This window comes from Musa acuminata, chromosome BXJ3-11 (assembly GCF_036884655.1).
Source record: "Musa acuminata AAA Group cultivar baxijiao chromosome BXJ3-11, Cavendish_Baxijiao_AAA, whole genome shotgun sequence".
Classification (NCBI taxonomy): Eukaryota; Viridiplantae; Streptophyta; class Magnoliopsida; order Zingiberales; family Musaceae; genus Musa; species Musa acuminata.
In genome coordinates, this window is record NC_088359.1 from 23783009 (window position 1) to 23855097 (window position 72089).

The 72089-nt window shown below is 38.5% G+C and overlaps 5 protein-coding genes, 1 long non-coding RNA gene and 1 other non-coding gene across 8 annotated transcripts in view; 3 read left to right on the forward strand and 4 right to left on the reverse strand.

Annotated features, from left to right (window-relative positions):
- The window catches only part of LOC135652096 (microtubule-associated protein 70-1-like), a 4685-nt gene extending 2219 nt beyond the window's left edge, over positions 1–2466 (forward strand). Inside the window, exons 6-11 of one of the 2 annotated variants that reach the window (XM_065172782.1) lie at positions 1–32; positions 164–310; positions 393–464; positions 564–1100; positions 1208–1381; positions 1815–2466. The exon at positions 1–32 is cut by the window's left edge and continues 124 nt beyond it. In XM_065172782.1, coding sequence (XP_065028854.1) covers positions 1–32; positions 164–310; positions 393–464; positions 564–1100; positions 1208–1378 — 959 coding nt within the window. In that variant the 3' untranslated portion in view covers positions 1379–1381; positions 1815–2466. The remainder of the gene's footprint in view (positions 33–163; positions 311–392; positions 465–563; positions 1101–1207; positions 1382–1814) is intronic. The other variant, XM_065172783.1, reaches the window with a different exon arrangement.
- A 22598-nt stretch (positions 2467–25064) lies between these two features.
- On the reverse strand, positions 25065–32398 carry LOC103971428 (DEAD-box ATP-dependent RNA helicase 3, chloroplastic). Its single transcript, XM_009385444.3, has 10 exons — positions 31767–32398; positions 31494–31630; positions 30979–31393; positions 29900–29998; positions 29132–29356; positions 28562–28939; positions 28089–28232; positions 27232–27327; positions 26446–26723; positions 25065–25580 (listed from the first exon to the last, which is right to left on the reverse strand). The coding sequence occupies exons 1-10, from the start codon at positions 32253–32255 to the stop codon at positions 25511–25513; spliced, it is 2331 nt and encodes a 776-aa protein (XP_009383719.2). The 5' UTR covers positions 32256–32398; the 3' UTR covers positions 25065–25510.
- A 6453-nt stretch (positions 32399–38851) lies between these two features.
- LOC103971427 (uncharacterized) lies at positions 38852–39739 on the forward strand. Its single transcript, XM_009385443.3, has 4 exons — positions 38852–38946; positions 39039–39169; positions 39261–39367; positions 39451–39739. Exons 1-4 carry the CDS (start codon positions 38895–38897, stop codon positions 39572–39574), a joined length of 414 nt encoding a protein of 137 aa, XP_009383718.1. The 5' UTR covers positions 38852–38894; the 3' UTR covers positions 39575–39739.
- Positions 39740–40413: 674 nt separating this feature from the next.
- LOC103971426 (aquaporin SIP1-1) lies at positions 40414–43845 on the forward strand. The gene is made up of 3 exons (XM_009385441.3): positions 40414–40850; positions 40919–41191; positions 43492–43845. The coding sequence occupies exons 1-3, from the start codon at positions 40557–40559 to the stop codon at positions 43639–43641; spliced, it is 717 nt and encodes a 238-aa protein (XP_009383716.1). The 5' UTR covers positions 40414–40556; the 3' UTR covers positions 43642–43845.
- Positions 43846–43964: 119 nt separating this feature from the next.
- LOC103971425 (UDP-glycosyltransferase 87A2) lies at positions 43965–45696 on the reverse strand. Its single transcript, XM_009385440.3, has 2 exons — positions 45057–45696; positions 43965–44959 (listed from the first exon to the last, which is right to left on the reverse strand). The coding sequence occupies exons 1-2, from the start codon at positions 45565–45567 to the stop codon at positions 44097–44099; spliced, it is 1374 nt and encodes a 457-aa protein (XP_009383715.1). The 5' UTR covers positions 45568–45696; the 3' UTR covers positions 43965–44096.
- Positions 45697–68967: 23271 nt separating this feature from the next.
- Positions 68968–71136, reverse strand: LOC103971424 (uncharacterized). The gene is made up of 2 exons (XR_670694.3): positions 70726–71136; positions 68968–69171 (listed from the first exon to the last, which is right to left on the reverse strand). It is a non-coding gene; the product is annotated as an uncharacterized LOC103971424 (long non-coding RNA).
- Positions 71137–71423: 287 nt separating this feature from the next.
- TRNAT-AGU (transfer RNA threonine (anticodon AGU)) lies at positions 71424–71497 on the reverse strand. The gene has a single exon. It is a non-coding gene; the product is annotated as a tRNA-Thr (tRNA).
- Positions 71498–72089: the final 592 nt, after the last annotated feature.

The window sequence follows — 72089 nt, forward strand, 5'->3', positions numbered from 1 at the left end:
GTGATTATCAGCGCCAAGTTAATGAGTTGAAGGTTGGGATGCAATTTATCATTCTTAAATTAACTCATTCATGTTGTTAACATCAAAGGAACTCAAGGTTCCGTTGCCTGGCAAACAAAATGAACTAAACCTAAGGATGTCATGCTGTTTCTTCTATTTCCAGGGGGAGAAAAAAACTCTTGAGAGGACTTTATCTCGTGCGATGGTTGCAGAAAATCGAGCTGCTCTTGTAATGGCAAATGAGTGGAAGGATGCCAATGACAAAGTTATACCAGTCAAACAGTGGCTTGAGGAGCGACGTGTCCTTATGGTATTAAGCAAATCTTGATTATGTGAACTAGCTTGGTCTTTGACATGTTAAATTATCAGTTTTATTTAGTGGTTTCCTTTAGGGAGAGATGCAACAACTCCGTGACAAGCTGTCCATAGCAGAACGTGCTGCCAAGGCTGAGGCTCAACTTAAAGTATGCTTCCATCCCAAGTCACTCTGGTGTCTTTTGTCGTGAAGGGATATGTATATGATTGATGAGTAACATTTTTCTTATATCTGTGTTAATTTTCAGGAAAGGCTGCAGCTCCGATTGAAGGTTGTAGAGGATGGACTAAGATCATCACTTCGATCAGGGATTCGATATGACATACGAAGCAGTCCAATCGGTTTGGGTCGAAGCCGTTCAATTAATGGGTCTGAGACTTCTTCAGGTTCCCTATCAGGTGGAACAGGATCACGAAAACCATTTGCTCCAATTGGGAAATCTTCAACAATTTCTAGTCCTTCCAGCACACTGCTAAAGCATGCCAAGGGAGCATCTAAATCTTTTGATGGAGGCAGGGTGATTGATGTAGATGATTACAGATCAAAGTCATCTGAAGACACTTATGTCCATGATTCTTTGGAAAAGGATATCGAACAGCTTTCTGCTACTGGTGCATTGATGGAGGAGCTCAGCAGTGGCAAGCCATCACATGCCATGGATGATGTTAGGGATGATTATGTTTCAGTCTTATTTTATGATATTCTGCAGAAAGAGGTACTCACTTTAAGGAAATCATTGCATGAGAAGGATCAATGTTTGAAGGACAAGGATAATTCTACAGAGGTATGCCCTTCTTGAGGTTTGCTATATTTCTTTGGCAGACTATTTTCTATTGAACTTGTTTTACCTGAATCTGCATCAGAAATTACTGAAAGAGGAAATTTATGCAGATGCTCTCAAGGAAAATTGATACGTTGACAAAAGCAATGGAGGTAGAAACAAAGAAACTGCGTAGAGAAAAGGCTGCACTTGAGAAAGAGGTAGCAACCTTGCAGATTGACAAACAGCAGGAACAGAAAGCTAGGCGCTTGAAGGGAATGATCAACAACCTGCATAGTTAGAAGGTGCACATGAAAGATGTTCTTTTTTTTTTTGGATTTTATACCTAGTTAGGCAGCAAACTTTGTTCTGTCTTATGTTCCAATCTAGGTGATCCGTAATAATCAAAATTGGTTCTCAAACAAGATGTCATTACATCAAAACTAAACTTTCATAATTAGCAGTATATAAGTGTTTTTTCAGAAGCTACCACAAAGAGCTAGTTTGGTGTATGTACCAATGTAACCATGAGATCTTCTAGGCATGTGTTCTTAATATTTTTGGTTGTTTGCCTAAGTTTGCACAACAGTACATTTGATAATCCTTTTTTATTATTATGGTGGTCCTATATGTCATGGTCGCTTTTGAATTCCCATAATCATTTGTATTTCATAATCCATTAGTAGAATTACTCATGAGAAGTGAATTTTAACACTTCTGTGATACTTAATCTTGCAGATCTCTAAGGGACTCAGAGTTTCCGGATTGATCATCTAACCCTTGTGTATTGATACTCATAGGTGTTTCCATAAAAGTTACAGCACAAGTAGCCTCTGGTATAGGATGTATATCTCAACAAAACAGAAGTCCTCGTAAGAAAATCTAGCATGAAGCTGTTTGTTGTTATCTCCTATCCAGCTATCTTTATTACATGAAAAGGAGATCAGGCCTAGCTGGCAAGCGAGGTATGGTTTGTTTGATTAACTATGTAGAGGTTTGGTTTCAGAAGTTCAGCACAGCTAAGGTTGGTAAATTGCTTGGAGTAGTAGTATCAAGATGATGAATATGAAGGGATTCTTCTACATAGAAGGATTCTCTGGCTAAATGGCTTTGGGTTTTCAAAGGATGAGCCGATCTAATCTCAGGTTCATTTGCTTGATAAACTCTGTTCCGTATCATCTCTATTATTCAATATGGATGCTGGATATCAACATATATAAAAATTAATCCCTTATTTAAATGTACAACCACAGATTGAGAGAGCTGTTTATACTGTGATGAGGGTCCATTGTTGGTTTTCTTTTTTCACTACTGTTTTTTTCCAGTCAGAATGATACAGAATTACTTGCAGTCAGTGCTTAAATCTAATTTTATATACTGTTTGGATGTACTTGTCAAGTTTATGGAAAGCTGTGTAATTTACAAGGATGGCTCAAAATAAGATGTTTGTTCTATTGCCAAAAAGGACTTATGCATTGCATCATCAAATGTGGAGATTTCTTGTTTGAACGAAACAGAATTACATGCTTAATCAAATTTCATCTGCTGTTTGGTTGTACTTATTTTTGTACAGAGCTGTTTATGAGGATGACTCAGACAAAAAAGTGTGTATGTTCTATTGCCATCAAAGAACAGATGCATTGCATCATGTGTGGACATTTCTTCAAGTCATATCAGGCTTGAAAACTTTGAACTACATTTTGATTCATTTCTTTCTTTCTGATCTTACTCTTTCGTGTTCGTGCTATATCTTAGAACTCATCATCATAGTATTTTGATGAAACGGGGGGTTGCTTCTCCCTGGCTCATTTACTCCCCTCCTAAAACATGGACGAAGACTATTGCTATTATATGGTCTTCTTTTGGAGAATATGTATGGAGATCAAGAAGACACCAGACGCGTTTGTGCAAAGCCCCCTCAGTTGCTCATATCGGAGCTACCTCAAGAAGATTTTTCATTATCGATCTATTACAGATTTAGCTAATTTTGCTCCAGTCATGCATCACCTTTGCATGTTCATTCGCAAAAGGTTAACCTCCCCGAGACTTTTTATGGTATCTTAAGGATCTACAAAAGAAAAACGGGTTAGAAAAAATATTTAACTCAGAATCCACAAGAAGTTATTTCAGTAAATACTTGATATGTAATGCAAATTATAAATATAGACATTGTAAGCTCTAAACGATCTTGCGATAAAGGGTCTAAGATAATCCATCGTGACAAAAAATTACAATAAGTGCCCACATGACACTACTACGGAATAAGATAGTAAACTGACCCTAGACACTACCCCCAAAGGCTCATCTAGCCATATGCCACGCGGGTAGCTCTTAGATGCTATACTAGTTGACACTCTACGCCACTCTGTGGACCTAGAAAATCTTGAAAATGGTTACTTGAATAATTTATTTTTGGGGAGTTTTGCCTCTACACAATAATTGCACACAACATGTGTTTACAAGTCTAAAACGACTATAAAAGCCAATTAAAATAGGGCTGTCAAACCTATTATAAGCCCTCTACATACTATACAAAGCATGAACAAAATAAAAAAACATGGAGGTACACGAGCATTATATCGAACACCTTGTCTATAGCTTTATCTATGACATTCTCTCTCACTTATTCCTTCGATATCCTCGTCAAAACCTTTATGAAAGCTACATCTCCTAATTGAATCTTCAATCTTTTACTCAAATTGGAATGTGCCTCTTGGCTCCCAACTGCACTTTGTTGCTATTGTTGAGCAGTCAAACTTTGATCCACCACGCTGGTTCAACTCGCAAATGACTCTAACTCTAGTGTGGGGTCGACTGAGTTATGTTAATCTTTGTTGATTTTTGTAAATCCTTTAAATAAAGAAAATGATATTTCTTATTATGTATCATTCTATTAAACGTCTCATGTTGCTTGAATTGGGTGGATGCTTATTAGAGCTTTAATAAGCATTATCTCGTAGGCTTTTAAGTATTTAGGCTCTTTCCTCCGTAAAATTTATCCATCAATTCCTCTTCTGCTTAGTTATCACCTCCAAGTAAGTTTGAATTACTTAGGCTTTCGATTGACATTATATTGGGAAATGAAGCAAACAGTCTACTCTCAATAGTACCAATCACCATTGGTAAGGATTTGACAACCGTTGTTTTCTACTAAATTTCTTCAAAGGGTATTTGATAACCTATATAGAGCTCCTCTATTAGATAAATAAGAGAATCGAGGTACTTAGTTTCACTCATTCTCTTAAGAGTTAAAAGGCAAAGGTTACTCAACTTTGTCTACCTCTTCGAGGGTTATGCTTCGTGCATCGAACTAGTTAATAACCTTCACCTGCTCTTTGCTCATACTTCTAAGTCACTATAAGTGTTTACACTCCTTGCATTGAGTTAGCTACTACGATTCACATTCTTATTATCATCAAACTTCTGGAATGTAATAAGTGTTACTCAAAACTAGCAAAATTTCATCCTAACTTGGAGCAAGTGTCTAATAGTTTTGGTCGCCTTTGGAATTGTATCATCTTCTCTATTATCTCTTCCACCTACTTCATTTCTTGGTCAAGCACTATTGCATCGACCCGAAGTCCTCCACTTTTAGCTATTTTGATAAGAAGCTCGTTGACAGTGGTCTTACGAAGTTCTCTAGCCTTTGTCCTTTAGCCTTGTTTAAATACTTAAAGCTTGTCTCTGTATTCTTCACCTCCTTAATCCATTTTATGACCAAGTACTCTCCCTCCATAAGAGCAAAGGATTGATGACTCTATGGAAGTCTCGCCTCTACAATACTATAGCACAACTATGCTCATGGCTTTATTATCTGTCGCCTCACATCAGTGTCTCTTTTTTTACGATCAATAGATGCTGCTAGTCATAGGTGCCCTATAAGCCAATTACATGAGTGATGGTATGTGTGACATGGTATGCATTATTTTTATTTATTATTATTATTATTATATTTTCTTACTTTATATTGCTTGATGCATATATATATATATATATATATATATATATATATATATATATATATATATATATATATATATATATATATATATATATATATATATATATATATATATATATATATTGTGATGTACATAGATCTGTGCAATAAGAATTGGATCATGATGAGATCACGATAATGAAACCGATTCACCTTTAAACATAGATCATAAATAATCCTGATCATAGATCACTCAAGAGAGACATCAAGATGATCGAATAGACTAGTGTGTTTATTGTATACCCATCCATATGATGGAGGCGGTTGGTCTCATAGTTGCTCAAGTGGGGACACTAGGGATACAATGCAAATGCTCATTGGAGAAGTACACTGATTGATCCACTCATGGGATGTTGGATGATTGATAATATCTTATTGTCAAACAATGATTCTGTTATCTTAATGGTGTATCTGGTCCTTAGACTTAAGACACAAAAGATGTCCTATATGAGTACTCTAGTCTTTGATACCAAACTTGTATATTTGAAAGTTTCAGATATAGTATAACTGGTTATCGGGAGTGGCAGCCAACTTTACGAGGGCTATTAAGTATCGATAGATGATCATCTACTCTCGGTGTCATAAGAGAAATATCCCATGTGTTTTCAATCAGATAAATCCCTAACCAGGGTCATTCAGATTGAGAGAGATAGTTCTCTAGGTGAATCTGATTAGAGCGAGACTCGAGTAAAAACTAGGGGGGGGGGTGAATTAGTGCAGCAGATTAAAACTTGTAAGTTTAAAAATGAATTCGTAAATATGAGGAGATTTCATTTTGATAGTAACTTGAGTAGATGAAAACCGAAAGCTAGCAGTAGTATAAATAACAATTTCAGGAAAGTAAGAACTAACACATTCAAGGAACACACCAAATTAAAATGGTTCGGTCAAAATGATCAACATCCACTTGCGAAGCCTTCTTCGAAGAGGCTCCCAACTTCCACTAGCAAATCACTTTAAAGGGAAAGGACAAATACTCCTCTTACAACCTTTTACAGTGGTTCACACTCTTACAAATTTTCAATGAGAAAGAAGGAGGTGAACATTCAAGCAATTGAAAACAAGACTTGCTAAAGGCTTTGCTAAAGCTTTTATCTTAATCTATTGCTTCTCAAAAGGTTGTATTCTCTGTTGAGAATTGAGGGGTATTTATAGGCCCCAAGAGGATTCAAATTTAGGCTCCAAATTTTGAATTCTCTTGGGTTCCCAATGTTGGCGGTGCCACCGCCTGTCAGTGTCTGACACTAACAGTGTACTAGCGGTGCCACCACCTGTCAGTGTCTGACACTGGCAGTGTACTAGCGATGCCACCGCCCAATCCGGCGGTACAACCGTCGGACCTCTCGGGTGCTAGGCGGTGCCACTGCCCAGTTCGGCGGTACCACCGCTCGATCCTCGGATTTTGGGCAGTGCCACCGCCCAGTCTGACGGTTCTACTGCCCGGTCCTACGGGTCATTATATGGACTTCAAATCTGGCCCAAACTAGGTAATATCGGGCCCAGTTGGCCCCTAACTAGGATATAGGATTATCCCTTAATCCTAACCCTAATTACATACAAACTACATAATTAAAAATATAGTCCTAAGCAAGTTTTCAATCGGCAAACGTCGAGTCTCCTTCCGGCAAGCTTTCCGACGATCTTTCGGCGGACTTCCGATACACCCTCAGATTTCTTCCGGTAGACTCCCAATAGGCTCCCGATCTTGTGGCGAGTTAGTGAGTAACCGAGCCTTCTAAGTGATCTCCGCAAACCTCTAATGATCTCTTTGGCGGACTTTCGAAAACACTGACAAGTCCCCGATTTCTTCTCGGTTGGTTCCAGCAGTATCTCCGACGAATCTTCGGACTCTCGAACACCCATCGAACTTGACTCCGATAGACTTGCTTTATATCTTCAAGCTATCGTAGTTAATCCTGCATATGTAAAACAAAAGTTCGATCTAGGCATTACTCCTAAGCAATTAATCAAGTTGTCCGGCATGTCATTGGTCCCTTGACGCTTCGTCCAATTCTTCGGTGTATCACTCTCTCTTGCGGCCTATTGCCCAATCGGCTAGTTGACTCCGCAACTCCGATATCCTTGGCGCAATACCTGCTCTTCTTGGCCCGAAGCCTTCTATCGATATGTCGACCGATCCACCGGCCCGACGTCCAATCTTCTGACATGTTCCTCCGGCACAACATGATTTTCCTACTATAATTGTCTCATCCTGATCGAAGCATCCTACGTCATGCAGATTAAAACATAAACACATATTGATTGGTTTCATCATTAAAATCCGAGATTCAACAATCTCCCCCTTTTTGATGATGACAACCAATCGACGACGGAGTTAACCTTAACTCCCGGAGTTTAAACAAACTCCTCCTATCAATGTACCATATTGATAGAACCTTGATATCAAGCCGAATTCAAGTCATTGCAAATATTCATCATGTATAACATGATCATACTTCTCCCCCTTTGTCATCAACAAAAAGGAGAAGTGTCACTTTCTATGTGTTTGAGAGATATGAATTCAACTTATTACATGAAAAACATAGTATCAAAATTTATCATCATGCAATCTAGCAATTAAAGATGTGCAAGTTTAGCATGTTTGTGTTTGCTTCTCTTTAGACTACAAGTTAGCAATTTTTATGATATGCAAGTTTTGCTACATGCAAACTAGCAAAAATTTCGAAAGCAAATACAAGATAGCTTTCATGTGTAAGCTCATGATTCTTGCTTCCTATTGAAATGTGCAAGTTGCAAGTTTTTGAAATATACAAGTTCAACACATTGCATAATTAATATAATCTCCTAGTTTTATCATCATGCAATTTTGCTATTATCATCGATATGCAAGGTAGTATGATAGCAATTACTACAACATACAAGCTAGCAAATTTTATAACACTTTTAGAACATGCAAGCTAGCAGTTTTGAGATGTTCAAGAAAGCATCCCTTACTTCTTGAAATACGTAAGTTTGTTAGATGTGCAAGTTAGCATGTTTTGCTTCTTGAGATAGGCAAGATTGCACATTTGGTATGCAAATTTATAGTATGCAAGTTATTAACTTTTACACATAAAAAGTTAGCAAAAAGATGTGCAAGATAAACTATTTTGCCTATTTTCAAAATATGTAATTTGGCACATATTACTTCTTTGAGATTTGCAAGATAGCACTTTTGCTTGAGATTACAAGATAGCATTTCTTGCTTTTGAGTTGAGCAAACTAATAAGTTTTGCCCCTTTTTGCGATATGTACATTTGTAATTTTTGCTTCTCTTGTCTTGTGCAAGCTAGCAAGCTAGCTATCTCCACCTTTGTCATTGTCAAAAAGAAGGGAAGACCCTTTACATCAATTTCTAAATCATGACAAAGGTAAGTATCAATCTTATTTGTGCATCATTATGTTTTCAAATTAAAATATGCACAACTTCAAAACTTTACATTTGTATCCTTAGTTCATGAATTATACAAATAAATTAATCACTATGGGCATATCATATATGATACATCATTTTGGTAATAAATCATAGCATTTATTAATATTTTGATCATGATACCAAGCATTCATCATTTAGAGCATTCATGATACACATTATATGCATATATCATTACAATAAAAAGCAATTGCATGCATTATTGCAAATCATAAATGTTTGATGGTATCAATTTTGTCAAATTATATCCTACCATGCATGTTCAAAACTTTTCATTTGTATAAATCAAAATAATATCAAGAGTATTTTATGTATAATACCAAATCATCATTTACAATTACATCAATATTCTAATCATTATTTCAATCTACACATCATGATAACAATAAATTTGCACTATAGACAATCTCATATTTTATCATTCAAGTTAGCATATATTTTTGCAATTAGCAAGCTAACAATTTACTTTTTCTTTTATAATAGTGATTCAATCGTATCAAGGCATTTGTATCATAGATACAAAGAAATCATATCATCAAAGATAAGACTATTTGAATACCAAAAGACATGATTTATTTCAACAGATCTCCTTTATTTTTATAAATGTCAAAAAGAAATGTAGGAGATCAAATATTATAGTACCTTGATTCTTACAAAAGAAGTCTTAAGTTATAAATTTCAAAAAATCAAGATAAGTCTTATTCAAATTCAAATCATCAAATCAAAATCATTTTCAAGAGATTCATAAAAAGAAAAATATAGATAGATTTTTTAATCTCTCAATTCTTTATGAATCATGATTTTTGAAATTCTTTATGATAATTTATAATTATCATAAAATTATAATTCCAAAAAAAATCATGATTCATTTCGAAAATTTTCTTCTTTAGTAAACAATAAGAAAAAATATGGGAGTTCAAATAACAAGATCTTGATTCACAATAAAATTTCATGAATCGAATATCGAGAAATCAAGATGATGATTCATAAAGAATATCACAAGTTACATTCAAGAAAAATTATCATTCATTTTCAAATCATTCAATTTGTTAAATCAACATTTCTTGGGTATAACATGCATGAATTCAAAAATTGAAAGGAGAATGGAAGAATTCAAAGGTACAAAGATTTCAACCGTCTCATAAACAAACGAAGGATCAAGTCATGAATCTAAAATTCCATGAATCATTTCGATAAATCTCCTTTTAAATAATCAAAATGATCATCAAAGGAAATCTCATGTTATTCCAAAAAATCAAGATCATGATTTTGATAAAACTCATTTCAAATTCAAATTATCAAAATCATTTTTATGGTTCACAAAATTCATAACATAAGTATATTCATGATTTTATTGATAATAGATTTTCTCCCTTTTTTTTTTAAGTGTTTCATTTTAAGTGATTGATTTCATGTTAACATGCTTTTCAAACATGCATCATCGTTTAGGATCAAAAAATGAATTTTGTCATAAAACCATCAAGACTAATAAATTACATAAATCATTATGTATTACTTTAAAATCTCATGCATAAAGTCATCAAATCATGGTATCAAAATTTTAATATTTTTATTATAACTTTATGCATCATTAAGTATACAATCGTCAAGCATAACACTATTTCATTTATGTGTAATAGCCACTCTTATTATCGTGAATCGTTAATTGTCAATCGTCAATCGTCATTTTTAAAGTATACAATCATCAATCGTCAAGCATGCCTATTTCATTTATCTCAAATCAAAACATGCATTATTTTTAAAGCCACTTTTATCACGGTATAAATCGATGATCCATAAATCATAATAGATCATTATGGAAATCATCAAAATCAATAAACTATAAATTACCCAAAACTCAACATCATCATGCATAGTTTCAAAAAAAATAAATTTATTAGGCATGATATTATATTTCATAAGGCATTTTTAATCAAAATTATTTTATTTATCATAAACATATAATTTTCATGATTATTTTCAAAAATACTAGAATGATAAGCATGATTTCATTTATTTTCAAAATATTCATCATGATAGGACATACAAGGCAAAGAAATCATTAAACATAAAGAATATTTATCAATCATGGTTTCATTGAGCATAAGGTATTTTCAACCAAAATCATTTTGTTATTTGTTGTAGTCATGCATTTTTTTTTTTAAGTGAATCTATCTTTTCATACTTAGTTTTCCATACAAAAGCCATGCATCATCATTAAGCATGATATTAAACTTCTTAATATTTTCATTAAGACATCAATCAAAATCAGAAATCATCAAGATACATATTTCTTTCTTCTTAAGAAAAACATACATATGATCATTAGATTTAAATCTAACATTTTATTCCATTAACATAAAACATGTAATTTTCAAGAAAAATAATTATTTTAAAAAAAATAAAATACATCATGGAAAACATCAAGTAATTTCAAAATAAATTAAGGGGGGTTCGATTACCTTATCATTGAATGCCGTTGAGGCGTAGTTTGCCACCTTGCCTTTCTTGATTTTCTCCTCATCTTCGGAGGAGCTCAATTCATCTAAATTTTTATTCTTCTTATGTTCAAAGCAAATAGTTCCATTCTTTTTGCTTTTTAATTTTTGTTTCATTTGTAGTTTAAGTTCACCGTCACTTGAGCTTATGCTCGAGTGGTCTTCATGCGTTCTATGTCCCAAATCCTTCCTGTCCTTTGGAAGGTTGTTCTCGAGTTCCCTTTTTGTCACATTATTCATTTCGTAGGTCATTAAAGACCCAATTAGTTCTTCGAGTGGAAATATTTTAAGGTCCTTGGCCTCTTGAATTGCTGTAATTTTTTTATCCCAACTTTTTAGAAGGGATCTTAAGATTTTAGTTATTAGTTCAAAGTTAGAAAAACTTTTACCAAGAGTTTTGAGTCCATTGATGACATCCGTGAAACGGGTGTACATGTCTCCGATGGACTCACTTGGTTTCATTCGGAAAAGTTCGTAAGAGTGCACAAGAATGTTGATTTTGGACTCTTTCACTCGGCTAGTTCCTTCATGAGTGACCTCAAGAGTTCTCCAAATATCAAAAATCGAATCACAAATCGAAACGCGATTAAATTCATTTTTATCAAGTGCACAATATAAGACATTCATAGCCTTTGCGTTTAAAGCAAAAACTTTCTTCTCCGATTCATCCCGTTCGCTAATCGAAAGAGAAGATTTTTGAAATCCATTTTCAACAATATTCCAAAGCTCAAGATTTAATGAAAGTAAGAAAACTCTCATTCGAGTTTTCCAATAAGTGTAGTTCGTTCCATTGAAAAAGGGAGGACGACCCTCTTGAAAGCCATAAAGAGCCATTTCTATTTGGGTGTTAAACCAAAGTAGAAAACCATGGCTCTGATACCAATTGTTAGGATCGGAGTGGCACTAAGAGGGGCGGGGTGAATTAGTGTAGCGGATTAAAACTTGTAAGTTTAAAAATGAATTTGTAAATACGAGGAGATTTTGTTTCGATAGTAACTTGAGTAGATGAAAACCGAAAGCTAGCAGTAGTGTAAATAACAATTTTAGGAAAGTAAGAACTTACACATTCAAGGAACACACCAATTTAAAGTAGTTCGGTCAAAATGACCTACATCCACTTGCGAAGCCTTCTTCGAAGAGGCTCCCAACTTCCACTAGCAAATCACTTTGAAGGGGAAGGACAAATACCCCTCTTACAACCTTTTATAGTGGTTCACACTCTTATAAATTTTCAACGAGAAAGAAGGAGGTGAACACTCAAGCAATTGAAAACAAGACTTTCTAAAGACTTTGCTAAGGCTTTTATCTCAATTTATTGCTTCTCAAAAGGTTGTATTCTTTACTAAGAATTGAGGGGTATTTATAGGCCCCAAGAGGATTTAAATTTGGGCTCCAAATTTTGAATTCTCTTGGGTTCCCAATGCTGGCGATGCCACCACCTGTCAGTGTCAGACACTGACAGTGTACTAGCGGTACCACCGCCTATCAGTGTCTGACACTGACAGTGTACTGGCGGTGCCACCGCCTGTCAATGTCTGACACTGATAGTGTACTGGCAGTGCCACTGCCCAGTCCAACGGTGCCACTGCCAGACCTCTCAGGTGCTGGGTGGTGCCACCGCCCAGTCCGATGGTACCACCGCCCGATCCTCGGGTTTTGGGCGGTGCCACGCCCAGTCCTACGGGTCACTAGATAAGCTTCAAATCTGGCCCAAACTAGGTAATATCGGGCCCAATTGGCCCCTAACCAAGATATATATTATCCCTTAATCCAACCCTAATTACATGCAAACTACATAACTGAAAACATAGTCCTAAGCAAGTTTTCAACCGGCAAACGTCAAGTCTCCTTCCGATGAGTTTTCCGGCGATCTTCCAGCGGACTTCTGATACACCCTCGGATTTCTTCCAGTAGACTCCCCATCTTGGGGCAAGTTCAGCGAGTAGCCGAGCCTTCTCGGTGATCTCCGCGAACCTCCGATGATCTCTTCGGTGGACTTCCGAAAACTCTGACAAGTCCCCGATTTCTTCTCGGTTAGTTCTGGCAGTATCTCCGACGAATCTTCGGACTCTCGAACACCCATCAAACTTGACTCTGGGAGACTTGCTTTATGTCTTCAAGCTATCGTAATTAATCTTACACATGTAAAACAAAAGTTTGATCTAGACAATTACTCCTAAGCAATTAATAAAGTTGTCCGGCATGTCATTGGTCCCTCGATGCTACGTCCGATTCTTTGACACATCGTCCTCTCTTGCGACCTATTGCCCAATCGGCTAGTTGACTCCGCAACTCCGATATCCTTGGCGCAATACCCGCTCTTCTTGGCCCGATGCCTGAATCCATGGCCCGAAGCCTTCTGTCGATACGTCGACCGATCCACCGGCCCAACGTCCAATCTTCTGACATGTTCCTCCGACACAACATGATTTTCCTACTATAATTATCTCATCCTGATTGAAGCATCCTGCGTCACGCAGAATAAAACATAAACACATATTAATTGGTTTCATCATCAAAATTCGAGATTCAATAAAAACCATATGGGCTTGATAGCACTATGCCTAGAATACAGTTTTTGAGATATTAGATAAATGAGGGACTATAGGTACATGGTAACTAATGACATATAGGTCTAAAGGATTAGATTCTCCTGTATCATTTGGGGGCTATGGCGTAATGGCCTAGTACGTTTGTAGTCGATGAGTCTAATGAATTATTATAGAGATAATAATTCATTGAGCCAAAAGGAGTTCTAATATATATGACTCACGGCCAGCTAAATATTGGGCATAGAGGATCACACACATATGGTAAGCGTTGTAATGAGGAGAGGTTCGAATATAAAATATCTGTTGGAACCCTTATCTTATTGGATATACAATAAGCCCCTAAATTATTGAATCCTATAAATGAGATCCAATAAGAGTTAGTGAGAAATTATTGAGTAGAGATCTACTAATCCAAGAGGCTTGGGTAGTTGAATGAGGCGATCTTCCCAATTGATAGATGACTTCTATAAATATGAGAGAACCAAAGGGCCATAGGCTAGGCCTTTTTGGTTGTCACCTCCTATTCTCCTCTCCCCTTCTCCTCCTTAGCAAACATCCCCTATTTGGGGCATATAGAGATTTGGGTAGTGATTCGAGAAGCGTCCTCGCAGCTCCTATCGTGTGGATCACCGCTAAAGATGAGGATAGTTAACCTCCTTCATCCTCTCTCACAGATCTGTAGGATTTCAAGGATATACGATCTCCCTAGGTAACATAACTATCTCATACGTGGTTTTCATTTTCACGGGTTTTGCATACCAATCTTCGTATGACGATGAAACCTTTTTATGAAAATCTAGGATTTTTCTTTTTATTCTTCCGCTATGTGTGTGATGTCGCCCCTAGATTTCCCTACAGTAGTATTAGAGCTAGGTTGTTCATGCGGAAAGTGAATCTTAAATTGCGTGTGTTGTGTTTTAGAAAGGCTTTTAGACGTCAAAATCATTGACACAAAGGCGAGAAAGGGTAGTAACTATTGCTGCCCTTGTTGCCCTTGCAGTATGGCCAAAGGCTGCTTGCAGCCTTGGCCATCTGAGAAAGGGCAGCAATAATGGCGATGCTTGCGGGTGAGTCGCCCACACCGATTCTCGCCCGTAGGTGTGGTGTCGCCCGCAGGGGCACACCTACGAGGGCAACGTCGCCCACGGGCGGAGAAGCGAATTAGGTTTTTGGACAAAAAATAGTTTTGCCCTTCTGAATTTCAGAAATTTTGAGGTCTATCCTTTCTATCTAAATTACCTAAATACCCTTCACAATTCAAAAAATTCCCTATATATCTCGAATTTCAAAAAAAAATATTATTAGTTGATTAAAAAGTTTAATTAACTATTATTATTTATCTAGTAGTCCTATAATGTGATATGTACATGTGATGTATGATGTGGACAGATGATAATGGACCATGTGATGCAATGTATGTATGTGATGTGATTATTATTATTATTATTATTATTATTAAAGGTCTACAAGTCTATTTTTTTCAATTATTGTCAGGCCTGCGTGCTTGTGATTATGTTATAATTACATGAGGAGGCATAACAGGAGCGTGGAGGCAATAGTGGGACCCACGAGGCCAAGATGGACGATCGCGATGCATGGAGATTCGTCGAGATGTTGATGGAACTGACAAGAACAAGATGGATGATCATAGGGCATGAAGATGTGTCGATGCACATATAGATCGTGATGTGAGTGATTGGGCCCACTAGCTCAGGCTTGATCACATTAGGCTATGGTCCATGATCACTAAATATGTATATGTATGACACGTCATAGGAGATCGAATCAAAATTCTCTCTCTCGATAACATTAAGTCAATAAATGTAAGACAATTAGATTGACCCACGCGGCCTTCCATAGTTATAGGGAGAAATTGATTCTCGATGTAGGTTGAGTCCCTCGAGGCTTACCTATATCACGATTTGATATCTTGCTTACAACATAGAGATGTCACCGGTGACTTGAGGACGTGGTATACTTGGTCGAGTCCCTTGAGGGCATCATCGAATTAGACTCATCTTTTAACGACGGTGATGACTTAACCGAACCTTATGGTTGGTCGAGTCCCTCGAGGCCATGGTGGTTCGGAGGTCGAACAGGAGGAGAATCATAAGGAGTTGTGATCAGCAAAAGTTATCTACTTGTTTGGGCTTAGTGTGATTGGTTGAGTCTCTCGAGATTACACTAAGACGTCGATTGGATCCCGATCCCCACTAGAAGTCTACCGGAGACTTCCGTTTCACGTACTGAGAATGTCACATGACTCGCTAGAAAAATAGTGGGAGCACGTCAAGATAAAAGTTCATATCTTGATTATTATTTTTTTTGTAAAATCTATATATTATTTATTTATGCTACATCTCCTGTTTGTTAGAAACATGTCGTTTTCAAATCCCTTATGTGGCATACTTGATGTTACTAGTCATAGGTGCCCTGCAAGCCAATCACGTGAGTGATGACATGTGTGACTTGACATAGTCTTTTTGCTTATTATTATTATTTGGTATTTTATCGCTTTATAATACATGTTGCTTGAATATATTGTGATGTCCATGGATCTATAAAATGAGAATCGGATCGTGGTTTGATCACGATAATGAGATCGATTTGCTTTTAAACACAAATCCTAAATAATCTCGGTTATAGGTTACTCGAGAGGGATATTGAGATAACCGGACATACTAATGTATTGTATACCTGTCCATATGATGGATGTAGCTGGTCTTATAGCAGCTCGTGTGGGGATACTAGGGATATAATATAGGTGCTTATTGGAGAATGAGTTCACTGATTGATCTACTTACGGAATGTTGGATGATTGATGATATTTTATTGTCAGACAATGATTCTGTAGTCCTAGTGGTGTATCTGATCCTTAGACTTGAGACATCAAGAATGTCTTGTATGAGTACTCCACTCTTTGATACCGAACTTATACGAGGGCTAGCATAGCCGATCATCAAGAGTGGTAGCCAACTTTACGAGGGCTATTGAGTGTTAATAGAGGATTATCCACTATCAGTGTCATGAGAGGAATATCTCATGTATTCTTGCTCAAATAAATCTCTAGCCATGATCATTTGGATTGAGAGAGAAAGAGTTCTCTGGAAGAATCCGATTATAGCGAGACTTGAGTAGAAACCGTATGGGTCTAACAGCACCATGCTCGATATACGATCTTTGGGATATTAGATAGATGAGGGACTATAGGTATACGGTAACTGAAGACAGACATATCCAATGGATTGGATTCTCCTATATCATCTGGGGACTGCTGTGTAGTGGCCTAGTACGTCTGTAGTCGATGAGTTGAGTGAATTATTATGGAAATAATAATTTACTGAGCCAGAAGGAGTTCTGACAAGTATAACTTACAGCCAGCTCAATATTGGGCCTAGAGGGTCACATACATATGGTAGGCATTACGATGAGTAGAGATTCGGATATGAGATATCCGTCAGAGCCCCTATCTTATTGGATATCCAATAAGCCCTTGAATTATTGGATCCTATGGATGAGATCTAATAAGAGCCAATGAGAGATTATTAGATAGAGATCCACTAATCTAAGAGGTTTGGGTAGTTGAATGAAGATCCAATACCCAATAGGGCAGGATCCATTAGGGTTAAGTTGACAAGAAACCTCTATAAATAAGAGGGAACCAATGGTTCATAGGCTAGAGCCTTTTTGGGTTACCTCTCCTATTCTCCTCGTCAAATAGCAAGCTTGGAGTTTTGAGGAGCATCGTCGCAGCCCTATTGTATGGATCACCGCTAGAGAGGAGGACACTTGACCTCCTTCACCTTCTCCTAGAGATCTATAGGGATTCAAAGATATACGATCTCCTTAGGTAACACAATCTTTCATATACGCAGTTTTAAGTTTCACAAATTTTGCACACCAATCTTCGCACAACGACGAACACATCTTTTGGGAAATTTAGGATTTTATTTTTAATGTTCTTCCGTTGTGCATATGATGTCGCCCCCCTAGATTTCCCAATAGATGTCAACCGCCTCACTAGTCCAAATTATATGGATTAGCTCCATAACCAAGAATCATTCTCATAGCAGAGAAAAATCATGTACGTCCTTGATATAGTAATGCCTATGCCCAAGGAAGGGGCAAGCGAGGATGGGATCGCTCGCTACGTGAAGTACATAAATGACTTCATTCTTACTCAATGTTATATCTTGGGCTCCATGACTCCTGAATTATAGAGAGCGCGTGAAAAGTGGATGCCAGATCCATTCTCCTACATGTTTGTAAATTTTTTGAGGAATAGGAAATGACTCAATTATATGAGATATCCAAGAGTCTCTTCCGCACTAGGATGATTGAGGGGACACCAGTTCAGAATCATATCCTAAATATGATTGAGTGTATAGAAAAACTCATAGGCCCAAGAATTGTCCTAGAGGATAACTTGTGTATAGGTCTTATGCTTTAGTCTATACCAGATTCCTTTTAATAGTTGATCATAAATTTTAATATGAACAAACTTGTAGTGACTCTCCCTGAGCTCCTCAATATGTTGAGGGAGACTGAGAGCACCATCAAGAAAGAGAAGTTTATTCTCTGTGCTGAGACCAGAAAGAAATGGAAGGCAAAGAAGTCCCTTAAGAAGGGTAAGGGCAAGGATAAACAGGGTAAGGCAAAGGTTACCAAGAATGACACAAATGGGCATTGGAAGAGAAACTACAAGGAGTACCTTACAAAAAAAAATGAAATAGAAGCTTGGAGAAGCTTCAGGTATATTCATGATCAATCTCCAATTGTTAGATTTTTGTGATAATGCATGGGTATTGGATACTGATGGTGCTTATCATATTTGTAATTCATTATAGATTCTGACAAAGCCTAGGAGATTGACAAGAGGCGAGATAGATCTCAAGATGGGCAATGGAGCAAGTGTTGCTGCTGTTGCTATCGGCGATGTCACTTTATATCTACTTGGTGGAGCTACTATTGTATTATATTTATATTATTTTATTTATTATATTATAAAAAATTTTCATTTTATGTTTGACATTGATAATTATAAAGTAGTTTTTAAGAACAATAGTTGTTCAATTATTAAGGATGATAAGATCATTACTAGAGAGACATTGCATAATAGTTTGTTGATGCTAAACAATACTCTATATATCATGAATGTAAGCATGTCCAAGAGGAAGCGAGGTGAGGTGAACAATACATACCTATGACATTGTAGACTACGTCATATCCATGAGGGAATGATTCAAAAGTTGTTGAAGAATGGATACCTAGATCTATTCGGCTTTGAGTCATATGCAACTTACGAGCCTTGCCTTCATGGAAAACTAACAAACTCTTCATTTAGTAGAATTGGAGAGAGAGCCACTGAGTTGTTAGAACTATTACATAGTGATGTATGTGGTCCCATGTCAACTCAGGCCATAGATGGTTACTCCTACTTCATTAAAGGTGAAATTATCAGTAACCACCCTACCAGCGGTGGCCCTCTACTACGGGCACTGTCACCTCCGCGGGTGATTGCTCCTTATCGGGGTAGTGCCCATAGGCGTTGCTAACCCCGTAGGCAGCGCCAACATCCGTCAGGCTGGCGCCCCTTGTGGGGGTAGTGCCCACAAGTACCGTTGCCCCAGCGGTGCCTCTACATGTGGGCGCAATGCCAGCGGGCTACCGACCGTCAACCGCAAGTTTACTGCACGCAGATGGCAATGCTGCCATCTACGAGGGCAACAATAGTTGCTGACCTTTCTCGCTTTTGCGTCAATAATTTTGACATCAAAGCTTCTTAAAAACATAATACACGCAGTTCAAAACTAATCTATCGCATGAACGACCTGGCTCTGATATTACTGTTGGGAAATCTAGGGGGTGATATCACATATACAACGGAAGAACATAAAATAAAATCCTCAAATTTCCTAAATATGTGTTTATCGTCGTGCGAAGATTAATGCGCAAAATCCGTAAAACTTAAAATTGTGTATATTAAATATTATGGTTCCTAAGGAGATCATATATCCTTGAATCTCTGTAGATCCGTAGGAGAGGGTGAAGAAGATCCAGCGTCCTCCTCTTTAGCGGTGATTCACACAGTAGGGCTGCAATGATGCTCCTCAAAACTCAAGGCTTGTTATCTGAGGAGGAGAATAGGAGATGACAACTCAAAGAGGCTCTTGCCTATGAACCATTGGTTCCCTCCTATTTATAGAGGTCCCCTGTCAACTTAACCCTAATAGATACTACCCTATTGGATATTGGATCTTCATCTAACTACCCAAGCCTCTTAAATTAATGGATCTCTATCCAATAATCTCATATTAGCTTTTATTGGATCTCATCCATAGGATCCAATAATTCAAGAGCTTATTGGATAACCAATAAGATAGGGGCTCCGGCGGATATCTCATATCTGAACCTCTACTCATCGTAACACCTACCATATGTGTGTGACTCTCTATACCCAATATCGAGTTGGGCGTGAGTCATACCTATAAGAACTCCTTCTGACTCAGTGAATTATTATTTTCATAATAATTCACTCGACTCATCGACTACGGACGAACTAGGCTACTACGTCGTAGTCCCTAGATGATACAGTGAAATCTAATTCATTGGACCTATCTGTCATCAATTATCGTATACCTATAGTCTCTCATCCATCTAATATCCTATAGACCATATATTCCGCTGTCATACCCATACGGTTTGTACTCAAGTCTCGCTCAAATCGGATTCTCCTATAGAACTATTTCTCTCTCAATCCGAATGATCCTAGCTAGGGATTTGTCTGAGCAAGAACACATGGGATATTCCTCTCATGACACTGAGAGCGGATGATCGTCTATCGACACTCAATAGTCCTCGTAAGGTTGTCTACCATTCCCGATGACCGACTGTGCTAGATCTGGAACCTCCAGACCTATAAGTCTGGTATCAAAGAGTTGAGTACTCATACAGGACATCCTTGATATCTTAAGTCTAAGGACCAGATACACCATTGGGACTATGAAATCGCTGTCTGATAATAAGGCATCATCAACCATCCAACATTTCATAAGTGGATCAATCAATGAACTCGTTCTCCAATGAGCACCTGTACTGTATCCCTAGTGTCCCCACACGAGCAGCTATAAGACCAGCTGCATCCATCATATTAACGGGCATATAACACACTAGTCTATCTAGTTATCTCGATATCCTTCTCGAGTAACCTATGATCAGGATTATTTATGGTCTATGTTTAAAGGTGAATCGGTCTCATTATCGTGATCTCATCACGATCTGATTCTCATGCACAGATCCAAGGACATCACAATATATATGTATATATATATATATATATGTATATATATATATATGTATGTATATATATATATATATGTATGTATATATATGTATATATGTATATATATACATATATATATATATGTATATACATATATATATATATATATATATATGTATATATATATATATATGTATATATATATATATATGTATATATATACATATATACATATATATATATACATATATATATATATATGTATATATATACATATATATATATACATATATATATATATGTATATATATATATATGTATATATATGTATATATATATATATATATATATATATATATGTATATATATATATGTATATATGTATATGTATACATGTACATGTACATGTATATGTATATGTATATGTATATGTATGTATATATATATATGTATATGTATGAATATATATGTATATATATGTATATATATATGTATATGCAACAATCAATATAAAGTGATAAAATATCAAAATATAATAAGCATAAAGACTGCGAGTCAAGTCACACGTACCATCATTCACGTGATTGGCTTGTATGACACGTTTGACTAGTACATAGTCGATGAGTCAAGTGAATTATTATGGAAATAATAATTTACTATATCAGAAGGAGTTTTGATAAGATCGACTAGCTTGGTATCGGGCCTAGAATGTCACACATATATGGTGGATATTGTGACGAGTAGAGGTGCGGGTATGAGATATTCGTGCAGGTTTGGATCCTGTAGATAAGATACAATTGGATAATTGAATAAGATCCAATTAGATAAGTGGATGAGATCCAACTAGATAGTTGGATAGAGATCCAATTACATAATTGAATAGAGATCTAAAGAGGATAGGATTCATTAAGGGTTAAGCTGCTTGTACCTCTATAAATAAGAGGAACTTCATGATTCATAGGCTAAAGCATTGTCTCTCCTATTCTCCTGAGCCTCCTCTCCTCCTTGGCTCCGGTAGCCTTGTGGTGTGCATGGAGTGGGAGATCTCGCAATGAAATGAGAAGCCTCATCGCCGCATCCGTCATGTGGATCACCGCTAGAGAGGAATACGCAAGTACTTTTTCATATATTCCATCGGATTTAGAAATTTCAAGGTTATGCGATCTCCCTAGGTAATAGTTCTAACATGATACATGTAGTTTTTTGGTTTTGTAATTTTCTCACGTATCAATTGTCGCACAACGACTTAATTCTTAACTTTGAGAAATCTGGTGTTGTTTTCCGTTGCGAGATGCCGACTAGCATATTTTCCGGCAAGTTTTGGATAGTTGAGTCCATTTGGACATGACATCGCTTCTCCACCCCTTTCAACCACTTGCTTCAACACCTTTGTGTTCTCTGGGTAGTTCCTTTTGATCGATGGAAAGATAGATTGCAACTCCCATATATGGCCTCCGCCATCATTTTGCAAGGCTAACGTCGATTTTGTTTTCTTTGCTTTTGTGATAGTAACATTCACTTACTCTGCTTTGCCTTTGACTTGTCAGGCTCCCTTAAGTGAATAGAAGCTATGGAGCATCCCAACTCTGTAGCTGCTCCGATCATACCTCTGTATGATCAAGCCTCCCCCTCCCATGGGGACTCCCTAATACTTGCATTCAAAATTGCCCCTTGGTGGTACACAGCCCCCATATGTTGATGACTAAGGCTTTCATCTAATATAAAATTTAATACATGCACAGAAGACCCACCTCTGCAGTATCATAGCATTCACTTCTTGAATTTATAGCCTTTCTTGTCATCATGTTGTTCACTGAAATGAAGCTCCTAGTAGCTCCGGATCATACCTCTGTATGATCAAGTCTCTCGGGGGACTTCTCCCATGTTTGTTGCATTGTTTCAAACTGTTCTTCTATAATCTACTACACCATGTCGCCTTCTAGTGATATCTCTATTGCATTATGATCTTTGTGGGATGAAATCAGATTGTAATTTCTCTATCTGTAGCATCTGCCAACACATTATAAGGCCTCCACCACCTCTGATTGTATTCGCTCATTTGGCAATCGACCTTCGTCCACTTGCTCTTGGGTCACCCTTGGATGAAGCATAGCTCTATGACACTTTGTCGCCTAGCAAATCCTGAAGTCCACTGACTTCACTGAAGATGGTGTACTATTGTTTGGATCATAGGCCTCTGCCCTTAACATAATCTCTACTACACATCACTTTATTCGCAACAACTTGAATGACAGCACTATGGCATATTCTTCAAGAGTATCTACCTTCGTATCCTCTTATATCGTGTCAAGGCCTTCTAACCCCAACTTCACATCCATAAGTTGAGTCACATTAATTCCTTTGTCAAATGTGTCAAGATAAAGTGCATGTGCCTCAAAGCTTCCTTTAACTTTAACGTCATGCAAGTTGAGTCCACTCCATCAAAATGAGGAACCCATAAAATGACATGACCTCGATCTTGTTTTTACAAGAGTTGATATCCTTAACATTTGTCCAATAAAACCTTCGTGCCTTCGTTCTAGGTTATGTCTTCTTTGCTAACTCTCTTCATGCGACTTGAGCACTTCACTAAGTTCCACCCTTGTTTCGCTCCTCGGTTTGCATTGAGTTGATGGTAGTGATCATCATCCCCTTGGACTACTCCATCTTGTTGAATAAATTATGCATTATTTTGCCCCCGCAAATGCACTTACTAGATTGCTACTCTTTGTCAATACAAGCCCTATTGCACCCCTCAAGTCCTGGTAATATATTGAACTCACTGCACACTTCAGCCTCCTACATCCTTCTTATTCCAAAGAGAAAGTTTCAATGCTCTATAGTATCAAGTGTTGATCGCCTTGGGATGGTCATGATCAATCCATAATCCGTATACAAGCCTTTGCATAAGTACTAAATTATTTGAGTTAGCAATTCACCTCTTCTCTATTAGCGTTACATAACTCTTTCGATCATTGAGTAACCCATCCCACTTTGTACGGTCTCATCCTTTACCAAACGCCCCACTCACATTGAGCACTATCAAGTTTGGTTGCCAACGTTGAGTAGTTCGAATTCAACCATTCTAACCTTTATACACCATACGTTCTTCCCAGCTCACTTGTCCTCATGGCACCTCTCGCATGAAAGGTTGATCATTCCTTTGAATGCCAATCTCGGATGCTCGCTCTTCCAAGTGACTCCTTTCCCTAGGTCTCTATGTCTGTTTCCACCAAATGGTCATGCGTGCTGCCCTCGACATTGCCCGTTAGGTCTCCACGTTTACATACTAAGTGTTTCTGAGTGTGCTTGTCCAACTCTAGTATCATCTTTTATATATTTAGTTGGTTTTGCCTAGTCGTAGGGTACCCTTGCATGTCCATTCACAAAGGGTTAACATCCCTGAAACCTCTTATGGTGCCTTGAAAACTTACAAAAGAAAAGACAGGTTAAAGAAAGTGTTTAACTTGGGATCCACAAGTAGTCGTTTTAGCAAACACTTGACAATATAAATTACAAATATAGACTTTGCAAGCTCTAAACGATCATACGACAAAAGGTCCAAGGTGATCCACCATAAAAAATCTCCACAAGTGTCTAAATTATATTACTATGGAACAAAACGAAGAACCAACTTTAGACACTATCCTAAACCCATCTAACCATGTGCCACCCAAGTAGTTCCAAGATGTTGTGCTAGCTTACACTATGCACGAACCAGAATATCCCCAAAATGACTATCTAAAGGATCTATTTCTCGATAATTTTGGTTTTGTACGATGATTACATACAATTTATATTTATAAACCTAAAATTATCATAAAAAATAATTAAAATGAGATTATCAAACCTATTATAAATTCTCTCTATACTATGAACAAAATTATAAAACACGAATATACATGAACATTGGATATACATGAGCATAAGGATTATCTCAAACATACATGAATCCCACTAATACACTAAAATCCTCGTGCATAAGTCGAAACCTCCAATACAAAAGATATTCTAAAAATTAGATCATTGAAGAGGGTAGAAATCCATAGAGAAATCATCTAAATTTATGAATATAAAACTATTAGAATTTCAACATCAAAAAACTAACATTCAAGCTACAATTGCATGTTTACAAATAAAACAAATTTCATATTAGAAAAACTCTATCAAAACCTTTAGTTTTAATGAAGCAGCAGAAAATTAAAAAAAGCGTGACCAAAGAATCTTCAAATCTGTGGTTGCATTATTTCATGATGAACTCAGACAAAATCCAGTGTATCTCCACAAATTACCACACTCGTATCAAAATCTTAATCTTGTCAACCTTCAAGGGAAAACATACCAAGTAAATACAACAAACATAATGAGTCAAAAAGCATTGAATACAGCAACCAGCACACGTTGTGCAGGCACTCCACCACCACCACCATCACAATTCTCTCGAGTGACTTTGAAACTAATCTAAACTCTCAAAGCAACCTAATGATATGCTTTTAAATAACTTCATGTAAGAAACTCAGTGAAAACTCCTCCCGATCAGGGCTCATCATGCTCACACATTTGCATGGTCTGATCCACTTCCAAGCAGTCTCATCATTAGTTCTTCATGATATCACATCTGGAGCTGGAGCATGTCTACAAATTCGAGCAGGAATTTCCATCAAACTGACTATTTGTTAGGACATTCCGAAGCGCGATGACCAGATCTACCACAATTAAAGCATGCACCTCCGAAGCCTCTGTTGACATCATAGAAGTGCAATCTCAGAATATTTCACAAATAACCATGACTATCAAACAGATAGATATAGATTCCTTATTTTGGAGAACAAACACTGGAATGCTGCTTTCACAGTATCTAAGCAGCAGAAGAAATTCATGAATGATAAATCATTTTACGAGATTTACATGTTTCAGACCAGTAGGCCAAGTGTACTAAGCAAACACTATACTGGCAGTTCGCTGATACAAATCATCTACCAGGTTGTTCTAAAGTGAAAATTAGGTAGTTTACAATTGGTTGCTTCAGTGGCTTTGGTTCATGAAAGCATAAAGACACAAAAACTTAGGAGAAAATTAGGAAATAATTAACTAAGAATGAAGAAATATAACTCCATTAACTTTTCATGTATTTGGCTTGTAAAAACCAGTTATAAATGACACAGGTTTATCAAGGGAACTGATGAGAATCTGTTATATCAAGAGTACATGGTTCTCGTGGAGGAAGCTAAAGATAAACATATTAACAGCAGAAATCCTTCAAAAAGAGAAATTTACCCATTTTGTTATGGCACTGAAAGCCCATGTATAACAAGGGGTTACACCAACATTTGTATGAGCAAGTTAGCCATCAGTAGTCACAAAAATTTTGGCATACAAATGTTAAATTCAAAAATGCCTATATAAAAATTGAATTCTGAAGCCAACAGTTAGGAACAATCATGGATTTGCATGTGAAGAAAATTGCATATCCTAGCTCAGACCATATTTTCGATAACCATTGTCAAAAAAGCATCTCCTTGAAAGTTTTTGCAATTATCTATAGTGCATCAACAATAATCTATTACTAAAGATCTTCTGGCTATCATAGTGGATCAATGATACCTTTCCCGGCTACCCTGCGAGGATGAATGGTGGGATCTCCTGCCGCCGATTAGCCAGTCATCCTCACTCCCTCTGGGTGACTTAGACCAGCTATTATCAGTTCTGTAGACCTGGCCACCACGTCGAAAGCCATCACCACTGTCAGAGTTCCTGCCACCCCAATTTCTGGAAACCCTCTGACTTCGTTCCCCAGAACCACCACCTCTGGAACCCCAGTCCCGGTTTGAAAACCGGCCATAATTGTCAACAGGAGGACCATCATCTTGCAGTGTAGGAAGCTAAAATAGTAGAACAGCAAAAGCATGCAAAAAGTGTTATATAATCATTTAAATAAAAATGTGTTGATTCAATCAATGACTACAATCAAACATGTCAAGCCAAGAGCAAATGGCATATATCAAGTATTAAAAAAAAAATCTTAAAAATGGCAATAATGCAAGCACCAAATTTCACTGGTTGAGACCAACCAAATAGAACTTATTACCTTCTTCAATGTCTATGAATACAGCAACCAGACTTCCCAGTAGCAGCACAGCTGCACAGAGGAAGCTGGGAATACCACAAGACAACAAGCAGATATAATCTTCATATGAACCAAAAGGTAATCCACAATACAACTTTTATCGGCTTCTTAGTTATTCCATAAATATTATATTCCCAAAATATAGTATGCAGGTAAATACAGATTTTAATATAGTTCCACCAAACATGGAGCAGCCACCATTCTAAAAGTTGAATTTCAAAATGTAGAAAAGCAATCAAAAAGGAATAGTGCTAGAGGACCACCTTGGTGATCTTTGATATAGAATTTCCTGGAGGCAATTGCTTATTCAGTAGCTCTTTGGCAATGTCATCAGGTAGATCAAAAACTGCACCTTGAACCTGAAAAAATCAGCAATATTGAAGATTACATAGATGTTGTATTCACAAACAGTGTTTGAAATATTTGTAAACTGCTAACTTTTACAATATACATTCTCAAACAATCTCAATGCCTATTATGTACATTCAAGGCATTATGAAACTTGAGTTCAAAAAGAGATACAAAATAGCTTTGAAATTTTGTTATATACATGCAAAACTTGAAAGACCATTTCCTCACATGTTAGCTACTACACATGTATTTCCATTCAATCTGACATGGAACCATTTACTTTATCAAACAAAACTGGCCCTGAGCCTTTTACATTGTTCTATTGTCATCAATTCCTTCAATGAAGTATAAAAGCAAGAAACTAACCGTCCATATGAACATTTTGAATTTCCTCATAAGCTTAAAAAATGTTACTGAAATAAAGTTCAAGCTTGCATTTCAGTCCCTTAACCTTCATCAACACTCACAGAACAGAGAGATAATCAGCCAACCGGTCATGAAGCAGGAAAATTGACTTATTAACCAGAAACATACAATAAATGACCAAGAAACTACATGAAAATGATATGTAGAGTAAATAAAAAGCACAATTGAGTAAAACATATGCAGAAGATAGATATATCACAATTGATGTGATACAGTGAACCTTGGCCAAGAAAATTCAACTGCTACATGAACAATCTTAAATTAAAGATACAAGAGACAAAGAACTATAAGAAATGTATTTGGAAGAAAAATAACTACATAAATGCTCTTGAAGAATACAAACCCTTTCATCTGCAATCATATATATTTTGCCCACTTCATCAGCAGCAGCAGGAAAAACATCAGAAAGAAACCCAGTAACAGATCTTGCAGAAAAGAACCCTCTCGAGTGTCCTGATTCACGTGTTAATTGTAATGTGACCCATCCCTACACAAGGCACAAAGTCAAGTTCAAAATATATCTGAAAAGCATGCTAACAGAAACTAAAGAAGAGGACAGGTTTCTAAAGACTGAGGAACTTATGCAAATATGCCAGCTGGTTTGCCCACATAGAGTAAAAATTTACCCATCATTGTCTAGTCATTTAGTACATATAAGTTAAGCAGGAACAAGGCAAATCACATTCGATGCAAACAGATCAGGTCTAGTCTCTCTTTCTTAAACTAGCACTAATAATCATATATTCTCGAATATTCTATTGTAATATGCAGTAATTGTGATCCAAATATATTAAATAAGCCTCCACATTTTTTCACCTGCTCATGACTGATAAGAGAATGAGACGAAGGAGGTTGAGAAAATCCACTTAAATGTGCCAATGCCGCAGCCAGGGCTTGTGTTCCTAGTTCATCAATCAATCTTTGAGCAGCTGGGAGGAAATACTGTATCGACTCAAAGTGAACACCCTGCAAAGTAGCAACTACTTGCTCTGCTGATGACTCCAGTACCTCTTGCATCGCTGGGGGGCTTGTAAACTCAAACCTGCATCCTACATCACGTTCAAGAGATTTAACTGTTCTCCTCTGGCTACTAGTGAACATCAAGATGGCAGTGCCCTCTTTTCCGGCACGTCCAGTACGACCAGAACGATGAACAAAAGTCTCTGGATCATTTGGCAGTTCATAATGAATAATCTGAAAAAAAAAAGGAGCAAATATGTAAAGCATCTGACAACTTGCTGAAGAGTATTAACCGATTTTAAATTATACAAAAATGACTACTCACAAGGAACTTGCATTTGAAAGTAGGAAACAGCAACAATACCATAAAATATTAATTAATACTGAAAACTAATGTACACACATAAGCAATCATAATAAAAGTACCAGATCAACATTAGGTATATCAAGTCCACGAGCGGCAACATCAGTTGCAACAAGAACAGTAAATTTCCCTTGACGAAAACCATTCAAGGTTCTTTCTCGCTGATGTTGAGATATATCCCCATGTAGTGCCTCAGATGCTATACTGTTAGTTAAGGCCATAGATACTTCATCGGCATCCCGCTTTGTCTGAGTGAAAACAATGGTCTTCCCACCCTTAGCATATACCTGCAAATAAAAAGTGCATGTATGATATACTCAGCCACAAACACAACTGAATGGTTCTGTTACAAGAAAGATGTGCCTCTTAACAGCAGATAAATGTCAAAAAAAGAACCATAATAGCTGCAAGAAGAGGACCAATTTATAAACAAGTTATTTAAAAACAAACAGAAGCAGATTAAATGGGGACCATCTGAAATCGCACGTGCATCCACACACCAGCATGGATCAGTAGTTCGTAGGTTATTGTTTTGGAAAATCATTCCACAAAATTTCCGTATTGCATTCATTGAAGGAGATCTATATTCAAATCATAATAGCCTTTATAAATGAATTGGCATGCAAAAGAGACCTTATCCAGACAAATCAATAAAAATTTATGCAATGACTCCATCCCTTTAGATGTCCCCAAAAGATGTATTGTGTTAGTCACTTGAGTCTCAGGATAGGCAACTTATGTTGTCTACAAAAGTTGAGCTTGCGAAGCAAGAAGAAGGGCAAAACATAATTGAGAAAATGATCACTCTTCAAAGTAAATGTCATCCATACCGTGATTAGGTCACTAAGGATTGTACGCTTTGAAGTTGAAGTTGTTGGTACGGCATAAAGTTTAATTCCTTCTGCTAGCTTCTCATCTTGGTCACCAACCTAGATAAAAAACAAACTTAAAAAATATTATTTACATGAGGCATAATCATTGCGAAAAAATAATAAAAGTAACTTGTAAATTGATGCATAATTGCATACTGCACAGTTTCACAAGTCTAAAACATACATAAAAATGTCTGCAACTTCATATTTTACAATTACGTTATAACTATAGCAGAATATTACAGCTATCGTTAATCGTATAAGAATAGAATAGACACATTATATATCAATTGATACGAAGATTATTTTACAATAATTTAAAACCTTAAAACATCTTTAGAATCATCAATAGCCAATTGTTTGTTCATCAGCATATATTTGCAATTAAGCCTCCATCATGTTATAAGAACAAGTTCACCCAAGAATCTCAGGTATTGGAAGTACAGTTCCATGAAATATGGCACATATGATGCATGGCTTAAATTGGTAAGAGCCAAGTGTGTATTGAATCAAGCAGCCAAAATGAAACCACAAGGCATGCTAGTGAAACTAAAATTCTCAGTTCCACTTATTGTCAAGTAGATGACTGAGTTCATAACCAATTGCAAGATGGATTTTAGACTTATATAGTTGATACTGCACAAGTAATCTAAAATGATGTTCCTGAAGAACAATAGGAGAGCCACTAACGTCAATCTCTTTGCAGAAGCCATGCAGTTGCTCGTATCTAAATTAATTGCAGACTGAGAAAAATCTCATTATGATTAATAATTAACAAACAAATATAATGGTAACTGTCATCAGCTTCATGTTATGTTTGATCCATGTCATGGAACTTATAAAACAATTAATAACTAACGATAAATAATCTCAAATGTGTCTACTGTGATTGTTCTCTGGGTGTTATGCCTGTACCAGACACAATTGTATTACCTTTTCTTTGTGCATTTGAGGTATGAAGCAAATCAGCAGAAATCATTTTCAATCATGAAGGAACCCAGTAGGGTAATAAAAATCAAAAACCAACATGGACATACCAAGTCAACTATAAGAGGATCATTTAGGTGTCTCCTAGCCAACTTCTTCACCCAATCAGGCATAGTTGCAGAAAATAGCATACTTTGACGCTTTGATGGCAGCTTTTCCAATATCAATTCTACATCTTCTTCAAACCCAACAGCCAGCATCCGATCAGCTTCATCAAGAACCAAGTACTCGACCTCTCCAAGCCGAAGGCTATTGTCATTAATGAGGTCGATTATTCGACCTGGAGTTCCCACGACCACATCAACACCACGAGAAAGTGCACTCTTCTGAACGTTGTAAGAAACTCCTCCATAAACACATACGGTGCTAAGATAAGGTGCTGACTCATCAATTTCCTTCTCGACTTGCTTCGCCAACTCCCTGGTAGGTGCAAGAACCAGAACCCGAGGAAGACGTCCTGATTGCCTGAATAAAGAAGTGAAAATGCATACTGAATACAGAGAGAAAGCCATACAAGGTTACACGGTAACAATGATAATGAGATTTTTAGGAGAAAAATTAGAACCTTGACGTCTTCCGCCCCAAGTCGGCCTCGCTAAGTCGTTTAATTATGGGAATTCCGAACGCCAGTGTCTTTCCGGTACCGGTCTTTGCACGTGCAATAAGGTCTCGGCCTTCAAGAGCAGGAAGCAACACGGCCCTCTAGGAAAAGAAAACAATGTGTATTACAATAATGTACCGGTCCGCTATGAAAGCAGCTCGATTGGCGAGAGAGAAAAAGAATGAAGAACAAGAGGAAGGGCAAGAAGAAGAAAGAAAGCGACGATTTTGGCCACACCTGAATAGGGAAAAGGTGAGTAATCCCTCGCTTCTCGAGGGAACTGACGAGCTGCTGCGGCAAATCCAGGCTAGCAATGGCCACCTCGTTCTCATCGTGACCGGCAGTGGCAGAGAAAGGCCCCTCTTCCTCCTCCTCGGACTCGTACGTGTCGGCGTCGTAACCCTCCTCTTCGCCTTCCTCGAGAGACGATTTCGAGAGGCCACGGAAGCCCTGGAACGCCTCCTCGCTAAGGACCGAGTTGGGAGAGGCAACTGCGGAGGTAACAAACATAGGGCAACGAGCCCTCGAGCCCCTGCGGTCGGCGCCGAGGCACAAGGAACCGAAGCGCTTGGTGGCGTCCGCGGCGGAGACCTTGAGGAGGCCGCTGCAGGAATGGGGTTTATCGGACAGGCAGGGGAAGACCCTCCGGGCGGAGAGATCCAAGGACGGAGTCCGGTACAGGGAAGACACGCCGATGGTGGCTGTGGTGGTACTGGTGGCGGCCATCGTCGACGGCTTTGTTTGCTCCGAAGCCGCCTTAGGGTGCGCGACGACCGAAGGAAGAGCGGCGAAGTAGGAGATAAGTGGGGGAGAGAGAGGGGTTTCGATAAGGCCGCTTCCCACAACGAATAGCCTTATCACCGGCCACCTAATCTTCCTCTTTCTTCAATATATAGACGGATGCAGAGAAATTTGAAGAGGACGTGAGCAGACTCGAGTTCGGGCCGTCTGCAGTTGATCCTATTAGTCACGATCTCTATACTTTAAATATTTATATTAAAAATTTTATAATTTTAAAAATAAAATAAATAATCTTATTTATCATAACATTCAGTTACATTAATAAAAAATACAATACGTTAGGTCATTGAATCTAAAAATGATAGATAAATAAATAATTTCAATATCGTTTTTATTACATAGGATGCTAAAATTTTTTATCGATAAAATTATTAAAAATAAAAAGAATGTTAAAATTATCTATTTGTTCATCATTTTTAAGTCGATCCAATGATGTCATGTATTATGTTTTTGATCAATGATGTTAAAATAAATGAGATTATTTATTAAAATTATTTTTTACCATAAAATCATTTGAAACAAAAAAAATATTAAAATTATCTCTTTATCTATCACTTTCATATTGATCTAATACATCATGCCATGTACTATGTTTTTCATTAATGCAGTTAATGACGTTAAGATAAATAAACTATTTATTTTATTTTAAAATTATGAGAATCTCTTAGGTATAAAGATCGTGACACTAATTGGGTCCACATACAAAAGATAATTAACCCCTCATCCTATATTTCTTTTGTTAATCATATTTATTTCAGTTAATAGAGGTCGAAAATAGATTCATTCTTGCAAAGCTTTTTCATATTTACATAAATCCCGTAAATGGACTTATTTCTTTTTAGTATAATCATATAAAACTATAAGAATGTCACAAGAATATAGAAAAAAGAGTTTAGTAAGATACAAAATAGCATCTTAGCATTTGATTTCGTAGTTTTGATGCATTTACTATTAATTCTCTAACTCGCAAGAATAATATGGATTAATGAGTGTTATAAATAAGCTAAACAAATTTAAATTGACAAGATACTTTAGCAGGTACTGATGACATGTGATGATATTTGGATTTATTTGATATATTTTAGTCGGATTAAATATTGTTTAATCGGATTTGAAATTAGCGTTTGGGTTCAATAGATTGGGACATTTGAGGAGATGTGTGAGCTCGAGAGGATTTGCATGCGAGGAATCATTCGACACAAACTACTCTTTGCCAAGAAATTAGCAACTCTCGGTCGATGAAATGCTTTTGTTGCAGGGTAACTCCGACTCGATTCATTCACATCAAATGCTTCTGTTGTTGCCAGCTAAAGTGATGCTCAAATGCTGTTCTTGCTCGATCAAAAGGTAATAACCATGCGATTCTTATTCCGACCAACTTGAGTCTTTTGATGCCGTTTGAGTTTGATGGGCACTATGTTGCTTGCTTGCTTGCTTGGTGTTTGTGTGAATGCCTACAAGACATGCTTGTCAGCAGCACAGCATTTAGCTGGTGATGGGTGGATAACTTGGAATTCGGGAGAGGGGTTCGTTTCTCTTGTCCAAGATGTTCACTTTCATCTGCTGATGTATATTCTAAAGGATTGGAAGGGCATTGGTGCATTTCTTTTTTTCTTAGTCGTATGGAATCTGGTGAAATTAGGATTCGTGTGAGTGGGTCACAACAACTGTTTGATAAAATGTTTAAAGAAGTGTGATGATTCTTATGCCATGCAAATGTTAAGATTTGAAATTTGATCATGTACTTGGACAAACGACTATTTGCACATAATATACAGGGTTGAATCTTAATATAGATAACTAAAGCTCCACTTAGTATCATAATTTCATGGTGTTTTTCTACAAATTCTGCAATTTTAGTCTAAGAACTTCCTCGCAGAACCTTTTACCAAAAATTAGAATCATGCAAATTCCACCCTCATTCAATTCCTAGCAACTGTTTCTTATGGGAATATCATAGGCTCTTGAGTCAAATACCCTCAAGATTCCCTCTTTTAAATCCCACCATCCAAATCTTATAGTCTTCATGAATATTTCAAATCCATGCTTAAGACAAACATAATTTAATTATTACTTGACATAATAAAAAAATCTAACTCTAAATTTTTGTCCCTACTTATTATTTTCTGAGAAATCCTGGGATTTCCAGTCCCTCGAGGCTCATTCTACATGTGTTGTAGATTTCAATTCTTAAATGAACTTATATGTCATCACATGAAGAATTTAATCTTCTCTTGTTCTTGAATTAGTTTCTATGTTGTAGTACTCAAAGTTGCCTTATCATACATATCATATGTTGGTATATGAGGAGAAGAAGAAGCTTACCATGGTTACCATAATACATTGAACCACTTGAAATATAAGTATATAACAATGTTTAGTCTTGCCACAAAGTGTTTGATTCTTTGTTGCCTCTTGCTGGACTTTGACTTTTGGATTTCGGTGAAAATTTCTTGATATTCTGACAAATTACACTTGCTTTGTATTTCTAACCCCAATTTCTCAAAATTTCTTGATTTCATTCTTTTGACAATACATCTTTTGGCTCAACACACGAGGGAAAGGATTCATATTTTATTTTTCAGTTCATTTGTGATGACTCAGCTTATTTCAGTTTCCTTTCTTTGGTTATACAAAATTCAGGAATGGTATATTTTTCCACCAGGCAATTATGAAAAACATTTCAATAGTTTCCCTTTTGATGTATTACTAAACAAGTTATCTAACGTGAATATGATAATTCCAAATTTTGATGCACCTATGGTAGACAAAGGACAAGCAAAGCAATTATTGTACCTGTTAACCTTTGTTAGGATCGAGTCGGCACTAAGAGGGGGAGGAGGGTGAATTAGTACAGTGGATAAAAACGTCAGTTTAAAAACTTCGTATGATGAAAAAATCGATCTCGAAAGATTGTTTGAAAGCATGTTTATTCGTAAGGATAGTGAAAACCAAAGTAAGATAGAAGTGAAGCAATTGCAAAGTAAATAACAATAATAGAAATGTAAACCAGAATTTATAATGGTTCGATCATTGTGACATACATCTATTTATGATTCCTCCTCCGTCAATGTCACCGGTGTCCACTAATGGTCTTCCTTTAATAGGCGAAGACTAACCACCTCTTTTACGGTGCTTTCTCCTTTTCACGGGTTTAGGAGATAACCTTTACAAGCCTCACACCTCACTTAAATGATTATAACTCTAGAAAGGGAGGAGGATGACTCTTTTCTCTTTTACAACACTTTTAACACCCTAAGATTTCATAATATTGTTCACACTTTCATGCCCTTTTATGCAGAAAAGTGTGGGGTATTTATAGGCCCCAATGGCTTCAGAATTGGAGCCAAAAAGTATCACATCTCCATATTTTAGGGTACTTACGATACCATTGCCATTATTAGGCGATACTACCACTTGCAGACTAACACTGGGCGGTACCACCGCTTGATAGAGCTCGGAGACCGAGCTCTAGTTGTATGATTACTTGACAAGGCGGTACTACCGCCTGACAACATTAACTATCGACGGTACCATCACCTAGTCTAGGCGGTACCACCGCCCAGTGCACTTGGGAGACCGAGTCTTAGGCGGTGCCACCGCCGGTTATGACTTCAAGTGCTGAATGGGCTGTTCAATTGGCCCAATTCAGCCTTGTTAAGGGCTCAATTCAGCCTTGTTAGTGGGATTACCTCCCAATCTTAACTCAACTTAAGGTCTAACTATGATATTTAAGATATTTAAGCAAGCATACTCTATCCGTAATGTCGATTGTTCTTCTGGCGATCTTTCGATGATCTTTCGGTAATATTCCAACGTACTCCCAATAAGCTCCTGGACTTTACGACGATCTTCTTGACAAGTTCTGACGAGCTTATTTGGTAAGCTCCTGGACTTCTCGGTCAATTCTGGCAGAACTTTCGACTAATGTCTAGACTTTTGACGAACTCTCGAACTCCCAACGAAGTCTCGATCTTAACTCCGACCCAACATCTACTTTATGCCTTACTGCTATCGTAGTTAATCCTGCACACTTTTCTTAACATATAGATTAGATCAAATAATTTACCAATTGATTTCATCATCAAAATATGAGATTCAACAATCTCCCCCTTTTTTATGATGATAATCAATTGATGACGAAGTTAACCTTAACTCCCCCTATCTATATGTCATTACTTGAGAAAAGATACTCTTGAATTCAAGGCCTTTGAATTCAAGCATCAAACCGATAAGTTATATTCATCTAAACTTATTAATATGCACATCATGATACTTATCATGATTTACCAATACAATACCATGTATTTATCAAAAAATGATATCAAGGCATGACATCTATTTTCAAGTTAATGATGATAGATAATCATCATTTTCAAATATGATACGAATTTCAAATATGAATTTTAGCAAGATGACAATTCTGGATAAAAGATAATAATTCATCAATACATGACAAGATATCGATTGTAAATAGTAAGTTGAGCTCATGATATCTTATCATAATGAAAGATATTTATCAAGCATTCATAAAACATTTCAAGTATCTATAATATATATGAAATACGTTTTGATATGTTTCAAGCATTTGCGATGTGTTGCGATGTATTTGATTATTCCAATTATATTTTAAGCATTCGTAAAACATACAAGCATTTACGATAAGATACATTTTATATATTTGTCATTTGTCACAAACATTCAATTTATCATCAATTTACCATATTTCTCTCCCTTTATCATTAATAAAAGGAATAATTCAACAATGCAATTATGGTAAAAGTTCAGGTAAGTTTCATACTAATTTATCCAAACTATAAATGAAGGTAAGCAAAAACTTTACATGATAACTTTTTGGATGAGCTAACAATTTTACTCAAGGGCTTTTTGGTTCTTCTTTAGATGTGCAAGTTAAGTTTCTTTCTTCCTTTGCCATCAAAAAATAAGAAGAAGAGGGAGAAGGGTAAAGAAGGAATCTATTAAGAACCAAATTTATGAAATGATTTGTACCAAGTCAAATTCAAAATAATAAGTTAGCTTCATTAAATCACACTTCAATTTTTTAACTTTTAACAATGAGAAGGGATTTATGAAAAGGATCAAGATATTCATATGAAATCAAATCCCTAAGTGATTATCACATACTAAAAATTCATAAAAATTCTTCTTTTACGAGAAGAGTAAGGAAGAATTCATGGGAAGGGAATATCATATGAAAAAAAATCCATGAATAATACTTTATAAATCAAATTTGTTTCTCATTAAAAAGGATTCTTTGTTTTCAGATTTCCCGAATGCTTATTATATGTGCAACACACGGATCTATATGCAGTTTTAATGAGCTTTGCCATTTATATTACAATCTCATGTTCTCTAAGAGAAACTATTTGTAGATTCATTTTACACTGTTTTATCTTGGAATTATAAGATTCGAAATTAGTGTCGTAGACTTTTGTTATGGAAAAAAAAAATGATGTGACAAACGTGTCGACATTATGTACCTAACATGTTAGCCCCGTGAGATCAACACCTAGGCTCCACATAATTGACATGGTAGAACTACTTGGTCGATATAGTATTCGATTGGTGCCACATGTCATAAGGCTATGTAATCTTGAACTCGATGTAAGATAGTGATGGTTACAATCAACACCCCTCATGATCTCACGGACCGTGTAATATACAATTTGAAATGTCCACTATAAAAGGGGATTCATAAGTATGTCACAAAACATCTTAAACATATACATTTGACTTATCCGACTTATACTAACTTTGGAGGGGTATTATTAAAAATATCCCGACAGTTTTTGTAGGGATTAAGAGAGAAGTTCAGCTTGAACATAGGACTAGGTTAAATCCGAATTGGTTTCATATTGAAAATAATAAATTTGATGAACAAATAACACATTATTAGATCCTATGTTCTACTCTTGTGATATATATATAAATATATATATATATATAATTGTTAGATTAGGATTTCCTATGTGTGGCTTGTCAGCAAAGTAAGTGTCAGGAAGAGATATCCTGGAATAGACCATAAGTGCAAGTGATGGAAGTCTCAGGAACCCTAGATATGGATGTCCACAGTCCAAGTGGTGCTCGAGTCAAGTTGACTTTTGTAGCTTTAGATTTGCTACAGAGTCGGATATACTTTGAGTCGATAAGGATTGGTTGTCAGGTTGACTTGGCACTGATTAGATTAACTACAAACTAAGGCATCTTTTAATACAAAGATACAGTGGGCTGCTTCAATCCTCCTTGTCGATGGATTTTGACTCTGGTATACTGTTTAGACTGCACAACTATTAGTCTGAAATCGAAGATTTATTAGTATTATTATTTGAGATATGAGTATGTTATGAAATCAGTGGATTATGTCTTCCTACCTGCCTGAGGATAGACATAGTTATCATTTTTATATTATTTTTATGACGCTGGTTTGATCAAATGTTATGTGCTTCATGCACACTGTGGATATATATATAAGGATGGGAAACTTCAACCTGTGCTCACAGGTGTGTTTGTTTGTGGCCGAAGAGAAACAAGTAGTAGGCAGAGATGGGTTCTCTCATGGCAGGATGGTCGTCACCCGTTTTGGATCCGGAAACAGGTACTGATCTTGGTCATTCATTAAGCTTCTATCTTAGTTTAGCTCTCATCTCGACTTGATGGATTACTGAGTGCAAGTCCTTGTGTGTACAGTTCGACACAGGAGGAACAGATCACTGACGAAAGAAGAGATCGAGATCTACCGGAGTTCTCACGGGCGAGTCGAAGGAGAAAAAGGCCCGTACGAGTCGCGATCAGCTCCGAATTCTCCAAAACGGCATCAGGTTCGTTCCTTGGCCCCCCATCTCCATCATCTCTTCTTTGCTGTCGTCCTTCTTGATCGAACAGTACGGTAACGTGGTTTGATGAGTTCAGGAGACGGATGAGTTAGACCTGAGGAGGTCTCTGTTGTGGCACCAACTCCAGAACACCGAGCCCGCGGCGGAGCCGTTGCCGGACAATCCCACCAACACCGGCGACTGGTACGCCCGCCTTCTTCTTGGTTTGCTGTCATGCTAAGGCGTCCTTTGCACAGAAGTTGTAACTCCCGGTGATTGGTACGCAGGTGGACAAGGAGCAATTCGGCCTTCCTGAACGAGCCGCCGCGCGAGGAGGCGGACGTCGCGGCGCACAAGTACACGGCTCAGTTCCATGTCGCCGAGCTCGCCACCAAGAAAGCCCGTGCTTAGCTCCTATGCCGGACGACATGATCTTGCGGTGTTCGAGTTCCGATGTCGAGATGGTCGGAGAAATGGCAGAACAAGCTTATTTGTGTGATATATATATATTGCATCGACCAATTGGTCTTATCGATGTATATATATTGATATAACTATATATTTATGTGTGTGTAAGGGAGAGAGAATTTAAATATTGTTTGATTTTATCATAGATCAGTTCTCGTTTTCGAATTTTCCACGGAGTGCTCAGCTTTTCTTCATTTATAAAAATGTTAGTTTTGAAAATTCACCCTTAATCTTTTATATTATTCACTTAAGATATTTTTAATGATCAACATAATATATCAAAATCGAGTTGAGACCAAAAGGTGATCAGAATTTTGTAATCATCGATTTTGATTTTGTAAAATTAGGAACTGAGACTGAATCAATTACAAGCGATTCCGATTTCAGTTCTAAAATCATCCTATATAAAATACTAACCACTACATCATATAATTTACTTATATTTTTTTATTTATCCTGTTTAAAATCATCGAGCCCGAATCGAATCATATGATCCGGTTTCAATTCGAGTCCAAACCGTGAAATCGTTGACCCGATTCGTTTTGGATTGGCTACCGTTGAAACGGAACTTGAGTCGCCCGTCACAGGACAACGACCATATGCGGAAAAATTCGCCAGATCGAAGACGCCGGAAATGCGATGTAAAAGGATACTTTTGGTGTTCCTCCAACTCGTGCTCCCTGAGCCGTTGGATATGGTGTCATCGTTTCATCTCATCCATCATCCACCGCCGAAATCGTTGATGATTTGGTTGGAGATAGAGCAGGGGCACACCTCACCCACCCTCGCACCCACCCATCCTGAGGACTCTTCTTCCCCGGTGAATTCGAGGAGGAGGAGGAGAAGCACCGAACGAACCCTTCTTTTTATTTATAGGGTTTCCATCGTTCTACAAAGAGAATAGCCATACGAAACAAGGGCCGTGATGGGTGCTATAAGGGCCGCCGCGGCGGACGGGTTGATCACGTTCCTATGGGTCTTCTGCGTCTCTACCGTGCGCGCCGCCACCTCCCTCGTGACGGCCGCCCTCCAGATCCAGGGCGTCGCCTTCTCGCTCTTTGTCACCACCACCCTCATCTTCGCCCTCGTCTTCGTCTTCGGCCTCATCACCGCCGCCATCGGCGGCGCCAGCTTTAATCCCACTGCCACGGCCGCGTTCTATGCTGCCGGATTGGGGTCCGACAACCTCCTCTCCATGGCGCTCCGCTTCCCCGCCCAGGTAGTGTTACATCTTCGTCCTTAACTCGATCGATCATTGGCCGTCCTTCGATTTGTTCCTGATCGCAGGCGGCTGGGGCGGTGGCTGGGGCTTTGGCGATCATGGAAGTCATGCCTCCCCAGCACAAGCGCATGTTGGGCGGGCCTTCGTTGAAGGTGGATCTTCACACGGGGGCCTTGGCGGAAGGTGTGCTGACCTTCATCATCACCTTGGCCGTGCTCTGGATCATCATCAGGGGCCCTCGCAGCCCGGTCGTGAAGACGTGGATGGTCGCCGTCTCCACGGTTGCGATGGTTGTAGCGGGCGCTGGTTACACTGGACCGGCCATGAATCCAGCTAATGTGAGCTGCCTCCATCTTATTCTCTTCGTTTCTCTATATGTTGCCCCATCATTATCATCATCACCACCATCATCGATGCCTACTCATCTCTTGCTCATTGCCGCCCTGGATTATTGCTAGGGGAAGAATACGCAAGAGACTTCCATGTTTCAATTAGTTAGGAAATACATCAAACATTGAACCTCTTCAATAGAAAGAGGGATCTCCTATAGAATCCGTTGCAGATATCACAAACCATCGTAAAAGCATGTTAGCTTGAGTAATATAGTTTCAATTTTTTTGAAACTGTTTGACACAGTACAAAAGAGACGTCTCTTTGGAACAATTTGGTAAAGTGAACACTTTTTCGGCAAAGAAGGATTCTCATATATAAGATAGATAAGCTTACAGTCGAGATGATTTTTCTTTATATGTTCAAAAATCGAGATATGTGATAGATAATATAACTATTATTTCTATTTCTTCCTAGTTCACAATTGGCTTTTGATTTCTACTAATTTGACAACCTATTTCTTACTCTTCTAGTTACTGTATTTTCTTACCATGGTCAGGAGAGTCAGGATGATTCTGTTAACCTCAAGTGCGAGATCAACTGTTGCAACATCATCAAAGATCATTGTAATGGCCTTAATTTGACGAAAAGTAATATGCCTCCTGGAGGCCTGGGAATGGAATTCATCACCAAATCATAAAGATAAATTTGCAACCTAACAAGTTTCAACACCAATGAACTACGGCTACATGGTTGTTTGCAACAAAACAAAATTGATGCATCTTTGGTTCGGTTCAGGTGTAGTTTTGAGCTCAATATTTGGTTGCGTAGAGTTCAAGTTTAGACAATGTATTAATATAGACATTTTAGATTAGAGTGGGGGTCATCGATCCATTATGAATTTTTAAAGTGCTAGATGATGTTTATGTGTGAATTCATGGGATTACAGATCTCCTAGAAGTGGATGTTCTGTTCTGCAAATGTAGCTTACTTAATGCTGCATTTAGTCAGGATTAAACTCCTGATAAGGTCCATAAAGAAAGTGAGTATTGGTTGGAGAAAATAAACATGTAGGAAGAAATATCATAAACAAATATTTTCATGGCATGTAGTTTTTCATAATTTCCTCTTTTTTTTGCTTTCTTACATTATTTCTTTTCAACCACCCTTTTAACCTTTATCAAAAAGGATGGTCAAAGGCATGAGACTCCCCTCCATATGGATTATGGTCTAGAGAGGGTCAGGCTGACTCTGAGCAAAGTTAACCCATCCAATTAGGGAGTTTATTTTCAAGTCTCAACAAGCCTTGTCTGAGGTAGCAAACCAGCAACTTTACCATAACACCAAGCCTCTTGTGTTATTTATTTTGTCAGTTCTACTATGAGTTCTAAGGAATCATAATGGTTTTTGGCTACCGCTCCATCCCATCTTGTGTTAGATTTGCATTATTTGTTAACTTGTTGTTTTGAATTTATAGGAACCTACTATATACCTGCAGTTTACCTACCGATTAGTTCTATGATTGATCCAAATTCAGAGCTAAATATTACTGTCCTCCCAGATCATCGAGGGTTATGATCAGAATATAGGAGATAATACTTAAAAGCTATGCTTATTCAAGCTTATGCAATCTCATACTTCTGGAGCATAGTGCTTGTTATGCACATGAATACCGATCCAATTGTATTCATGAATTCCAATCAAGTGGAGAGTGGAGGAAATGGACCTAGATGCTAAATTGAATACCAATTAAGATGTTATGGCTGGTCAGACATTCTTATGTCAGCACAGCAATTGTGGCTGGACATCAGCACTGTGCTTGTACAGTTTTGAAGTAACAAAAAATCATATCCATCAACAGCTACATTAGCCTTACTATTATGGTTTCAGCAGAAATTCTAAATGAAGCTATTATTTTGTTACTATGATGCTCTGCTCTCGCCGATGCATGTAATCGTGCATGTATATAAGTTCACAGGCTTTTCTCTTATGCTTCCCTCGGATCTTCCTTTTAATTATTGTCGTGGTTGTAAAAGCCCTTTTGATGTAAAATTAGGGTGGTTCACACTTTTTTTTTTGGTAAGAACTAGGATATCTCGATAGCATGTGCGATTTGTCATTCTAATAGACCAACTCAAAAGACAATTGGATTGGTAGTTTACGTCATTATTCCAATTTTATACTACTTCGTTACCTCTCTTTTATCAGCTTTTTTTTTTTTTCCCATCATCTCATTTGATGCTACAATTTGATATAGATATAGAATCGAGTATTCTTGGTAGCTCATGATCCCTCTAAATATTTACAGGCATTTGGCTGGGCATATATCAACAATCGCCATAATACGTGGGAGCAATTTTACGTCTACTGGATATGCCCATTCATCGGCGCTATTGTTGCTGGCTGGTTCTTCAGGATTATCTTCCCGCAGCGTGCAGAGAAGGCTAAAAAAGCTTGAGGGTACCAAATTAAGTGTGAAATTTTTATTTCTGGGATGCTCGCAGTGAAATAACCTAATTAGATAGACTGGTAAAACTGTAGTATTCATCCATCTCTACAGTTAGATGGCACGTATATAGGCTACTAAAACTATGGATAACCATTTATGTTCTGTCAATGACTTTTGTGTTTTCTCCATCAAAACCTTACAAGTAGTTGTGTACGTGTGTTCTTGTTGTTGTTTTTGTTTGTGGACCTTTGCATGTTCATGATTAAGTTTTAGGATATATCAATTATGATATCAAGAATATGTATCATCGGCCAACTCGAGAAGCAATCATCTTTGCACAAAAGGCTTTTTCACTAGGATCTGATAACATATGATTTGGTGATAGAGCAGAATACTAGCCCGAGGGGGCCATTAGTACAAACAGATGGTCGTCGTTATTAGGAGAAACTCTAAGAATATAAGCTTCAGTCTGCTTTCTCTAGCAGGTGGTCGACGAAAGCGTCCAGGTTCATGGTAGACGACCCCTTCTCTCTCAGTGCCGCATGAGACCTCTCCTTGAGCTCCATCGCCCTTCTCCTCAGCTCCTTGCTCTCCGCCGCGTCCAAGTCCATCAACCTCTGCACCGCCCTCGCCACCTCTTCCCTCCCAACCCCATCCTTTTCCTCGTCCCCCAACCGCAGTCCGATCTTCCAGTCTTCCACGACCAGCTTGCTGTTCGGGTACTGATCCCACATCAGTGGAAATGTCAGCATGGGCACGCCTGCATCAATGGCTTCCAACGTCGAGTTCCAGCCGCAGTGCGTCAAGAAGCCCCCCACGGAAGGATGGCGCAGCATCCTCGGCTGGTCGCACCACGGCACGACCATCCCCTTCTCGCCGATCAGCTCACGGACGGTGTTCGTCGCGTCTCGCACGGCCCATAGGAAGTGATGCCCACTCATCTGAAGCCCCACGGCAATCTCCTTGATCTCCTCGCCCGAGACGGGGAGGAAGCTGCTCATCGAGACGTACAACACCGAGCTCTTTGGTTGGGAGTCCAACCATTTGCAGCAGGGGGCGGTGGCCGCCTCCTCGTCGTCGGCCGCGTCGGGCACGAAGGGGCCGACCGGGTAGAAGGGGACCGAGAGATTGGCCCTCAGCAGCTTGTCGAAGGCGCGGCGCTCGAGCTGGTCGAAGGAGTTGAAGAGGAGGCACCGAGCGGAGCTGAACCAAGCGATGCCGTCCATGAAGGCCTTGAGCATGCCTTCCCCGGCGGAATGGGTGATGAAGTCGCCGAGGTGCCCGGAGGCTGCTTTCGGTAAACGGTCGAGAAACCCGTCTCCATTACCTGCTTCAAACGAGTTTTTAGGATCCGTTAGTAGAACTCGGATCGGGTTTGGACGAAGGTTTCCGGGTTATCGGGTCTGAGTTTTAGCATTGCGTACGAGTGGTGTCGGTGCCCGTTTGGCAGAGCTCCGATGGCTGCGACAGACCGGCGGCGAGGGTTTTGAGCTCTTGGAAGGCCAAGAACACGTTCGCAGCCTGGGGAAAGAACGCCGCCACCGGGACACCCATGCGATGCGCGATCAGCGGCGCCCAGGGCAGCATCGAGTCGGCGATGATGGCGTCCGGGGAAGGGTCGAGCTCTGCGAGAAGGGCGGCCACGGGGCCGCCCATCCGGACGAGCACCGACCGGATGAAGGAGGCGAAGTCCGCCCCGCGGCCCCGCTCCGAGGGGACCACGTCCGGGATGGTGCGGAGGCGGACGGCCGCGGGGAGCGGCTGGGGGAGGGAGTCGGAGAGGAGGGAGAGCCACTCCTCGGTGAGGACGACGGTAACGAGGAAGCCGCGGGCGGCGAGGCGGCGGGCGAGGCGGAGCATGGGGTTGATGTGACCGCGGCCGGGGTAGGGCAGCACCGCCACGTGGCCGTTCACGGCGGAGTGGAGGGCTTCCATGGGGAGGATGCGGCGGCGTAGGTGGGGAGGAGAGATCTGAGGGGAGCTGCTGTATTTGAAACAAGGTGGAAGCGATCGGCTTTCGACCGTTGAAGTCTTACCCTTTGGACAGTGGTAAAACCAGTGGTCTAAAGTTGTTGGAGATATATGTGTATATATATTCAACCAATGATCTTTTTAATACTTCTAATTTTCTTGTAGTTAGTCTATTAGTCAAATACAATGGGCTTTGGATTTCCTTATGGTTAGTCTGTTAGTCTAATACAATGAGCTTTGGATTTTGACATGACTTTTCTCGAGTTAAGGATAGGAGGCATAGTTTTTGTGAAAAATAAAATGATAATATATTGATTAACTGTGGTTAGATAGACATTTGAGTTTCCTCCCAAAAATACAATAAACAAATCTTTGAGAGCTTTCAAAATTAACTCATTTGTATTCCTGTGAATAAACAGACTTAAAACTGGTCATAGGATGGATGTGTTTGGTACCTTTCAAGCATGTTGTGTACGTCGTATCTCATATGTAGATTAAAATCATTTGTGAGGGTAATACTCGTGAGTAAGGTCTAAAAATCATTTGTGTCCTTTCAAGCTTATAATCAAATGTATCAGATGGCACGTGTTATCAATCAAGGGTCTTTGGTGCTTCTGTTCTTGCTTGCAAGAGGTCCACTTCATCGATGAGGAGCAAACGAGAGAGAGAGAGTGATGGAAAGAAATAGCACACTCACCTTCCTCGTTTCTCCACCGCTAATTCAAAATATCTACAAGACTCACTTAATTGTTATGGAGGGTGAAGATGGAGAAGCCAACAACAATAATTCAGAGTCCAACATATATCAGAAAATTGACAAAATTATTTATATTTATATAGTTCAACATTCGCTACCTATGTTTATGAAACAAAATTAAAATTTTTTTTATCATATTAAAAAAAATTAAATAGAAACTCAAAATCAAGCTCCAAATTCTTATACACCCTCTCATATAAAATTTTGAAAAATTTATTTATCAACCATGTCTACAGAATCCACTAACACTGTGCCTCTTCCTATAGACACAGTATATTTATGATAATAAATATAGTTTACTAAGAATTCACCTTTTCAAAAGTTTGAATATAATTAAGACTCCTTCCAATAGTTTGAATCTTATTACGATTTCTATAGTATTTATCGATCATGATAATATCCATTCTGGTGAGCATTTTTCTCATTTTGTATCTCATGTAAAAAACTTATGAATTATTAACTTAAAGAATTCATCATGACTACTACACAAACAAAACAGTATATGGTCCAACATTTGATTTTAATAAACTATCAATGTCCTTTGTATCGTCAGAGCTAAATCAATATCACTACTTAATCTCTTCATCTATTTGTTTTACATTAAATGTATTTTTTTCCCTTTATAATTGTTTACATCTTAAAATCCATAAATATGATTAATCGTTTTTAAGGTCATGAACGAAACTTATTGTCTTACATAGTTGTCATCCCTAACATATATCTAGCCTTTTGATATTTTTATTATGTTTCCTTTCCCGTGATATGATCCTTAATGTAATTATCAATTTTTTTTTAATCTTTAGTAACTTTTAAAGGTAATTATCCTTTCATCGAGACAATGCTTGAAGTAATCATCGGTTTTGTTGAATCTCGAATTTTGATGATGAAACCAATTGATAGTATTTATGATTTAATCTACATTTTGAGTGACGCATGAAGTTTCGATTAGAGAAAGACAACTAAAGCAAGAAGAATCATGTTGGGCCGAAGAAAAATACGTAAGAAGATTGGACGTCGTGCCGGAGGATCGGTCAACGTATCGACAAAAGGCTTCGGGTTATGGTTTCGGGCATCGGGCCAAGAAGAGTGAATATTACGCCAAGGATACCAGAGTTGCAGAGGTCAACTGGCCGATTAGGCAATAGGCCGCAAGAGAGGACGATGCGTCGAAGAATCGGACGAAACGTCAATGGACCAATGACATGCCAGACAACATGATTCATGCTTAGTAATAATTGTCTAGATCGAAGTATGTTTTATGTGTGCAAGATTAACTACGATAGCAAAGTGTAAAGCAAAATGAAGTCCCGAAGCCAAGAACACGATTTCATTGGGAGTTCGAGAGTTCGTCGGAAGTCCGAACGTTCATCGCAAATTCTACCGGAATTTATCGAGAAGTCCAGGAGCTTACCAAAGAAGCTCATCAGAACTCTCTAAGAAGATAGTCATGAAGTCTAGAAGCTTATCGGGAGTCCACTGGAACATTACCGAGAGATCATCGGAAGTTCGCTGGAAGATTATCGGAAGCTCGTCGGAAGAAACCTAGACTTACAGATTTTGTTTAGCTTAGCAAATATCTTAAAATTCATATTTAGCACATAATTGAGATTAGAATTGGGTCAACTCAATTAGGCGATAGTTATGCCCAAGTTTGGGTTGTGTTGTGCCAAGAGAAAGGTCCAAACAGTGATCAAATAGGTGAAACCATCGTGGCACAATCTCCGAGACTATGTCAGGCGGTGGTACCGCCAGTCTGCTAGTCATAGGTGCCCAGCAAGCCAATCACGTGAGTGATGGCACGTGTGACTTGATACATAATCTTTTTGCTTGTTATATTTTGGCGTATATCACTTTATAACTATTGCATAAATGCATACATATATTGTGATGTCCTTGGATTTGTGCAATGGGAATCGGATCGTGATGAGATCACGATAATGAGATCGGTTCACCTTTAACACATATCCTAAATAATCCCGGTCATAGGTTACTCGAGAGGGACATCGTGATAACCGGATAGACTGGTGTGCTATATACTCGTCCATATGATGGATGCAGCTGGTCTCATAGCTGCTCGTGTAGGGACACTAGGGATACAGTATAGGTGCTCATTGGAGAATGAGTTCACTGATTGATCCGCTTACGGAATGCTGGATGGTTGATGATGCCTTATTGTCAGACAGCGATTCCGTAGTCCTAGTGGTGTATCTGGTCCTTAGACTTGAGACACCAATGATGTCCTGTATGAGTGCTCCACTCTTTGATACCAGACTTATAGGTTTGGCTGTCCCCAGATCTAGTACACCTGGTTATTGGGAGTGGTAGTCGACCTTACGAGGGCTATTGAGTGTCAATAGAGGATCATCCACTCTCGGCGTCATGAGTGGAATATCCTATGTGTTCTTGCTCAGACAAATCCCTGGCCAAGGTCATTCGGGTTGAGAGAGAAAGAGTTCTCCGGGAGAATCCGATTAGAGCAAGACTCGAGTAGAAACCGTATGGGTCTGACAGCACCATGCTCGATATACGGTCTCTGGGATATTAGATGAATGAGGGACTATAGGTACATGGTAACTGAGGACAGACAGGTCCAATGGATTGGATTCCCCTGTATCGTCTGGGGACTACGGCGTAGTGGCCTAGTACGTCCGTAGTCGACGAGTCAAGTGAATTATTACAGAGATAATAATTCACTCAGTCAGAAGGAGTTCTGACAGGTATGACTCACGGCCAGCTCGATATTGGGCCTAGAGGGTCACACACATATGGTAGGCATTGCGATGAGTAGAGGTTCGGATATGAGATATCCGACGGAGCCCTTGTTTTATTGGATGCAGATCCAATACCCACTAGGGAAGGACCCATTAGGGTTTGACACGGGATCTCTATAAATAGGAGGGATTCACAGCCTCATAGGCTAGAGTCTTTGCTTGCCTTTCCTATTCTCCTCTCCCTCTCCACCTCAGAGTAGGCCTGGAGTTTTGAGGAGCGTCGTCGTAACCCTGCTGTGTGGATCACCGCTAGAGAGGAGGACGCTTGACCTCCTTCACCCTCTCCTAAGGATCTGCAAGGAAACAGGGACATACGATCTCCCTAGGTAACACAATCTCTATACGCAGTTTTGTGTTTTGCGGATTTTTGCGCACCAATCTTCGCACGACGACGAACATCTTTTTGGGAATCGGGGATTTTGTTTTCTTGTTCTTCCGCTGCGCATATGATGTCGCCCCAATGATTTCCCAACAGTGGTATCAGAGCCAGGTTGTTCGTGCGAATGATTGGTTTTGAACTGCGTGTGTTGTGTTTAGGAAGAATTTTGACGTCAAAATCGTTGACGCAAAAGCGAGAAAGGGCAGCAACAGTTGCTGCCCTCGATCTGCGTGCGTGAAGCGCAGCCGAAGGCGGGCAGCACAGGGGCTGCGTCTGCAGCAGCCGGCCGGCGGTCTGCTTGCAGCAGGCTTGCTGCTGGCGGGGCTGGCAGCCCACGGGCAGAGGCGCCGTAGGGCAGCGGCACCTACCGCCGCTGCTCCCGCGGGCGAAAACCTGTTAGGACTCTAGCTTGGAGAGTCCTAATTGAGAGGGACATTCATGTAAAAATGTTAGGACTCTAGCTAGGAGAGTCCTAATTGAGAGGGACATTCTGTTAGGACTCTAGCTAGGAGAGTCCTAATTGTGAGGGGCATTCATGTAGGAGGTTTTTTCTTAGAGAAGAATTAGGAGTTGTAAGGGAATAGGAGTCTTGAGTAGGAGTCCTATTAGGAGTTGGTTAGAAGTAAGAGTCTTAAGTAGGAGTCCTATTAGGAGTTAGGGTTTAGAAGCCCTATAAATAGCCATGTATTCCTTCTCTTTTCATAAGCAATAGATGAATCTTTTCTGCAGCCTTTGAGCAGCAACTTGGAGGGAGGAACCCCTATAGAGTTCCAAGGAGGCCGATCCCCTAAAGAGATCAACCCCAAGTTTAGAATCTGCAAGGGTTCTAACACCTGGTATCAGAGCAGCATTCTTGGTGTCTCGCTGCCCTTCCACAGCCATCCATCAACTCTCTACAACCATCCAAAGCAATTCCCACAATTGCTTAAAAGATCGTCACCGAATTTCGTCTCATCTCCACCACCACGGATCATCCTTTGATCTCCCCGTGAATTGCAACAGGTTCTGGTTTCCTACCTTACTGCTGCTGCAATTTAGTTATCCTTATTCAAAAATCCAAAAAAAAAAAAAAATCGTTCCTATATTGCTGCATAAACTTTTCGTCACAAAGTTTTCATCTCTACGACGAAAGATACATTGCAGAATTCCAGCCGCATAGCACCATCTGTTTGATCTTGCTACTGTGCTTTTTCTATCCAAATTTCTACAAAATTTTTATGACAAATTTGACACTTCTTAACAGTGGATTTCCCTTTAGTTTCATCAAAAAATTCTCAATATAAATTACTGATCTTTTATGTCCAATCTGCTGCACTTGAATTGCAGAATTCAAGCCGCGTAGCACCATCTGTTTGATCTTGCTACTGTGCTTTTTCTATCCAAATTTCTACGAAATTTTTATGACATCTTTGACACTTCCTAACAGTAGATTTCCCTTTTGTTTCATCGAAAAATTCTCAATATAAACTACTGATCTTTTATGTCCAATCTGCTGCACTTGAAAATCTATGCTGCAGAAAATTTCAGCTGCATATCGTTGCCTTAACCCATCTATTTGCAATCTTTTTTGAATGAAATTTCTTATACACTTCATAGATCATCTTGGCATCCATCTAAGATTGATTTATTAAGAAATTTATCTCTAAAAATGATTTTATGTTGCTACAAATTTTCATCGTAACCCGCTGAAATTTTTCGACGATAATTCTGCAATTGCAACTTGCACCAATTTCCTTGCTGTTATACTGCCGAAATTTTCTTGATTAAATTAGATATCCTTGCTGTCATATAAACTGTGATTTTGCTATCAATTCCCTCCTCAATTCTCTCAAGTTTTTGGTGGAAATTACGTCGAGAAACCGTTGTTTCTTCGACGACAATTCTACTCTTACAAGACAGCACATACTTGCTGCAACTTCCACGGATTTCTGTCAAACCTTTGCTACCATCTACCACAGATCCAAAACTTTCAACCACAGCCCTAAAACTCTACTAAACCACACCCTCAAACTGCACCCAAAACTGCCACAAAACAAGCCTAAATCGTAGCCTACATCCACCAATCCACCAACCCTTTTGACCATCACTTCTCTCAACCTATACATGCCTTTAACCTAACAACAAAAGAGAGATCTTAACATCATAGATTTGGAGGCATATATTATGGCATCTAAGGAGGTAATCAATGCTAAATTCGAAACCTTGGAGGCGCGAATGGAGGATAAGATTCGGATGCTCTTTACCGAACTCAGATTGGGCCGACCACTAAGCCCGAAGAAATCACATCAAGGAGAGAGCTTTGCCCAATCACACCAACCCCAAAGATATGACTTCCAAGAGAGGGGAAGCTCTATGACCAACCTCAACTATCCATGCATGAGAGTGGACTTCCCTAGATGGGAAGAAGGAGACCCGATTGGTTGGATCTCGCGCGCAGAGCGATATTTTCGGTACCACAAAACCGCGGATGTATCTATGGTGAAAATTGCAGCTATACATCTTGAAGGGGATGCTATACAGTGGTTTGACTGGTTTGAACATACTTATGGAGTCCTTTCATGGCGACAATTCAAAGAAGGACTGCTGATTCGCTTCAGACCAACCGATTACGAGAATATTGACGAACAACTAGCAAAGATCCAACAAACCTCCACCATTCAAGAGTACCAAACCAGGTTTGAAAGGTTATCTAATCAAACTCATGATTGGTCTCAAAAACAGCTATTGTGGACCTTCATTGAGGGCTTGAAGCCGGAGATCCGAGGAGAAGTTAAAGCGCGACAACCGTATACGCTTATGGCAGCCATCTCTTTCGCACGACATCAAGAGGAGCAATTGAACCATGAAGCTCGGAGGACTAGGGTCTCTCCTCAACCAGTAATATTGAAGCCCTTAGCCCCCCCTACTGTCGACCAAGTCCCTACACTAAAGAGGTTAACAAGAGAAGAGCTTCGGGAGCGATATGCGAAGGGGTTATGTTGGCATTGTGACGAGCCGTGAGCATCGCTGTAGTAAAGGGGGACTTCTTATGATTGAACCGATAGAAGAAGAGGTCATTGAACATCCAAAAGAGAGCCTTGAACATGAAGAAGAAGATGCAGAAGAAGAGCCACAACCGACCGAAGTTACGGTACATACACTAGCTAGCTACTCAAACCCGCAAACGATGAAAATTGGAGGCCTTCTCAAACAACAACCAATCACTGTTCTCATCGACATGGGCAGTACTACTAACTTCCTAAATAGTAAGCTTGCTGTTCGGATATCATTACCTATCGAGAATCGCTGCAGGTTTGATGTTAAGGTCACCGACGGACGGATTTTGAATTGTGATCATAGGCGCTTGCAGGAGAAACTATTGCTGCAGGACCAAGAGATAATTGCAGATTTCTTCCTTCTCCCTCTTAACAATCATGAGGCCATGCTTAGAATTAAATGGTTGACGACATTAGGTGATATTTCTTGGAATTTTATGAAACTAATTATGAAATTTTACAGTAAGGAGAAACAGGTGACATTGCACGGGAAACGTGGGGGCGACATAACAACGATTTGCACACAACAAATGGAGAATGTTTTGCATAAAGCATGCAGCGGCTTTTTGGTACAACTTGAGCAACAAACTAAGGGAGAGCCAACAGAATTTGAAGATCCAAATCTACTTCCTTTGCTTGCTGAATTTTCAAATATATTTGACGAACCGCGCAACCTACCTCTTACCTGTCGGCATGATCATTGTATAATGATTCTTCCAGGCAAATCTTCAGCAAATGCTCAGCCATATCAGTATCCACATCTCTAGAAGGATGAAATAGAAAGGATTATAAAAGAGATGCTCGAAACAGGAGTTATTCGGCCAAGTTGCAACCTCTACTCTTCGCCGGTGCTACTTGTACGCAAGAAGGACGGAACAAGGCGAATATGTGTTGATTACCGAGCTCTCAATGGCATAATCATCAAGGACAAATACTTTATTCCAATAGTAGATGAATTGCTAGATGAAAGGGAGCACAAATCTTTACAAAGCTGGACCTTTGATCCAGGTATCATCAAATACGAGCATGCGAAGAAGACATACGGAAAACCACCTTTTGAACACACAACAACCACGAATTTTTGCTTTCTTCAACAAAAGGTGGAATATCTTGGGCATATCATATCAGAGGAAGGTGTGGCAGTGGACCCCTTCAAAATTGGAGCAATGCAAAACTGGCCGACCTCGAGAAACATAAAATTGCTACATGGCTTTCTGGGTTTAACAGGCTACTACCGCAAGTTCGTGAAAAACTATGGAAAGATCAGTGCACCACTTACTTCCTTACTAGAAAAAGATGTCTTCCAATGGTTGGACAGAGCCTCCGCTGCCTTCGACAAACTTAAGGCAGCCATGACGACGACGCCGGTGCTAACACTACCAGATTTCAACCGACCCTTCATTATTGAGGCAGACACATCTGGAGTCAGAATTGGAGCTATTCTCATGCAAGATGGTCGACCACTCGCATACACTAGCAAGGCATTATCTCCCTCCGATCAAAATATGTCAACATATGATAAGGAGATGCTCGCCATTGTGCGCGTAGCAACGAGGTGGAGATTGTACTTGATCAGGCGATACTTTCAAATCAAGACCGACCATAAAAGCCTAAAATATCTCTTGGAGCAGAAGATATCTTCCCCCGAGCAGCAAAAATGGGTAACAAAACTTCTTGGATTTGATTTTGAAATAACTTACAAAAAGGGGAAAGAGAATGTTCTTGCAGATGCGCTTTCGCAACTACCCGAGCAAGTTGAAGTTTCGACCGTTTCACTTCTGACCAGCGACTTCCTTGAGGATATTAAGATGGAATGGCAGGAAGATTCAGATACTAGTAAGATTATAAAAAAATTGGAGGAAGCACCAAACCCCATGGCTCATTACAATTGGGACTCAAAAGAATTACACTATAAGGGACGCATTGTGCTTGTGACAAATTCTACTTGCATCTTCAATAGCAGATTTTGGACAAAGTTATTCTATATGCAGGGTACTAAATTGAAAAGGAGTACGACATATCACCCACAAACCAATAGCCAACCGGAAGTTTTAAACAGGTGCTTGGAGACATCCCAAAGCCACCCACCAAATATGACTACCCAAAGAGAACTCCAGACCCAACCAAGTGCCATTATTGATCGACGGATCGTGACTCGACGACGACGACCCACTAATGAAGTGCTAATACAGTGGGCGAACCTACCAAAAGAAGATGCCACTTGGGAGAACTATGACAACTTGAAGATCAAATTCCCAGAATTCATGAATCATCAGCCTCGAGGACAAGGCTGATTTGAAGAGGGCGGGTCTGTTAGGACTCTAGCTTGGAGAGTCCTAATTGAGAGGGACATTCATGTAAAAATGTTAGGACTCTAGCTAGGAGAGTCCTAATTGAGAGGGACATTCTGTTAGGACTCTAGCTAGGAGAGTCCTAATTGTGAGGGGCATTCATGTAGGAGGTTTTTTCTTAGAGAAGAATTAGGAGTTGTAAGGGAATAGGAGTCTTGAGTAGGAGTCCTATTAGGAGTTGGTTAGAAGTAAGAGTCTTAAGTAAGAGTCCTATTAGGAGTTAGGGTTTAGAAGCCCTATAAATAGCCATGTATTCCTTCTCTTTTCATAAGCAATAGATGAATCTTTTCTGCAGCCTTTGAGCAGCAACTTGGAGGGAGGAACCCCTATAGAGTTCCAAGGAGGCCGATCCCCTAAAGAGATCAACCCCAAGTTTAGAATCTGTAAGGGTTCTAACAAAACCCCCCCACAGGGGCGGCCGCCCGGCGGGACAGCACCGCCTGCGGAGGCAGCGACGCCCGAAAGGGGAGCCCACCTGCAGCGGCAGCGCCGCCAACGAGCATGCCGCCTGCAGGCGAGGGCAGTGCCCTCGCCCCGCCGCACAGGCCGCCGCCGGCAGGGTGGCGGCGGCGGCAGCAGCGAAAGGAGGAAAGGGCATTAGGGTTTTCTAAGAAAAAGACAATTTTGCCCCTCGAAATTTGAGAAATTCTAGTTTCTGTCTTTTGTCCAAATTACGAAAATACCCTTAGGAATTGAGAAATTCCCTACATATCCCTGATTTCAGAAAATATTAATTAATTAAAAGGTTTAGTTGATTATTATTTTTATTATTATCTAGTAGTCCTACATGATGATTATTTATACATGTGATGTATGATGTGTGGACGGATGATCATGGACCGTGTGATGTGTGTACTTGTGATTATTATTATTGAGGTCTACGAACCTCCATTATATTTCTCGTTTATTGTCGGGCCTGCGTGCCTATGATTAAGTTGTAATCATATGAGGAGGTGCAGCAGGAGCGTGGATGCGATAGCGGGACCCACGAGACGGACGATCGTGATGCATGGAGATGCATCAAGATGTCGACGAAACCGACGAGGACGAGATGGACGATCACAGGGCATGGAGATGCACCGTTGCACACATAGATCTTGATGTGAGTGATTAGGTCTACTGACTCGGGCCTAATCATATTAGGTTGTGGTCCATGATCATCTGGTGTGATTGCTTATACACATACTAGATATGTATATATATTTGCATGCGATGTAGATATATATTAAATATGTATATGTGTGACATTTCATATTAGGAGACCAAATTATAGAAACATCTCTCGATAATATTAAGTCGGTAAACGTGAGGCAATTAGATTGACCCACGTGGCCTTCCATCGTTATGAGTAGGAACCGAATCCCGGTGTAGGTTGAGTTGGTCGAGTCCCTCGAGACTCACCTATATCGCGATTCGCTATCTTGCTTACGACATAGAGATGTCACCGGTGACCTGAGGGCATGGTATGCTTGGTCGAGTCCCTCGAGGGTATATCATCAAATCAGACTCATCTTGTAACGAAGGTGTTGACTTAACCGAGCATCATGGTTGGTCGAGTCCCTCGAGGCCATGGTGATTCGGAGGCCGAACAGGACGAGAATCACAAGGAGTTGTGATCGGCAAGAGTTGCCTACCTTTTAGGCTTAGTGTGATTGGTCGAGTCTCTCGAGGTTACACTAAGACGCTGATTGGATCCTTATCCCCACTAGAAGTCTGCCGGAGACTTCCGTTTTACGTGCTGAGGGTGTCGCGTGATAGTAAAATAGTGAGAGCATATTAAGATAGAAGTCCATATCTTGATAGTTTATTTCTTGTAAAATCTGCATGTTATTCATTTCTGCTATATCTTTATTTTCAGAAAATGTCGCTTTCAAATCCCTTACGTGGCATACTTGATGTCAACCACCTCACTGGTCCAAATTATACGGATTGGCTCCGTAACTTGAGAATTGTTTTCACAGCAGAGAAAATCGTGTACGTCCTTGATACAGTGATGCCTACGCCCGAAGAAGGGGCAAGCGAGGATGAGATCGCTCGCTACGTGAAGTACATTGATGACTCCACTCTTGCTCAGTGCTATATGTTGGGCTCTATGACTCCAGAGTTACAGAGACAACATGAAAAGATGGATGCTAGATCCATTCTCCTACATGTCCGCAAATTGTTTGAGGAACAGGGAAGGACTCAACGATATGAGATATCCAAGAGCCTTTTCCGCGCTAGGATGACTGAGGGGACACCGGTTCAGAACCATGTCCTAAAGATGATTGAGTGGATAGAGAAACTCACAGGTCTAGGAATGGTCCTAGAGGATAACTTGTGTGTGGACATTGTGCTTCAGTCCCTACCAGATTCCTTTTCACAGTTCATAATGAATTTTAATATGAACAAGCTTGAGGTGACTCTCTCAGAGCTCCTCAATATGTTGAGGGAGGCAGAGAGTACGATTAAGAAAGAGAAGCCAGTTCTCTACACTAGTGAGACCAGAAAGAAAAGGAAAGCAGAAAGGTCCCTTAAAAAGGGAAAGGGCAAGGGCAAACAAGGTAAAGCAAAGGTTGCTAAGAAAGACCCAATAAAGGACAAGGGCCAGTGCTTCCACTGTGGTAAAGATGGGCACTGGAAGAGAAACTACAAAGAGTACCTTGCAGAAAGGGCGAAACAAAAGCTTGATGAAGCTTCAGGTACATTCATGATCAGTCTCTATTTGTCAGACTCTTATGATAACACATGGGTATTGGATACCGGTAGTGCTTATCATATATGCAATTCGTTGCAAGTTCTGGCAAGGCCTAGGAGACTAGAGAGAGGCGAGATGGACCTCAAGATGGGTAATGGAGCAAAAGTTGCTGTATTAGCTGTTGGCGAGGTCGCCCTACATCTGCCTAGTGGAGCTTTTATTGCATTAGATGCATGTTATTTTGTTCCTTCTATTATTAAAAACATTATCTCCATTTCATGTTTAACAGTTAATGGATATAAATTTGTTTTTGAGAACAATGGTTGTTCGATATTATTAGATGATAAGATCATCACGAAAGGAACATTGCATAATGGTTTATTTATGTTAGACACCACTCCACATATCATGAATGTAAATGTGTCCAAAAGGAAACGAGATGAGTTGAACAGTGCATACCTGTGGCATTGTAGGCTAGGTCACATCCATGAAAGAAGGATTCAAAAGTTGCTAAATGATGGATATCTAGATCCATTCGACTATGTGTCATATGCAACTTGTGAGCCTTGCATTCGTGGAAAACTGACCAAATCTCCATTTAGTAGAACTAGAGAGAGAGCCACTGAGTTGTTGGAACTCATACATAGTGATGTATGTGGACCCATGTCAACTCATGCCATTGGAGGTTACTCCTACTTCATTACATTTACTGATGATTTCTCAAGGTATGGATATGTGTACTTAATGAAGTATAAGTCCGAGGCTTTTGAGAAATTCAGAGAGTATAAGAATGAGGTGGAGAACCAGACTGGAAAGAGTATCAAAACTCTTCAATCAGATCGAGGATGTGAATACTTAAGTACAGAGTTTACTCAGTTCCTCAAGGACCATGGGATATTATCCCAATGGACACCTCCTTACACACCTCAACTCAATGGTGTCTCTGAAAGGAGAAATCGTACTTTATTAGATATGGTACGGTCCATGATGAGTTTCGCTGACCTACCCATCTCATTCTGGGGATATGCCCTAGAAACCGTAGCTTACCTTCTGAACAGAGTTCCAACTAAGTCGGTAGTGTCTACACCATATGAGATATGGAAAGGGAAGAAGCCTGATCTTAAGGTTGTTAAGATTTGGGGCTGCCCAGCCCACGTTAAAAGATACAACCCCGATAAGTTAGAATCAAGGACAGAGCGATGCAAATTTGTGGGATACCCCAAGGAAACTTGTGGGTATTATTTCTATCATCTCAAGGACCAAAAGGTCTTTGTAGCTAAGAGAGCAGTGTTCCTTGAGAAGGAACATATTCTTGACGGAGATAGTGGGAGAATGATAGAATTGAGCGAGGTTGGAGAACCAAGCTCAAGCACCACTCTACAGCCCGAGTCTGTTCAGGAACCTAATACACAAGTATCAACTTTACGCAGGTCTGATAGAGTATCCCATCCTCCTGAGAGATATGTGGGATATATTAGAGCAGAGGATGTAGAGGATATTGATCCTCAGACCTATGAGGAGGCTATTATGAGTATAGACTCCGGGAAGTGGCAAGAAGCCATGAATTCTGAGATGGATTCTATGTACTCCAATAAGGTTTGGAACCTAGTTGATGCGCCCGAAGGTATTGTACCCATCGGTTGCAAGTGGATCTTTAAGAAAAAGATCGGAGTAGATGGAAAGGTAGAGACCTATAAAGCAAGGCTAGTGGCTAAGGGGTATCGTCAAAGGCAAGGTGTTGACTATGACGAAACCTTCTCACCCGTAGCAATGCTAAAATCCATCAGAATTCTATTGGCTATTGCAGCACACTATGATTATGAGATCTGGCAGATGGATGTGAAAAACGCATTCCTCAACGGGAACCTCGAGGAGGAGGTGTATATGATGCAACCTGAGGGATTCGTGTCCAAGAACTGCCCAGATAAGGTGTGTAGGTTGCTTAGATCCATTTATGGACTAAAGCAAGCTTCCCGAAGTTGGAACATAAGATTTGATGAGGCAATCAGATCTTATGACTTCGTTGAGAACAAAGATGAGCCTTGTGTGTACAGGAAGGTAAGTGGGAGCGCTATCACCTTTTTGGTGATATATGTGGATGACATCCTCATCATTGGGAATGACGTAGGAATGCTATCCACAGTAAAGACTTGGTTATCTAGACACTTCTCCATAAAGGACTTAGGGGAAGCATCCTATATCTTGGGGATTAGAATCTATAGAGATAGATCCAAGAGAATGCTTGGCTTGTCCCAGTCCAGGTACATAGAAACCATTGTCAAAAGGTTTGACATGGAAAATTCCAGAAGAAAGGGCGAACATGAATATGATACCTTATGCCTCAGCAATAGGGTCTATCATGTATGTCATGCTATGTACTAGGCCTGATATAGCGCATGCTCTGAGTGTCACGAGCAGGTATCAGGCGGATCCAGGCTTGGAGCACTAGAAAGCAGTAAAGTGTATCCTTAAGTACTTGAGAAGGACTAAGGATCTTTTACTAGTATATGGAGGTAATAGCCTTAAGGTTGAAGGCTTCACTGACTCAAGTTTTTAGTCTGATGTCGATGATAGCAAGTCGAATTCAGGGTATATGTACACCTTGAATGGAGGAGCAGTGTGCTGGAAGAGTTCCAAGCAAGATACCACTGCTGACTCGACCACAGAGGCGGAGTACATTGCTGCATTAGATGCAGCAAAGGAGGGAGTCTGGGTGAAGAAGTTCATCACAGATTTGGGAGTTGATACAGATAGTGACAAGTCGACTTCCCTTATTGCGACAACTATGGGGTGATTACTCAAATAAGGGAACCCGGGTCTCATCAGAAGTGTTCTGAGGAGGTTCCAACTTATCAGAGAGATCGTAACCCGAGGAGATGTAGCAGTGGAAAGAGTTCCATCCGAAGATAACATTGCAGATCCACTAACAAAGTCGTTGTCTCAGATTGTCTTTGAGCGTCACAGGAGTCTGATGGGGATCAGACACATAGGTGATTGGCTTTAGGTCAAGTGGGAGATTGCTAGTCATAGGTGCCCAGCAAGCCAATCACGTGAGTGATGGCACGTGTGACTTGATACATAATATTTTTGCTTGTTATATTTTGGCGTATATCACTTTATAACTATTGCATAAATGCATACATATATTATGATGTCCTTGGATTTGTGCAATGGGAATCAGATCGTGATGAGATCACGATAATGAGTTCGGTTCACCTTTAACACATATCCTAAATAATCCCGGTCATAGGTTACTCGAGAGGGACATCGTGATAACCAGATAGACTGGTGTGCTGTATACCCGTCCATATGATGGATGCAGCTGGTCTCATAGCTGCTCGTGTAGGGACACTAGGGATACAGTACAGGTGCTCATTGGAGAATGAGTTCACTGATTGATCCGCTTACGGAATGCTGGATGGTTGATGATGCCTTATTGTCAGACAGCGATTCTGTAGTCCTAGTGGTGTATCTGGTCCTTAGACTTGAGACACCAAGGATGTCCTGTATGAGTGCTCCACTCTTTGATACCAGACTTATAGGTTTGGCTGTCCCCAGATCTAGTACACCTGGTCATTGGGAGTGGTAGTCGACCTTACGAGGGCTATTGAGTGTCAATAGAGGATCATCCACTCTCGGCGTCATGAGAGGAATATCCTATGTGTTCTTGCTCAGACAAATCCCTGACCAGGGTCATTCGGGTTGAGAGAGAAAGAGTTCTCCGGGAGAATCCGATTAGAGCAAGACTCGAGTAGAAACCGTATGGGTCTGACAGCACCATGCTCGATATACGGTCTCTGGGATATTAGATGGATGAGGGACTATAGGTACATGGTAACTGAGGACAGACAGGTCCAATGGATTGGATTCCCCTGTATCGTCTGGGGACTACGGCGTAGTGGCCTAGTACGTCCGTAGTCGATGAGTCAAGTGAATTATTACAGAGATAATAATTCACTCAGTCAGAAGGAGTTCTGACAGGTATGACTCACGGCCAGCTCGATATTGGGCCTAGAGGGTCACATACATATGGTAGGCATTGCGATGAGTAGAGGTTCGGATATGAGATATCCGACGGAGCCCTTGTCTTATTGGATGCAGATCCAATACCCACTAGGGAAGGACCCATTAGGGTTTGACACGGGATCTCTATAAATAGGAGGGATTCACAGCCTCATAGGCTAGAGTCTTTGCTTGCCTTTCCTATTCTCCTCTCCCTCTCCACCTCATCTCCCTAGGTAACACAATCTCTATACGCAGTTTTGTGTTACCTAGGGACATACGATCTCCCTAGGTAACACAATCTCTATACGCAGTTTTGTGTTTTGCGGATTTTGCCGCACCAATCTTCGCACGACGACGAACATCTTTTTGGGAATCGGGGATTTTGTTTTCTTGTTCTTCCGCTGCGCATATGATGTCGCCCCAATGATTTCCCAACACAGTCTGGGCAGTGGTACCACCTAGACACAATCTTCTAGGTGGTGGTACCACCCAGTGTCAAATAGCAAGCGATGGTACCGCCCAGTGCAGGTGGTGGTACCGCTCGTACCCTGAAATTTTGGGGGATTTGAATTTTAGCTCCATTTTTGAAGTCATTTGGGGTCTATAAATACCCTAGCTATTCATGTATGGAAAAGCAAGAAAAGTGAACAAAAACTCTGTGTTTTTAGAGTTGAAAACCCTTGTAAAGTATAGAGTCCCTCCTCCTAAAGTTTAGAGACCATTCTAAGGGAGAGTGTGAGGGAAGTTTTGTAAAAAAGAGGGTATAAAGGTTCTCTCCTGAGCTTGCAAAAGGAGAATAGAGTTATGAGAAGGAGGTTGATCTTCACCTATTAAAGGAAGATCGTTAGTAGATGCCGGTGGCCTCGACGGAAGAGGAATCAGGAGTGGATGTAGGTCACGACGACCGAACCACTATAAACTCGGTTTGCTTTTACTTCTTGTAATTTACATTTACTGTAAACTACCCTTCTTTACTCTCACTGCTCTACTTTCTCATTACATGCTTATGTAAGTGTTTTTAAGTTAAACATATTTCTAATCGATTTTAAATGTATGAAGATTTTTCAAACTAACGTTTTTATCCGCTTTACTAATTCACCCTCCTCTTAGTGCCGACTCGTTTCTAATAGTTGGTATCAAAGCCATGTATTTCTTATTTGGTTTAACACCTAAGAGAAATGGCTCTTTTCGACTTTCAAAATGGTCACTCTCTCATTCGTCCTCCTATGTTCAATGGGATGGACTACATATATTGGAAAACTCGAATGAGAGTTTTCTTGCTTTCATTGAATCTCGATTTATGGAATATAATCGAATTTGATTTTCAAAAGTCTTCTCTTCCGGTGAACGATTGGAATGAGTTGGAGAAGAACACTTTCTCTTTAAATGCAAAGGCTATTAATGCGTTATTTTGAGCTTAGGATAAAATTGAGTTTAATCGGGTTTCTACTTGTGAAATGACTTTCGATACATGGCATACTCTCAAAATCACATATGAAGGCACTATTAGGGTTAAAGATTCTAAAGTCAATCTTTTAATGCATGATTTTGAACTATTTCGAATAAAGCCGAGTGAAACCATTGTTGACATGTACACCCATTTGACGGATGTCATCAATGGTTTAAAAGTACTTAGCAAATATTTTTTAAATTTTAAAATTATTAATAAAGTTTTACGATCACTTTCTATAAATTGGGATTCAAAAGTAACGACAATACAAGAATCAAAAGATTTGAACCATTTTCTAATCGAAGAACTAATTGGGTCTTTAATAACCTACGAAATGAGTTTTATGACACATGTGGCACAAAACGAACTTAAGAACAACCTTCCAAATATCAGGAAGGATTTCGGACTAAGAACAATCAAAGATCACTCGAGCATAAGCTCAAGTGATAGTGAACTTGAACTCCTCATTATGAAATTTAAAAAGTTCATGAAACAAAAATTGAAGAACAAAAAGAATGCAACTACTTGCTATGAACGCAAGAAGAGGAACCACTTTGAGACAAATCGAGCTCATCCGAAGATGAGGAGAAAATCAACAAAGGTGAGATGGCAAACTACGCTTTAACGACTTTTGACGACAAGGTAATCAAAATCCCCTTAGTTTATTTCAAAATTACATTATGTTTTTCATGAGTTATTTTTAATTTAGTTTAATTATTTTTCTTAAAAATTGTATGTTTAATAATGTAATGAAAATGCTAAAAAGTTGGGATCATACTAGTAATTTTGAAAATGATAATGAAAATTATATGTTTTATGATAAAGAAATAAAATGTTAGATTTAAATCTAATGATAATCCTATATATGATTTTAAGAATCATTAATGTATATCATGTTGATTTCCATATTGTTTCTCGATTTTAATTAAAGATGCTCTATGTTTAATGGTATCATGTCCAAAGTAATGATGCATAATGATCATGCTTAATAAGTTTATATTTTAAAATTATGCATGATGATTTTTGTGATTTATGGCTTATCGGTTTGTATTGAAAGTTACTTTTTTGGATTTAAAAATGATGTATTTTTTTGATATGGTATAAAAAAAAAGGTATGCTTATATGAAATAATATAAGTATCATGCTTGTCGATTTTATATTTAAATTATGCATGATGATTTGAAGTAATGATGATTTTTGGGTAAATTATGGTTTATTGATCTTGATGATTTTAATGATAAGATTTACTCTTTCGATTTTAAACCATGATGTATGATTTTCATACGAAAAACTTGAGCATGCTTATATAAAATCAATCACTTAAATTGAAATAACTAAAACGAGGAAAATATTTTTTTTTTTGAATTTTTTTTTCTCTATCTTATTGATTTTGATGAATCTATTTATATCATTTTTATGAATCTCTTAAAAGTGACTTTGTTGATTTAATAAGTTGAATGATTTGAAAATAAATGATGAATTTTCTCTTTATTATAACTTGTGATATTTTTTATATAAATTATCATCTTGATTTCTCTATATTTGATACATGAGATTTCTCTACGAATTAAGATCTTGTTTTTGAACTCCTATGTTTCTTCTTACCATTTTTCTAAAAATGGGAGATTAATGAATTTTCTTTTGATGAATCTCTTGAAAATGATTTTGATTTGATGATTTGAATTTGAATAAACTTTATCTTGATTTTTTGATATTTATAACTAGAGATTTCTTATGCATCAATTAAGATATTATATCATTTTTTCTCGTATATTTCTTTTTGATAATTGCTAAAGAGAAAATAAATGATCAAAATGTTGATTTAATGATAAATGTTTGGTACCAACAATCATGAAGTGATAAATGCTTAAAAATATTGATTTAATATTTAGTATCATGATTGCTTTATTATTTTGCATGGGAGTAATGATGAAGGTTTTGAACACCAATGTTAGTATCATGTATGATATGCCCATAGTGATGATTTATTTTTTTATTATGCATGAAAAATAAAATGTAAGGTTTTGAAATTGTGCATGTTTTAATGATGCATAAACATAAGAATGATAATTTACCTTTGTCATAGTTTAGAAATTGATGTAAAGGGAAAAGAATTACAACTTTGTATTCTTCTCTTCTTCTTGACAATGACAAAGGGAGAGAAATATTACTAGCTTACATGATAAAGAATTGCTAGAAACGTAAAAAATGCTAGCTTGCACATTTCAAGTAGATGCAAAAATATGCTATCTTGCATATATCAAAAGGTGTAAAAAAGTTAAAAAAAAAACTCACTAGCTTGCATAATGCAAAACCTGTTTGCTTGCTTCATGTAAAACATTGTATCTTGCTAGCTTGTTATCTTACATTATTTTTTAAAAACTTGCTAGCTTTCACTTTTGTATGTTGCATGTTGTTATCTTGCATGTTATCTTGCCAAATTGTTATCTTGTATGTTGTAAAATGATGTAAAATTTTTATCTTGCATGTTGTAAAATGATGTAAAATGAAGTAATACTTGCCAAATTGTTATCTTGCATGTTGTAAAATGATGTAAAATTTTGCTAGCTTTCACTTTTGTAAAGGAAGCAAAAAATCACACTTCTCAAAAGAGAAGAAAGTGCTTGCTATCTTGAACATCACTAAAAATTACTAGCTTGCCTACCTTAAGAAGCAAAAATACAAACTTGCAAAATTTACAATCATGCAAAATTAATAATGATTTGGTGATTATACATATTGTAAAGTGATATAAAATCTGCTAGCTTGCATGTTCTAATATGATGTAACACTTGCTAAATTATCTAGCTTACAAATTGCATGATGATAAATGTAATGTTTGACATTATATCTTAAACATTTGAAAGTTGCACTTCTCCTTTTTTGTTGATGACAAAGGGGGAGAAGTATGGTGTTATGCATAAGTTTATAATAACATGTTGCTTGGATTTTTGAATCCAAGAGTTCTATCAATATGACATATTGACAGGGGAGTTAAGGATAACTCCGTCATCAATTAATTATCATCATAAAAAAAGGAGAGATTATTGAATCTTGGATTTTGATGATGAAACCAATTGATAGTATTTATGATTTAATCTGCGTTTTGAGTGACACAAGATCAGGGAGAGATAATTAAAGCAGGAAGAATCATATTAGGCTGGAGAAAAACACGTCAAAAGATTGGATATCGCATCGGAGGATCGGTCGACATATCGACAGAAGGCTTCGGGCCATGGTTTCGGGCATCGGGCCAAGAAGAGCGGATATTGCGCCAAGGATACCGGAGTTACAAAGGTAAATTGGCCGATTAGGTAATAGGCCGTAAGAGAGGACGATGCGCTGACGAATCGGACGAAATGTCGATGGACCAATGACATGCCGGATAACATGATCCATGTTTAGTAATAATTGTCTAGATCGAAGTATATTTTATGTATACAGGATTAACTATGATAGTAAGGCATAAAGCAAAATGAAGTTCCGGAGTCAAGAATGCGATTTTATTGGGAGTTCGAGAGTTCGTCGGAAGTTTGGACGATCGTTGGAAGTCCAGACGTTCGTTAGAATTTTTGCCGGAATTGACTGAGAAGTCCAAGAGCTTGCCAAAGAAGCTCATCGAAACTCTATAAGAAGATCATCGTGAAGTCTAGGAGCTTGCCGGGAGTCCGTTGGAATATTGCTAAGAGATCATCGGAAGTTCGTCGGAAGATCGCCGGAAGAAACATAGACTAACAGACTTTATTTAGCTTAGTAAATATCTTAAAATTCATAATTAGCACATAATTGGGGTTAGAATTAGGCCAACCCAATTATGGGATAGTTGAGCCCAAGTTTGGACTATGTTGGGCTAAGAGAAAGGCTCAAACAGTGACTAAACAGGTGAAACCGTCATGACACAGTCTCGGAGACTGTGTCAGGCGATGGTACTGCCAGACTTGACTGTGGTACCGCCCAGTGTTAGACTGTAGGCGGTGGTACCGCTTGTACCCTGAAATTTCAGGGGATTTGAATTTTGGCTCCATTTTTAAAGTCACTTAGGGTCTATAAATACCCTAGCTATTCCTGCATAGAGAAGCAAGAAAAGTGAACAAAAACTCTATGTTTCTAGAGTTGAAAACCCTTGTAAAGTATAGAGTCCCTCCTCCTAAAGTTTAGAGACCATTACAAGGGAGAGTGTGAGGGAAGTTTTGTAAAAAAGGGGTGTCAAGGTTCTCTCCTGAGCCTGAAAAAGGAGAATATAGTTGTAAGAAGGAGGTTAATCTTCACCTATTAAAGGAAGATTGCTAGTGGATGCCGGCGGCCTCAATAAAAGAGGAATCGGGAGTGGATGTAGGTCACAACGATCGAATGACTATAAACTTGGTTTGCTTTTACTTCTTGCAATTTATATTTATTGTAAATAGTCCTTCTTTACTCTCACTGCTCTTCTTTACTCTTAGTGCTCTACTTCCTCGTTATATGCTTACGGACTCATTCCTAACAAGTTTATTTTTCGATCTATTTGTTATGAATATAATGTATTGGTAGTCAGAAAAAAATATAATAGTTTATTTATCCTTCTTAATTTCAAATATTCATATGAATTTTTTCTTAACTTTTATATTTATTCGTTAAACTTGTACAATGAGCTCTAGCAACGATCTAAAATAATTTTATAATAATTTTATCTTGTATATTAATCATAAGATTTTTTAATAGATGAACCATATGATAATCATGATTAGTTTTTGGAAATATCTCCTTTACAACCGAAAGATTCTTTAGTAGATTTCGATCATTGATAATCATACATTTAATAATGTATATTCTCAATTGATACAATAATCACTCTCATGAAAATCTCCTCATCACCAATTATATGACCAATTCGAAGGGCAAATCTCCTATAATCATTTGGAAACTTAATTTGAGATTTTTTTTTTTGGATCGTATTGACTAAAATACCATCACAGAAATTCTTACGAGGATGAATTTCCTCTCTAGGTTTATAGAATGGATCACGGTGTTTCCTTTCTCAAAATTTTCAATCTTATCAATGATAAAATATTTTATTGGTTTCGTAGTAGTCATGGGGTTAGGCAACAGGACCTGATCTCCCCGTACCTATTCTTCAAAAAATATTCTTTAGTATTAGAAAGTCTCTTGTTAGTCAAAAAAAGAAAACCATCCCTTTTAACATTAAAAGTGTCAAAATATCGTACTTTGCTTTTGTATATGATCTTATTAGAGATCTGCCTACTCTTTGTTTAACGATATTTAATCAATAGATTGCAGTTTTCACTTTTAACAAAAAAATAAAAAGGTAACAGAGCTATTAAGTAAGAAAAAAGTGTGGGTTAATGACATGACCTTCCTTCCACATTATTGGGTCAGCGTTGTTAATGATTGATCGTATACTTGCATTACGGAGACAAATGAACAAAAGAGTTTGAACTGGAAAATACCGTAAACCAAAAGCATATGAAACAAACATAACCTCAGCGCATGTTCTTTTCCTAATGGTATTTTTGTTATTTATTGTATTCTTTCTTGGTCCGAAGAAGCCATAAGAGCGTGCAGATCTTATGGCTTGTGTTCCACAGACGGTATTCTTTCTTGTTGGTCCTATCCACGAGTGTTAGTGCATACTTATCTTAGCCCGCTACATCTGATAAATGTTTTAGCATACTTGCATACCTGTAGAAGGTTAGCATAAATGCAGTCACAATGTCAGCCATATGTTTGCGATGGTTTAATTACAAGGGGAAAATTGATACGACTATTTACTACCAGCATCAAAATATCTTCACTTAGAAAACAAAATAACAAAAAACAAAAAAAGGGGTCAACATATAACATTCTATAAATAAAAGACCATCCATCTATTTATTAAAGAAAATCTAAAAATCAATCAACATGACAGGAGGAGGTAAAAATGCTTCACACGTTAAAAGGGATGCTTAACTAATGGTGCCATTTCAACTTAGCATGTACTGCAAAACAAATAATTCAAGGTTTGAAGTATATATTTAGAACACTGTATTGATTCTTCCACACACACAAAAAAAAAAAAAAAAACATATTTCACCAACGATAGATTGTAGCTCGGAATGGGGCATCTCATCAATGCAGTTGTAAAGTCATCCATCTGTAAAGCTCATCTGCAATTTTTCACAATGAACCAGTCAGTAAGACATACAGAGTTCCAATCCAATAGAGATCAGAACTGCACAATTTATTTTTATTAATCTTGTCCAACTCGTCAAAAGGTTCTATGCTGCAGCTATTCTTTTTTAATCGGAGCAACAAAACTAATCAACATGAGAGTTATTTACAAGCACATGCATACATCTAATTCCTCGACACATGGTTACGACAACAGCCATCTTGATATTCCAGCAAATATAACCTTTACATGATAAACAATATTTCTGTGATCCTGTCACAAGCTATTGTTGGTATACTTAATAAGTTGGGGCAAGTGGTTCGTTTCTGGCTCATGGTGTCCACAATCCACAACCTTCACCACAATGTGCAAGCCGTAAGCTGTTTACAGCACTGCTAGAACATAAATATGGGAAACAGAAAATAGTACATAAATTATTCCTGATGTTAACAATTTTGATGCATAAATACAACTATAGAAACCTTAAAAGTTTTGCAGCATCGAAAACTAGTTTAGAACGGTTCAATCTACCAAGAAAGAAAAGGAAAGCAGAGCAAAGCATCCAAGAATATGTCGCCTATGTTTCTTATCTTCTCAATAATTCTAACTTAATCCAGAAAACCCATCTCTTGAAGGCAAGATGTGGAGGTGATGTATAAGGTCTTCCTCTCTGGACTCATAAAAAAATATGACCGAGAGAGGGATACTCACCATTATAAGCATCAAACTTAATTATGCTAGTCAATAGATGAATCATCTTTCCAGAAAAATGAAATGAATAAATTTCCAAATAATCTCTATTCCACATTGTTCTTCAATAAATTATTGTTTGGACAACCAGTTAAACCAAGACTAGAATGAAAGTTTGTTACGTGCAATGCTACAACTAAGCTCCCTTAAAAACTATTGACATACTACAATTATATCTATGAAACTATATGTAAATTGATCCTAAAGTAAACCATGACTAGAATGAAAGTTTGTTACGTGCAATGCCACAACTGAGCCCCCTTAAAAATTATTGACATACTACAATAATATCTATGAAATATACTTTATGTAAATTTATCACCCAACATAGTTTATCTAGTATACGAATTCATAGACATGCATTAACTAGATCAAATCATCCTTTGCCCAGAAGATATTTTTTTATGAAAGTATTGAACTGAGATAAAGAAATTTCACAAGGCACTATGCTTTAAATCAATCACAAGTATGTTTCAACTTAAATAGTTTTGGTATTGATCAATTAAAATCATACCTAGGTTTTACAAAGAGACAAGGAACACTATAAAGATGGAGGATTAACCCACATGCCAAAGATTTAAATTCCATCAACATGCCAGAATACCAAGGTCCACATCTTTTTATCAATTGCGTTAGGCTTCATCGCCAAGCTCTAATTTTTATTCTTATACATGTATGAAAAGCCCTTATTGATGATACCAATCAAACGGAGATATTTAACATCATATGAAAGAATACAAATGATGCGATCCTCATCGTTCGAAAAATTCGAGATAAACAGGGGCAAAAGCACACATACGATGCAGGAGGAAGGAAGTCATCAGTGGTCATGACCGTGGGAGCAGCAACGGCTTGGTCCAGCCGAGTCGCCGGCGGGCTTATCACCGCAGTCCTCCTCGTCGCTATCGTCCTCGTCGAAGGGCTTCTGCTTGTGGAAGATGCAGCACTTCTTGGAACTCTTGCGATTGAGGAACTCGTTGTCGACCGTTCCTTCCTTCCAGGAGACCTTCTTGGGCCGCTTGAGGCGGAGAACTAGGGTTTCCGGCGGCTGCGATTGCTGAGAAGAGGAAGGAACCACAGAAGAATGGGACGGCTCTTCGATCGTCAGGGTTAGGGTTCCGGTCGTTGACCGAGAGGAGGAGGTTCTCGCCATCTCTCGCCCTCTCAATTTGGTATCCTGTCCTAAGAGAGTCGAGAATATCAAATACGTTGTGATGTCACGGGACGAAGTATATATATATATATATATATATACACAAGGCAAGTATGCCTCGACTATTATGAAATTTCAATTAGTAAAAATACTAATTTGTAATTTTCCTAAAGGAACTATATGATAAACGTAAAACTACAAAAGTTTAAAAATTAAAATAATTGATTTAGTCGTCGACCCAATTATGATAATTTTGATAAATGATAGTTCGATTAGTAAAAATAAAAATGTATACTTTTCTAAAAATATTCAATGTGAAACGTAAATTTAAAAATGAACACAATTGCTTTCATTGAGATTCGAACTCAAGACCTCCCGCTTACTAAACGGGTGCTCTAACCATCTGAGCTATGAAAGCTTGGTGAAAGTTGATTCCAAATAATTTATATCAAAATTTATTAGGCCTTTATTTATAAGATTTCCATCAAATACCAAGCATTTCGAGAGATGCTAGACCACGTGGCAAAGCTGTAGCCGTACGTCAACTCCGAGAATTCACCATCCATATGGTGGTGGGCCCTTAATGTTTCAGTTCAAGCGCTATTTTGGCATTGGCTGACTTAATTGTTGACTTAATGTCTTCGCTACTTGCTTTGCATATTCTAGAAATGAAAATATATGTTTCTTTTTTTACTTGTATCAAATTAGTAGAATTAGTTCTTTTGCATTCATAATTTATTACATTGAACCAAACCATTGTATTGAACCAACTCAAAGCTTGAAACGGTCTGAAATAATATTACTTTAATAAAAAAAAATATTATAAAAAAAAAATTATGACAAAATAATGATACGATGACAACCTTAAAATTTCATCTTAAATATATCAAAAAAACATAAATATCAAAAGTTCAACTTTTTAAGAGCTTCCTCAATCAAAATAATGTATTTTAATTACTAAAAATATGACTTCAATATACATTTTTAATTTTCATAAAATTTTAATATTA

What these genes read in the sequence shown, in the direction of transcription:
- LOC103971428 (XM_009385444.3), bottom strand. Translation starts at nt 32,255, where the DNA reads ATGGCCGCCACCAGTACCACCACAGCCACCATCGGCGTGTCTTCCCTG. An exon ending in TCCTTAGTGACCTAATCACG is followed by an intron (nt 29,357 to 29,899) that starts GTATGGATGACA and finishes TTTTATTTGCAG; the next exon opens with GTATATGCTAAGGGTGGGAA. An exon ending in TCGCAGGGTAGCCGGGAAAG is followed by an intron (nt 25,581 to 26,445) that starts GTATCATTGATC and finishes TGATGTCAACAG; the next exon opens with AGGCTTCGGAGGTGCATGCT.
- LOC103971427 (XM_009385443.3), top strand. Translation starts at nt 38,895, where the DNA reads ATGGGTTCTCTCATGGCAGGATGGTCGTCACCCGTTTTGGATCCGGAA. An exon ending in CGTTTTGGATCCGGAAACAG is followed by an intron (nt 38,947 to 39,038) that starts GTACTGATCTTG and finishes TTGTGTGTACAG; the next exon opens with TTCGACACAGGAGGAACAGA. An exon ending in ATTCTCCAAAACGGCATCAG is followed by an intron (nt 39,170 to 39,260) that starts GTTCGTTCCTTG and finishes TGATGAGTTCAG; the next exon opens with GAGACGGATGAGTTAGACCT.
- LOC103971426 (XM_009385441.3), top strand. Translation starts at nt 40,557, where the DNA reads ATGGGTGCTATAAGGGCCGCCGCGGCGGACGGGTTGATCACGTTCCTA. An exon ending in CGCTCCGCTTCCCCGCCCAG is followed by an intron (nt 40,851 to 40,918) that starts GTAGTGTTACAT and finishes TCCTGATCGCAG; the next exon opens with GCGGCTGGGGCGGTGGCTGG. An exon ending in CGGCCATGAATCCAGCTAAT is followed by an intron (nt 41,192 to 43,491) that starts GTGAGCTGCCTC and finishes AAATATTTACAG; the next exon opens with GCATTTGGCTGGGCATATAT.
- LOC103971425 (XM_009385440.3), bottom strand. Translation starts at nt 45,567, where the DNA reads ATGGAAGCCCTCCACTCCGCCGTGAACGGCCACGTGGCGGTGCTGCCC. An exon ending in AACGGGCACCGACACCACTC is followed by an intron (nt 44,960 to 45,056) that starts GTACGCAATGCT and finishes CGTTTGAAGCAG; the next exon opens with GTAATGGAGACGGGTTTCTC.